The sequence below is a fragment of the Pristiophorus japonicus genome, chromosome 22 (genome assembly GCF_044704955.1).
Source record: "Pristiophorus japonicus isolate sPriJap1 chromosome 22, sPriJap1.hap1, whole genome shotgun sequence".
In the NCBI taxonomy this organism is placed as follows: domain Eukaryota; kingdom Metazoa; phylum Chordata; class Chondrichthyes; family Pristiophoridae; genus Pristiophorus; species Pristiophorus japonicus.
Window position 1 is genome coordinate 52,202,248 of NC_091998.1, and position 72,089 is coordinate 52,274,336.

The 72,089-nt window shown below is 45.5% G+C and overlaps 1 long non-coding RNA gene across 1 annotated transcript; it reads left to right on the forward strand.

Annotated features, from left to right (window-relative positions):
* Nucleotides 1–29,041: 29,041 nt before the first annotated feature.
* Nucleotides 29,042–35,635, forward strand: LOC139234766 (uncharacterized). The gene is made up of 2 exons (XR_011588341.1): nucleotides 29,042–29,074; nucleotides 33,424–35,635. It is a non-coding gene; the product is annotated as an uncharacterized lncRNA (long non-coding RNA).
* The last annotated feature ends 36,454 nt before the right edge of the window (nucleotides 35,636–72,089 follow it).

The following is a 72,089-nucleotide window of genomic DNA, read 5'->3' on the forward strand; positions in this document are numbered from 1 at the left end:
TGTATCGTGTCTTTCTCACACACTCCCTTTCTCACACACCCTCTCCCTCGCGCGCACTCTTTATTGCACACTCCCTTTCTCTCACATTCTTTCTCTCACACTCTTTTTCTCTCACAACTTTCTCTCTCACACTTTCTCTCACACTCCCTTTCTCACGCACACTCTCTCACACACTCTCTTTCTCGCACACATTTCTAATTGAAATAGTGGGTAAGTAACTTTCCAGAATATAATTGCTGCGAAATATATTTATTTTAATTTTGCCATTGCTTGGAGGAGACCAGGCTCTCATTCCCCAATGGCAATTTGCTCTTCTATGAAACACATGTTTCTACATTGGAAGAGAGCTGATGGTTTTATTTAAACTTATTTCCCAACAGTTCCCCACACTGGACATTCAACAGAAGGGTTGTTCTTCTTGTGGACCCTGTACTGACAATTCTGCCGATCAAAGATGGCTACATAATTGTGTGCGAAATTTGTTGGTGCGGAAAACCTGGAACAAAACTAAAGGTGAGCAATGCGGAGCTTTAATGAGCCACAGTGAGCGAGGGTTCAAAGTGCACGGTCCTGGTCTCATAGAACATGTTCGCCAATATCTCTCATCAACTGGTGGACAACCATTGGGCACATTCCTTGTACTCTCCCCCCCCCCGCCCCGCCTCCCCCCCACTTCCTGAGTAGCCAATTGGAGAGTGGCAGCAGGAGACATCATGTATCCTCATAAGAGAAACAAATCAAGGGACATCTTTTCACCCAAAACTTCTGATGGCGGAGACTTGGGCTTAAACCGTACCTCGCCACGATGGAGTGTTTGAGGGGCTGCGCTTCTATCTTTCTCCCCCCCCCCCCCCACCCCCCACTCCCATCCCATTCCACTCTCTCCTCCCCAAATCCCCATTCTATTCTCCGCACCCCCTCATCTCATTCCACCATTCCCTCCCCAAAGCCTCATATCCCATTCACCTCTCTCCCCCCATGTGATCTGTGCCTCTATGTCGATCTTGCATCTAGTGTGTGTGTGCGAGGCTTCAGGCTGCCCCAAGAATGGAAACAATGGAGGAAGAAAGACAGTCATTCTGTGCTGCTTGCTTCTGACCTGCAAGCGGCAATTCACAAGTGTCCGCCAAACTCAGAGCGCCCTCAGCAGCATCGGTAAACCTCCAACGGTCCTCCCCGTGCGCCTGTTCATACAGCTCGGCTTTGTGACTTGTAAAAATGCGGGATAGTTTAAACGCAGCTGCACCGCTGCAGAATAACACGTCCCGGAGACGACAGCGCACAAACTAGCGGAGGATCACTTACTCGACACAGCAATTAATCCACCGAAAGGAGCAAGTGCACGTGTGACAGGCGGACTTCAACCAGCGTTCCCCATTATCGTGCAGGGTCCCGTCAGTCGGGTCTGTGCAGCTGGTTATGACCGACAAATCACATAGATCTGTCGGCAATACAGACAGGGATCGGTCGGTCAATGTCCCGGCAAAGAGTGGATAGGTACCATTGGGAAGGGGGCGTGGGGGGGAGGCATCGATTCTTTTAGGGGGGGTTCGACGAGCTGCCTGGATGTCCGGGCTGGTTCAGCGACCTGGCTCACCCTGGCTCTGAGCTACACGGACCTGGGGAAAGGCCGGGTTCCGTTCCCCAGTGAGCTCACCTGTGCCCGAGTTTTGGGCTACAATTGGCAACGGGCTCGCCTTGGCTGAGAGGGTTCTATCCATCCAGCGCTCTCCTCACCCCCCGATAATGCGTGTTGGTGGTCGAAGGACAGGTTCGTGAAAACCGTACACTATTACAGGGTCCACAGGTAACTAATGCACTTGTACTATAAGTTGTGGGAGGGCAGACCGGGCCTGGGTATGACGTCCCATCTGAAAGACGCCATCCCCGACAGTGCAGCACTCGCTCAGGCTAGATCTTGTGCTTCAGTCTCTGGAGTGGGAGTCGAACACACAACCCTGGGACGCAGAGACCAGCGAGCTAGCAACTGAGCCCCGACTGACAGGTGGGAAAGAGCTGCAGGTGACGGTGTTTGGAGCTGCCCCTTTGATCTCCATCAGGAACCCGAGACATAGAAGCTCGGGTAGAATAAGCCCCGCCCCAGTTCTTGCACCGGGCCCCGTTTCACCACCCCCCACCCCATCCCATCTTAGTGCATAATTTGCAATTGTTCAGTACATACCAGGGGGCAGTGGAACGAGAAAGCAGTAGGATTGTGCATGCTCAACAGCTAGGAGCAGAATAGCGACACATACAAAGAACTTCTGGTAATGGGGATAAGAAAAGAACATGATTAGGAACTCGGTGATGTCACTTGTGTTGCACTATTTCCCAATCGGTGGGAAATCAATGGAAGTTCCTCACCCAGAGAGTTGTGCGATAAACCGCCAGGGTTCAGTCAAGAGACAATGAGATGTGTTGTGGACAGCCAGACAGGACTGACGGCAGAAACTGAGGAATGGTTTGGTTGGGGTGGTCTATCAGAACAGGGACTGGATTGTTGGGCCCAATGGCCTTTGCCTGATGCCACAAATTCACTTACATACTTGCCGACCAATTGTGGGTGGCGGGGGCATCGACCTTTTGGGGATTCGACGAGCTTCCTGGGTGTCTGGGCTGGTTCAGCGTCCTGGGTCACCCTGGTTCTGAGCTGCAAGAACCTGGGGAAGGGCTGGGTTCCGTGCCCCAGTGAGCTCACCTGGGCCCGAGAGTTGGGCTACAATTGTTAAAGGGCTCGCCTTGGCTGCCGCAGGTCGAGAGTGTTCTATCCATCCAGTGCTCGCCAAGTGTGGTCTAACCAAGGTTCGATACAGGTTTAGCATACCTTCTCTACTTTTCAATTCTACACCTCTAGAAATGTACTCTAGTGCTTGGTTTGCCGTTTTTAAGGTCTTGCTAACCTGTGTCGCAACTTTTAGCGATTTATGTATTTGTGTTCCTCTACCCCACCTAGACTCTCACCCTCCAAGAAATAACTGACCTCCCTATTCTTCCTACCAAAATATGATACCTCACATTTATCTGTGTTGAACTTAATTTGCCAATTATATGCCCACTGCACCTTTTTCTAACAAATTATTAAATATGTGTAGTAAGGCCTCTGCTATCTCTTCCCCAGCTTCTTTTAAAATGTATGGATACAATCCATCCAGACCCGGGATTTTATCCTCTGAGTTGCATTAGTTTATTTAATACATCCCTTCATTGTATTTTAAATGTAAATATCTCATTACTAATCTCATTATCCAATGTCATGCCCACCTATTCTATCTCCCTGATAAATCCTGAAGCAAAATAATTATTTAATATTTCTGCCATCTCTCTATTGTTACCTGTAGTATTGTCCTCTCGATCACTTAATGCTCCTATTCCCATCTCAACCTTCCCTTTTTTATTGATGTGGATGTAAAATACTTTATTATTTTGTTTTATGTTCCTAGATAATTTAATTTCATATTTCATCTTTGTCTTCCTAATTGTTTTTTTGACTTCTCTCCTAATCTTTTCGTATTCTCCCTCTTCTGCCTAATTAATATCACGGTAGTTGAAATTCCCCATGATTATTATTCTATGTTTTTTTACTCATTTCCCTCATTGGTCTGCATGTTTCTTTCTCCACCTCCCTTCCACTATTAGGTGGTCTGTAGACTACACCTATTGATGTGATTGATCCTTTATTATCTTTTATCTCTATCCATATGGATTCTACTTTTGTCTTGCTGATAGCTGAATCACATTTTGCTACTGCCATCATGTTATCCTAATAAGTATACCCTACTCCCCTCCCATTTACCCTCTCTATCTTTTCTAAATATGTTATGCCCTGCTATGTTTAACTCCCAGTCCTGATTTTTCTGTAGTCACGTCGCAGTCATCACTACTATGTTTGGTTCCTCACAACGCATGATTGCCTCCAGCTCTCTGTTTTATTACGGACACCGTGTACATTGCTAGACAGACAGTTTAACTCATTTTTAATAGGATTCCAGCAATGTTTCCCAAAACTCCGCTCCTACGCTGACCCATCACCCTTGTGCTCATTGACCGACTCTGGCTCGCGATTAAACAATGCCTCAATTTCAAAATTCTCATCCATGTTTATAAATCCCTCCATGGCCTCACCACTCCCTATCTCTGTCATCTCTTTCAGCCTCACAACCCCTCGCAATGTCTGCGTTCCTCTAATTCTGCCCTCTTGAGCATCCCTGATTATAATCGCTCCACCATTGGTGGCCGTGCTTTCTGTTGCTTCGGCCCCAATCCCTGGAACTCCCTGCCTAAACCTCTCTGCCACTCTATCTTTCTTTCCTCCTTCAAGACGCCCCTTAAAACCAACCTCTTTAACTAAGCTTTTGATCATCTGCCGTAATTTATTCTTGTGTGGCTCAATGTCAAATGTATTTGTTTCATCTTATAACACTGCTGTGAAGCGCCTTGGGATGTTTTACTACAGCAAAGACGCTATATAATAAAAGTTGTTGTTAACTTCAACCTTCAAAGTCTTCAGAGATGCAATAATCCCTCGCATGTACAAACACGCTCATTCTCAGACTCGCCCTTACCATGATTGTATCAATGAGACACGCGCTATCCAGTCACGGAGAGAGCAACTTCTGTCCTGTGTCCAGTGGTGAAAGCTTTTATCCTTCAGCATCAGCGTTACAAGGTGCAAATTGTCACGAGGATCGTTCAACTCGGGTTAACGTGAGCCAAGTGTTTAGTTTCTAATCAGACTACTGGTCCCAGAGGGAAGAGGCTCTGAGCTACCAACTGAACAAATACAGATCGATGGTTTCAATAAAGGAGGAAGGTTGAGCCCCTCGAGAGGGGGCGAGCATTTTGGTGCTACTGATTATAATTCAGTTAGATTTAGGTTGGTGATGGAAAAGGGCAAAGATAGAACAAGAATAAAAGTTCTGAATTGTGAAAAAGCCAATTTTGCTGAGCTGAGGTGGAATTTAGCAATGGACTGGAATCAGCCACTTGAAGGTAAATCAGTGTCAGAGCAGTGGGGGGCATTCAAGGAAGAGATCCTGCGCGTTGAGAGGAAATACGTTCCTGTAAAGGGTGGGACTAATAAATCCAGAGCCCCCTGGATGTCAAGGGACATACAGAAGGGTAGGATAAAGAAAAAAACGGAGGGTTATGACAGATACCGAGAGCTCAATACTGCAGAAATTCTAGCAGAGTATAGAAAGTGCAGGGCTGCAATGAAAAAGAAAATTAGTAAAGCAAAGATAGAGCATGTAAACATATTGGCACATAAAATCAAGGAAAACCCAAAGATGTTTTATAAATACATTAAGAGCAAGAGGATAATTAAAGAAAGAGTAGGGCCTTTTTGAGATCATAAAGGTAATCTGTGTGTGGATGCTGAAGACATGAGGATGGTTCTTAATGAATACTTTGTGTCTGGTTTCACAAAAGAGAAGGGCGATACAGACATTGCAATCAGGAAGGAGGAGTGTGAAATATTAAATAAAATAAACATAGCGAGAGAGAAAGTATTAAGGGGCATAGCAGCTTTGAAAGTGGATAAATGCTCAGGCCCAGATGAAATGTATCTCAGGCTGTTAAGAGAAGCAAAAGAGAAAATAGCAGAGGCTCTGAGCATCATTTTCCAATCCTCCTTTGTTTAAAAAGGGAGAAAGCGATAGACCGAGTTATTACAGGCCAATCAGCCTAACCTCGGTGGTGGGAGAATTATTGGAACAAAATTCTGAGGGACAGGATAAATCTTCATTTAGAAAGACATGGATTAATCAAGGACAGTCAGCATGGATTTGTTAAGGGAAGGTCGTGTCTGACTAATTTGAGTGAAATTTTTGAGGAGGTAACAAGGAGAGTCGATGAGGGCAGTGCATATGATGTAGTGTATATGGATTTTAGCAAGGCGTTTGATAGGTCCCACATGGTCACAAAAGTAAAACCTCTTGGGGTCCAGAGTAAAGTGGCAAGTTGGATCCAAAATTGGCTCAGAGACAGGAAGCAAAGGGTAATGGTTGATGGGTGTTTTTGTGACTGGAAGGCTGTTTCCAGTGGGGTTGCACAGGGCTCAGTACTAGGTCTCTGCTTTTTGTGGTTTATATCAATCATTTAGACGTGAATGTAGGTCATATGATTAAGACGTATGCAGATGATACTAAAATCGGCTGTGTCATTGATAATGAAGAAGAAAGCTGTATAATGCAGGAAGATATCAATGAACTGGTCAGGTGGACAGAACAGTGGCAAATGGAATTCCATCCAGGGAAGTTTGAAGTAATGCATTTGGGGAGGGCTAACAAGGCAAGAAAATACACGTTAAATGTTAGGACATTGAGAGGTATAGTGGATCAAAGGGACCTTAGAGTGTATGTCTACAGATCCCTGAAGGTAGCAGGCAAGGTAGATAAGATGGTTAAGAAGGCATACGGAATATTTGCCTTTATTAGCCGAGGAAGACAAGAGCAGTGAAGTTATGCTTGAACTGTATAAAAGACTAGAGTACTGCGTGCAGCTTTGGTCACCTCATTGCAGGAAAAATATGATTGCAGGAGAGTTGGTACAGAGGAGATTTATGAGAATGTTGCCTGCACTGGGGAATTTTGACTATGAGGAAAGATTGGATAGGCTGTTTTTCTTTGGAACAGAGGTGACTGAGCGGAGACCTTATTGAGGGGTTGAGATAGAGTGGATAGGAAGGACCTATTTCACTAGGCAGAGGAGTCAACAGCCAAGGGGCATAGATTTAAAGTAATTGCCAGAAGGTTTAGAGGGGATTTGAGGGAAAATTGTTAACCCAGAGGGTGCTGGGGGTCTGGAACTCACTGCCTGTGAGGGTGGTAGAGGCAGAAACCGTCACCACATTTAAAAAGACCCATACCACCCTCTGGGTGAAGAAATCCCCTCAAATCCCCTCTAAACCTCCTGCCAATTACTTTAAATCTATGCCCCTTGGACAAAGGAAATTGGCCAAGGTAGCCTTGAGGAAGAGTTCATAGAGTGTATCCGGGATATTTTCCTTGAACAGTACATTGCTGAACCAACCAGGGAGCAGGCTATCTTAGATCTGGTATTGTGTAATGAGACAGGATTAATAAACGATCTCCTAGTAAAGTATCCTCTAGCAATGAGTGAATTTCAAATTCAGTTGGAGGGTGAGAAATTTGGATCTCAAGCCAGTGTCCTAAGCTTAAACAAAGGAGACTACAAAGGTATGAAGGCAGAGTTGGCTAAAGTGGACTGGGAAAATAGATTAAAGTGTGGGATGGTTGATGAGCAGGGCAGATATTTAAGGAGATATTTCATAACTCAAAATAAACATATATTCCAATGAGAAGGAAAGACTGTCAGATAAGGGAAAACTCTCCGTGGCAATATTAAGGAAATAAGGGATGGTATCAAATTGAAAAAGGGCATACAAAGTGGCCAAGACTACTGGGAGGCCAGAAGATTGGGTAACCTTTAAAAGAACAACTAAAAAAAATAATAAAGAGAGGGAAGATAGATTTAAAAGCAAACTAGCACAAAATATAAAAACAAATAGCAAGAATTTTTATAGGTACATAAAAAGGAAAAGAGTGGCTATTGTAAATGTTGGTCTCTTAGAGGATGAGACTGGGGAATTAATAATGGGGAACAGGGAAATGGCTGACACATTGACATTTTTTTGTATTGGTCTTCATGATAGTAGACACTAAAAACATCCTAATAGTGGATAATCAAGGTGCTATAGGCATGGAGGAATTAATACAATCACTATCACTAAACACGTACTACTCGGTAAAATAATGGGACTAAAGGCGCACAAGTCCCCTGGACCCGATGGCTTGCATCCGAGGGTCTTAAAACAAGTGGCTGCAGGGATAGTGGATGCATTGGTTGTAATCTAACAAAATTCCCTGGATTCTGGGGAGATCCCAGAAAACCGCAAATGTAAGGCTCCTATTTAAAAAAGGAGGCAGGAAGAAAGAAGGATACTATAGACCAGTTAGCCTAACATCTGTCATTGGGAAAATGCTGGAGTCCATTGTTAAGGAAGCAGTATCAGCACAGTTGGAAAAGCATGATTCAATCAAGCAGAGTCAACATGGTTTTATGAAAAGAAAATCATGTTTGACAAATTTGCTGGAGTTCTTTGAGGATGTAACGAGCAGGGTGGATATGGGGGTCCAGTGGATATGGTGCATTTGGTTTTCCAAAAGGCATTCAATAAGGTGCCATATGAAAGGTTACTGAATAAGATAAAAGTTCCTGGGATTGGCGGTAATGTATTAGCATGGACAGAGGATTGGCTAACTAACAGAAAACAAAGAGTTGGGATAAATGAGTCATTGTCTGGCAAACAGTAACTAGTGGGGTGCTGCAGGGATCGGTGCTGGGGCCTCAACTATTTACAATTTTTTTAATGACTTGGATGAAGGGACCGAGTGTAATGTAGCCAAGTTTGCTGATGGATGGGAGAGCAAGTTGTGAGGAGCACACGATAAATCTGCAAAGGGATATAGACAGGCTAATAAGTGGGCACACATTTGGCAGATGGAGTATAATGTGGGACAATGTGTGGTTATCCACTTTGCAATTTTCCTCCATTTAAATTATAATTTTGCTGCCAAAGTGTTGCAGTTCAGAAGGACTTGGGGTTATTGTGCATGAAACACAAAGAGTTAGTATGGAGGTACAGCAAGTAATCAGGAAAGCAAATGGAATGATGGCCTTTGTTGCAAGGGGGATAGTGTATAAAAGCAGAGAAGTCCTGCTATAACTGTACAGGGTATTGCATACAGTTTTGGACTCCATATTTAAGGAAGGATATACTTGCATTGGAGGCAGTTCAGAAAAGGTTCATTAGGTTGATTTCGGAGATGAGGGGGTTGACTTATGAAGATAGGTTGAGTAGTTTGGGCCTATACTCATTGGAGTTCAGAGGAATGAGATGTGATCTTTTTGAAACATATAAGATAATGAGGAGGCTTGACAAGGTAGATGCAGAGCGGATATTTCCACTCATCGGGGAAACTAAAACTAGCGGACGTAGTCTCAGAATAAGGGGCCGCCCATTTAAAACTGAGATGAGGAGGAATTTCTTCTCAGATGGTTATAAACCTGTGGAATTCTCTGCTCCAGAGACCTGTGGAGATTGGGTCATTAAATATATTTAAGTTGGAAATCGACGGATTTTCGTGCGATAAGGGAATAAAGGTTGTTTTGGAGCAGGCAGGGAAGTGGTGCTGAGTCCATGATCAGATCAGCCAAGATCTTACTAAATGGAGGAGCAGGCTCGAGGGGCCAAGTGGCCTACTCCTGCTCCAATTTCTTATGTTCTTATGTTCAATCAAGTAGGAATATAGGGCAGGAGGAGGTCATTCAGGTCCTCGATCCTGTTTTGCCATTCAATAAGATCATGGCTGATCTTTGACCTAACTCCATATACCCGCGTTTGAGCCATATCTCTTAATAGCATTGTTTAACAAAAATCTCTCAATTAAAAGAAAAGGAAAACTTGCATTTATATAGCACCTTTCACGACCACCGTACGCCTCAAAGTGCTTTACAGCAAATGAGGTACATTTGAAGTGCACTAACTGCTGCAATGTGGGAAAAGTGGTGGCCAATTTGCGCATAGCAACCTCCCACAAACAGCAACGTGATAATGACCAGATAATATATTTTTGTTATGTTGATTGGGGGATAAATAGGGCAAGGATACTGGGGAGAACACCCTTGCTCTTCTTTGAAAGAGTGCCATGCGATCTTTTATATCCACCTGTGAGAACAGAAGGGGCCTCGGTTTAACGTCTTATCTGAAAGACGGCACCTCCGACAGTGCAGCATTCCCTCAGCGCTGCGCTGGTGTGTCACCCTAGATTTATAGATTTATGTGCTCAGGTCCCTGGAGTGGGACTTGAAATCTTGGATTTAAAATTACCAATTGCCCTAGAATCAATTGCCGTTTGTGTAGGAGAATTCCAAACTTCTACCATCTTTTGTGTAGAAGTGTTTCCCAATTTTGCTCTTGAAAGGTCAGGCACTAATTTTTAGACTACGTCCCCGAGTCCTAGACACCCCAAGCAGCAGAAATAGTTTGTCTATTATCTGTTCCCCTTAAAATCTTCATACTTGAATCAGATCTCCTATAACCTACTAATTTCTTAGGAATATACACTAATTCCTGGGCACGGCCAAGGCATATTCAGCCTGTCCAGGCAGTGGGCGGTCGAGGGGGTTGTTCAGCCTGACTGCCTGCCTCTCATCCGTGCTTACATCCGAGCCAGGGTATCCTTAGAGATGGAGCACGCGGTGTACACCAGTACGCTCCTGGCCTTCCGCTAGAGGTGGGCGCCAGATGGACCGGAGTGCATCATCACCACCAGCAACCAAATTTTAATTTGATTTTACATGTTTTATAGTTTATTTTTTTTTATTGCCGGGTTTTTAGTGTTCCCCTCCCCTTTTATAGAGGGCACTTGCATAATTTGTGGTTTTAGTGCCAAAAAAGAAACACGAAAAAAAACACAAAAAACCCCCCCAAAAATCCAAAATAGGGCACTTGAAAAGTCTTTGGGTTGCCCTCTTAATTTAATCAGGGGGCACTTGAACTAGCTGTTTATTTGGTTCGCAACAAAATAGTTGTAGAGCTGTTGCCATGCCATGGCATACCATCTTGCCATCTGGAGAAGGTGGGGGGTCCCCAATTGAGTGCACTCTACGTGGGAGTCCTCCCCCTATTTATTGGGGACTTGGCCTGGAGGGTGTTGCATGGAGCAGTCCCGTGCAATAAGTTTTTAAGTTGGTTCATGCGCTCCCAAACCGCCTGCAATTTCTGCTGCCTGGAAGAGTCCATGTTCCACGTTTTTATTGAATGGTGCGAGGTTGCAGCCCCTCTTGCAATAGTTGAAGGTGCTGCTCCTCAAATTCTGGTTGCACTTCAGTCCCATACTCCTGATCTTTGAGCACCCTGTGAGGAGGGGAGTGGGTAGGTCCAGGGGCCTCGTCATAGGACTGCTTCTGAACACGGTCAAGGGCGCCATCAGACGGTCCAGGCAGCAGGCGGTCTAGGGGGTCGTTCAGCTCGACTGCCTGCCTTTCTTCTGTGCTTACATCTGAGCCAGGGTGTCCCTGGAGATGGAGCATGTGGTGTCCACGGATTCGCTCGCAGCCTTCCACGAGAGCTGGACGCCGGAGGGACTGAAGTGCATCATCACCCCCGGCAACCAAATTTTAATTTGATGTTATATGTTTTAAAGTTTAATTTGTTTTATTGCCGGGTTTTAGTGTCTCTTCCCTTTTATAGGGGATAATTTATTATTTGTGGTTTTAGTGTCCAAAACAAACACAAAATCCCCCAAAAAACCCCACAAAAAACACCCCCAAAAAACAAAAAAGGACACTTGAAAAGTGTTTGGAGTTTCCCCTACCTTTAATCAGGGGCAGTTGAACTAACTATTTAATTTGTTTTGCAAGAAAAGAGTTGTAGAGCTGTTGACACGCCATGGCACTCCATCTTGCCATCTGGAGGAGGTGGAGGTTCCCAATGGAGTGCACTCTATGCGGGGGTCCTCCCTCTATTATTGGGGACTTGGCCTGGAGGGTGTTGTGCGGAGCAGTCCCACGCAATAAATTTTTAAGTTGCTTCATGCTCCCAGACCGCCTGCAATTTCTGCGGTCTGGAAGAGTCCGTGTTCCGTAAGAACATAAGAACATAAGAATTAGGAGCAGGAGTAGGCCAATCGGCCCCTCAAGCCTGCTCTGCCATTCAATAAGATCATGGCTGATCTACATCAACTCCACTTTTCTGCACTATCCCCATACCCCTTGATTCCCTTAATACCCCCAAATCTATTGATCTCTGTTTTTAATATACTCAATGACTGAGTGTACCCAGCCAAGAGCAAGGCAAGACAGGACCAACCGCTTCCATAGATTACTTCTAGAACTACCTTTGTTTGGTCAACCTCTGAACAACCCAGTGGACTGGCCCAATCCCTTGCAGAATCAGACCAGAGGTGAGAGTTCAGATTTTTGTTTCACTCAATCACCTCGCCTCCATCCCAATCTGACCAGAACTAATGCCCTTTCACACATCATGCAGCCTCTGAGTTTAACAAGAATCACTAACATTGTGCTTGAAGCAAACCCCAAATAATGCAATAAATTAAGGCAATGTGCAAGTGCTCCCATTTCCAACAAGGACCAGATTGCTAAACTGATCCCTTTGCTTTGGAGATAATGATAAATAGTTGTAACCTGAATTCTAGGCTTTCAAAACTTTGTACATCAAACTTTTCAGTTATTGTGTTCAAAATCTGCTAATCACCAAGAGAGGTCATTGGTTCGTTCTATATATATATATATATATTAAAAAATCTCATGGCCAATCTCACATTCTTAAATAGAATAAATCTGCCTCACCAACAGAGTGTTGTAGGGCAAGCGGAAATGGGCCAGGATACAAGTGCAATAAATGGACAAACCTCCAGTCTCTCTGTATAGAATGGAACACTTTATCGGTTAAAAGCCTGTTCACATGTTTCAGATATTTACACCAGTATTATTATACAGTAAAAGAGCATCTTTTGCCCCATCCCACTAACAAACCCATAATCCAACAATTAGCCTGGGTCTTGTTTGGATGTTTTGCGTTATCCTATCGTCTGAATTGGAGGAAAATAACAGGATTACACGGATTCCCGGATTCAGGTTTGTGAAAGAGGCAATGCGATTTCCTAACTATTCAAAAGAGGGCATTCTGCAAAAAATCATATTAAAATAATCATAAACTTCTTATCTGGCTTGCTCCGGGACACATCACCACGTTAATACTGTCTGGTCAAAGGGCCCTCATCCTTTCACTATAAATGCATTCCACAATGCAATCTTTTTGCAAGATTTGTTTTTCAATATATTTTAATTTATTAAGGACAACACATGTTATAAAACATCTCTGATTTTGCCAGCACATCTGACGATGATGCTCGCCATTCACAATGAAAAGAGTAAACTTCAACATTCTTGGAAATACCCCTCCCGTCCCCCTGTGCTGGGTTACAAGTTGGGAGTCCTCAAACTAGGACATGATGGGAGACAGTAAAATAGCATCTGAGTTTTTGCAAGGATTTTTTTTACATCCTATTGACAGATAAAACCAGACCAGTCAACAACAGTCAAAAAATACCCAAATAAAGTGGAAGTTAGTGTCACATGACATACAATCCAACCATTTAGTCACATATGACATTGGCAGCACACTTTCAAGTTAACGCACTGGAGTATTAAGAAAAGGGTGAGGGGGTGGGTATGGGGGGAGGGGGGGGGGGAACTGAAATCTACCGCCGGCTCATTTGCCAAAAAGTCAAAACTCAGGTTACAAATGATTCTTCGTGGAAATCAAGTTCTTTATAAAATAGACTTCATCTGACACTTCTTATTTAAAAGACTGCCGAGCAGAGGGAGGGACAGGGGAAAGAGATGGGTCACTTTGAGGATGTGCTTTCCCCGCCCCTGGTTTTATGGCTTATTTCTGGCCACCAGCCAAGCTGCAATTCGTTGCCCCCCCACCACCCCACCCACCCGTGAAAGCTTGCCTGACACAAGAGTGCACACATTGCCGCTATAAAAGTGCTGCTCAGATAACCACTCGCAACTGTTTCAAGACCCCTTCTTCACCCTTTTAGAAACAATGGGTGTGTGCATACCAGTTTTAAACAGTATACAAAACTATTTAAAAAAAAACGCTAACTGGGGAAAATAAAAGAATCACCTTCCAGACAGGCAAACGGAGTCCCCTCACTGGATTGGTGGCGCATTGCATGACCGCATCAACCGTGTAGTGTATTCAACGTTACAATTGCACAACAAAATGAGAAGTACCTAAACAGAGGGTGTACAGACACAAGACGCTGTAGCTCCTAGTTCATCGCTCCGAGCTCAGGAGAGATGGGTCAGGTGGTCCAAGTATGAAACCAAACTGCTACGTAGTGGACACAAAAACACAAGAAGCTGAAAATGCTCAACGGTCCTGGCAGCATGTGCGGACAAATAGGGGGTCAGTCGACCTTTCGGGCCTGGAGCTGTTCCTCGGGACTGCCGTGTCGTGGTCACTGGGGCTACGGTGATACAAAGGGCAATTTTTACACGTCTGAAGGCATCCATCCAGGTTTTCCAGTGGTCTGCCCTATCAGCCCACCCTAGACTATGGCCACGTGCAGCTGTTTCTTGATGTCAATCTGCCCATACTGAGTGATACACACCCCCGCTGGCCTCCCAATAGCACCAAGTCCTCCAAATGTCCCGCTCCTTACAGTTATCCTTCCAGTTAGCCAGTTCTGCCTCCACTGATTGGATGGAGAACAGGGCAGGGGAGGACATATGTATTGCTGCTCTTGTGGATGTGGCTGGGTGATGGGTCATTTAGCCTCTTAACTATAATCGCCAAGAGGTCTGGGGCATGGGTGATTGATCAAACCTGGCAAAGTGGAGGCGGGTGGGGGGCGGGGATGGAGGGGGAGGCATGGGACCCATCTCTACCCGTAGAAACTACTTAGTGCAACAACCCAATGAGGACAAGTAAACATTTTCCACACCTTCCTTCCATGGGCTTGCTTAAAAAAACCTCTGAGACTTTCAACTGTTCTTCCACTGGGACCTGCTCCAGACTCAGTGGAAGTGAGAGAGAGAGCGAGCCCACACAAGACGAAATAAAAAATGCCATTCAAAAATGAAAATTTTTGCTTGAAAGTATAAACAGATAGTGGAAGATAAAATGCAGAGTTTATAATTCTGGGAGGACTCTAAAGTAGCCTGACAGACAGAATGTAGCACAAGAGGCGAAATTAGTTCAGGGTGTGAGGGTGGGGGGAAAAGAGGGGCAGATAGGATGGGGAAGGAGAGAAAACCATTTCAGTGACAGGCTATTGACATTTCCTTCCAGCAAATTGCGCACTGAATCTGCAGAGTGGAAATCTCCCAGTGTTGGTAATGGAAACCCTCCTGAGACCGAGACACCCCACCACCCAATGCAATACCTCAACAGAGTGAAATTGGACATCGATCTGACTAGACCGGATGCATATTATACGTGTTTTTATTGAATGTGTGAGCTTGCAGCCCCTCTACCAATATTTGAAAGGGCTGCACCTCAAATTCTGGTTGCACTTCAGTCCCACACTCCTGATCTTTGGTCACCCTGTGCGGAGGGGAGTGGGCAGTTCGGAAGGCCTCCTCATGGCCATCACCTGGTCCAGGCAGCGGCGGTCGATGGGGTCATTCAGTCCGACTGCCTGCCTCTCTTCCGCGGTTATATCTGAGCCAGGGTGTCCCTGGAGATGGAGCACACGGTGTCCACCACTATATTCGCGCCCTTCCGTAAGAGGTGGGCGCCGGAGGGACTGGAGTGCATCATCACCACCGGCAACCAAATTTTAATTTGATTTTAATGTCTAAAGTTTAATTTGTTTAGGTTGTCAGTTTAGTGCCCCCACCTCCTCTTTTATCCAGGGGGCACTAGTATAATTTGTGTTTTTGTTGTGCTCAGAAAAAAAACAAGGGGGCACTTGATTTAAAGTTCTACTTAAAATAGTTGGAGAACTGTTGCATCATCATCACCCCGGCAACCTAATTTTAATTTAATTTGTTTTGTTTTCTAGTTGTTTTGACCGTTTAAAAAGGTTCCTTGGGGCACTTGGTTACTTGTAGGCCATAAAATTGTTGTTGAGCTGATGAGTTGGGAGTGGCTTAGCCAGTCACGTGATGTTCACAAGACTCAATAAAGCCCCAGCCAATTGGGTTTTGGAATCCACGATGACGCAGTTGTTGTGAGCCTGCTGGATGAACTGGAAATGTGTCCCATGATTGTTAAACCTTTTGCTAAAAAAGCAACTAGTTGTTCATAGCAATGTGTCGCTGTGAATTCTTAAGCAAATAACCCATGAAGCAAATGCATTACAATCTGAAATCTGAGAATGCGAGAGAGATTGTGGACCTTGGATTGTCTCCTCTATACCTATACTCCAGATGGGGTCTGACCAAGGCTCTGTATAACTGAACCACACCTTCCTCCCTGTTGTATTCCAGCCCACTTTAGATGAAGGCTAATATTCCATGAGCCATTTTGATGAATGTTAGTATCTGCTGTCGATTGGTGTATTGGACTCCCAAGCCTCCTTGCCCCCCTACCGCCCTCCCATCCCCCGCCCCTCAGTTCCTAGTTTTGCGCTTTGAGAAAATATTATCTTCCCTACAGTGTCCCTAATTTTTATACTATGCTCCCTAATCGCAGACTCTCCAATCAATGTAACTAGCTATTGGCCTCAACCACTCCGTGTGGCAGCAAGTTCCACATTCTCACCACTCCTTGGGTCAAGAATTTTCTCTGCCTTGACTTCAGATTTCTAGCATCCACTTTCTTTTGCTTTTGTTTCAGAGTCCCAGTCTCAAACTCTGATTTAATGTACCAGTCTCAGACTCTGATTGGATGTTCCAGTCTCACACTGATTGGATGTTCCAGTCTCAAACTCTGATTGGATATCCCAGTCCCACACTGTGATTGGAAGTCCCAGACTCGCGCTCTGATTGGCAGTCCCAGTCCCACACTCTGATTGGAAGTCCCAGTCTCGCACTCTGATTGGATATCCTAATTCCACACTGTAATTGGATGTCCCAGTCACACACTCTGATTGGAAGTCCCAGTCCCACACTAAGATTGGATATCCCAGTCCCACGCTCTGATTAGAAGTCCCAGTCTCCGATTCTGATTGGATGTTTCAGTCCCACACTCTGATTGGATGTCCCAGTCCCACACTGCGATTGGATGTCCCAGTCTCAGACTCTGATTGGATGTCCCAGTCCCACACACTGATTGGATGTCCCAGTTCCACACTCTGATTGGATGTCCCAGTGCCACACTGTGATTGGAAGTCCCAGTCCCACACTCTGATTGGCAGCTCCGCCTCGATGTCTCTGTTGCGAAGCTGAAAACTTTACCGGACGCGAACCCTGGCCAGTTATTTTAATCAAGTCTTGCTTGATTGGTGTGTAGAGTGGATCTGTTTGTTAAAAAAATAACATAACTGTTTTGTTTTGGTCACCCAAGGCGAGCACCGAATCCCCATGACGACGGTCGGGTGTGGGGATGGCTGGGAGAGATACACTCCCCAACACCCATTCCCCCTGCCCCGTTACACACTTTTGTTCAACAGCACGTTCCAAACCCGGGACCTCGCTGACTCAGAAGGACAAGGGCAGCAAGCGCATGGGAACACCACCACCTCCAAATTACCCTGCCAGTCACACATCTTCCTGACTTGGAAATATCTCGGCCATTCCTTCATGTCTCTGGCTAAAAATCCTGGAACACCCTCCCTCACAGCACTGTGGGAGCCTCTTCACCAAAAGGACTACAGCGGTTCAAGAGGCGGCTCACCACCACCTTCTCGAGGGGCAATTAGTGATGGGCAATAAATGCCGGCCAATGCCAGCGATGCCCACATTCCAGGAATGAATTTGTTAAAACACCTTGCTCTTGCGCACTTCATCCAAGCGGATAACAGTTGACGTTGGCCTTGAAGCAATTGCCTGCCTTGGCTGACAGAATGTGGGTAAAGGCTCCAAGGGTCAGTAGCCTCGCTCTTCAGTAACTGGGAGCACTGAGTCCACACATCAGAAAGGCTTATCTGCCTTTGTATCAACTAATCTCCATATCAGCAGGACATCGCAACAGGAACAATGTTGTAAGAGTCCATCTGTATAAATACAATATCGTGTGTATCGCAGAACAGATCTCAATGAATGGCAGAACAGGCTCGAGGGGCTGAATGGCCTTAACCTGTTCCTTTTCCTATGTTCCAACTTGATTGGCCCCGAATTTTTTGGTACTCATTATAACCTTGGTGGCGCCCAGAACTGCAGGTCCTGGGGCCTATCCTCACCCTCGCAATGCAAGACCCCATTGGCTTTTCTCTTTCACTGCATATGTTTTAGGATCTATAGATCTGTAACAGAGAAAAAACACTTGACATGAAAAATAATCTAAGCTGCTTGGCCCACTTCTAAGGCTACTTCAACAACATTTAACACCGAGCCACGTAAGAAGACACGTAAGAAGCTGTGTCAAAGTGGTAAGGTTCAAGGAGCGTATTAGAGAAGGAGAAAGAGGTTGAGTATAGGGGGGGAATTCCAGAGCTTAGGGACCAGGCAGCTGAAGGCACGTCGCCAAAGGTGGAGCGATGGGAATCAGGAATCGCAGGAAGCAAGAGTTGGTGGAGCGCAGAGATCTCGGAGGGTTGCAGGGGCTGGAGGAGGTTCCAGAGATAGGGAGGGTGACGAGGTTTTGGAGGGATCTGTATACATGGTTGAGTATTTTCATACCACAGAATTACACACTTCTCATAAAACCATCGAACTAATGATCAACAGAACTTCTCGGATGTCTCGAGGGCATCAACCTTCTGTCTTTATTGGAGCAATCGATCTGTTTTTGTTCAGCTGGTGGCTCAGGGACCAGCAGTCCGTTTAGAAACTAAACACACAGCTAGCGTTAACTCGAGTTGAATGACCCGTGCGACAATTTGCATTTTCCAATGATGAAGCTGAAGGATAAAAGCCTCCGCCACAGGACACAGGACAGAAGTTGCTCGTTCCGTGTCTGGATAGCGCGTGTCTCGTTGGTAGGATCATGGTATGTTTGAGTGCGAGAAATATTGTGTTTATAGGTTCGAGGGATTATTGCGCCTCGGAAGATGCCGCCGCTGGAAGTGACCTGCAGTAATGCTTTGGTTTACTGAAAGATAATCATTATGATAATGTATTACTTGAGTGAACTTGCTCACTCCACAGGTTGTTGATTTGGACATTGAGCGGCAGGAGCAGAGTTGCGAAATGTTGTTGAGAAATGTTGTTGGAATACGCAACAGTTGGATTAGTGTCGTCGAGGTGCGCGCAGGGCTGACCCCGAGTGTGAAGAACCTGTGAACGAGTCAGTGGGCAGCGAGCAGACCCTTCCCCTGGTCCTCAGAAATGGGAGAGCCGGAGACGGCAATGCCCCGGACCTTGAACCGGCTGAACTTCAGCACTCATAAACGGTCTCGGGTACAATACTCGGCAGCAGCTCCCAGACCCACAAACTCCACCACTGGAAGGACAAGGGCAGCAGGTGCATGGGAACACCATCACCTCTAGGTTCCCCTCCATGTCACCCACACCATCCCGACTTGGGCATGTATCGATCGTCCCTCCAGTGTCGCTGGGTCAAAATCCAGGAACTCCCTCCCTAACAGCACTGTGGGAGCTCCGTCACCACATGGAATGCAGCGGTTCAAGAAGGCGGCTCACCACTAGCTTCTCAAGGGCAATTATGGATGGGCAATAGATACCGGCTTTGCCAGCAACGCTCACATCATAAGAATGTATCTTTTTTTAACTGTATATATTAGAATGGTTCTGCAGGGGTTGTCCTTCGGAGGTAAGGGGTTGAATGAGACGGTTTAGGTAGAGTAAAGGGAGCTTTGCTCGGTAGATAACCATGCTGTAGCTGAACTGGGAGGGCTTAATGGGGTTACTGTTTGTACAACGTCAAGATATCTACCCAGCATTGACATTCATCACCTTGTTTCGTGTGTAAACTTCAATTCTTTATCAAAAAGCTGGAAAGATAATCTAGATTGTGAACTTGAAAAATGATATTAATAAGAAGTGAGGCGAAAATCGTCCCTTGAAATACTCGAACGTGCAACATGTTCTCCTGACATTACAGTTGCCATCTCTGGTTGGACATATTCCTGGAGGTTGAATCACATGACCTCGAGTCATTAACGGTCCCGCCCCGACACACCGCCTTTGGTCGCACGACTCGTCCAATCCTCGAGGAGCACCACCTGCTCACGTCAATTGTAAAGCCGACAGACTCCCAATTGGATTATTCCCGACTGTCAAACAGACTTTTTTTTTACCCCATATCCAATATTTTTGTCACTAATAAGTGAAAGTTTTCGAATTAACGAATAAAAAACGCACTTTCTTTAATGGCGCCGTGACTTGTGTCCGGAGTTGCTCGCAGCAGTGTCCTGGAAATTAATTCTTGGAGATTCCAGGGTAACCCTGGAGGGTTCGCAACCCCTACCTGAAATGGTCATGTGCTCAACTTATAAGCCAACTCCCACGTGAACCCTGTAGAGGCAATGAACCGAGATGTCACCTTGTGCATCCCCAGGGTGAACAATTGGTCGGCAAGGATGTATGTGAAGTTGTAGCATCAGGCAAAGGCCATTGGGCCCAACAATCCTGTCCCTGTTCTGATAGACCACATCAACCAAACTACTCCTTAGCATCTGCCCTCAGTCCTCTCTGACTGTCCACAACACATCTCATTGTCTCTTGACTGAATCCTGGCGGTTTATCGCACAACGCTCTGGGTGGGGAACTTCCAGCGATTTCATACCGGATTGGGAAATAGTGTAACACAAGAGTTCCTAAACATGATCTTTTTTTGCCCCCATTACCAGAAATTCTTTGTGAGTGTCGCTGTTCTGCTCCTAGCTGTTGAGCATGCAGAATCCTCCTGCTATAGAGTGTCTCCTCCGGCGTTTGGTACGTACTGAACAGTTGCAAACTCTGCACTAAGGTGGGGGGACGGGTGAGGGCGGAGGGGGGTGATTCCGGGCTGGGAGCAAGGACTGGGGCGGGGCTTATTTTACCCGAGCTTCTATATCTCAGGTTCCTGATTGAGGTCAAAGGGGCAGCTCCAAACCCCGTCACCTGCAGCTCTTTCCCGGCTGTCAATCGGAGCTCAGTCTCTAGCTCGCTCGTTTCTGAGTCCCAGGGTTGTGTGTTCGACTCCGCCTCCAGATACTGAAGCACAAGATCTAGCCCGAGGGAATACTGCACTGTCGGGTGTGGCGTCTTTCAGATGGGATGTCAAGCCCAGGCCCTGTCTGCTCGCTCAGATGGACGTAAAAGGTCCCATGACACGATTTCAAAGAAGAGCAGGGGAGTTATCCCCGGTGTCCTGGTCAATATTTATCCCCTCAATCAGGATAACAAAAAAATAGATGATCACGATCATTATCACCTTGCTGTTTACGGGAGTTTACTGTGCGCAAATTAGCTGCTGTGTTTCCCACATAACACAGTGACCACACTCCAGAAGTATATCATTGGCTGTAAAGGGCTTTGAGATGTCCGGTGGCCGTGAAAGGCGCTATATAAATGCAAGCTTTTCTTTCTTTTTTATCGCCTACAGGTCCCAATGGGTTGCCGATCAAGGCCTGCACAGACCAGGCTGACGGGACCCTGCACGATGATGGGGAAAGCTGGTTGAACTCCGCCTGTCTCAGATGCAGTTGCTCCTCTGGGTGGATTCATTGCTGTACCACGTAAGTGATCCTCCGCTAGTTTGTGCGCAGTCGTCTCCGGGACGTGTTATTCTGCAGCGGTGCAGCTGCTTTTAAATTATCCTGCTTCTTTACAAGTCACAAAGCCGAGTGGGATGACCAGGCGCACGGGGAGGGCCGCTGGAGGTTCATGGATGCTGCTGAGGGCGCTCTGTGTTTGGCGGACACTTGTGAATTGCCGCTTGCAGGTCAGAAGCAAGCAGCAAGACTGTCTTTCTTCCTTGATTGTTTCTATTCTTGGGGCAGCATGAAGCATCGCACACACACACTGGATGCAAGATCGAGATGGAGGCACAGATCACATGGGGGCAGGGGGACGTGGATGGGATGTGGGGGTTTGGGGAGGGAGACTGAAATGAGATGCGGTGGGGTGGGGAGAGTGGAATGGGGCGGGAGTGGGGAATTGGATGGGAGCGGGGGGGGGGGGGGGGCGGGTGGGATAAACAGATAGAAGCGCCACCCGTCAAACACTCCATCGTGGCGAGGTACGGTTCAAGCCCAAGTCTCCGCCATCAGAAGAGAAAGTTTGGGTAAAAAGATGTCCTTTGAATTGCTTCTCTTGTGAGGATACATGATGTCTCCTGCTGCCACTCTCCAATTGGCTACTCAGGAAGTAGGGGGCGGGTGGGGGGCACAAAGAACGTGCCCAATGGTTGTCCACCAGTTGATGAGAGATACTGGCGAGCGTGTTCTAGGAGACCAGGACCGTGCACTTTGAACCCTTGCTGACTGTGGCTCATGAACGCTCCGCATTGCTCACCTTTGGTTTTCTGATCTTTGTTCCAGGTTTTCCAGACCAACAAATTTCCCGGACGATTGTGTAGCCGTCTTTGATCAGCCGAATTGTCGGTACAGTGTCCACAAGAGAAACGACCCTTCTGTTGAATGTCCAGTGTGGGGTGGTGTTGTGAAATGAGTTTGAATAAAACCAACTGCTCCCTTCCAATGTAGAAACATGTGTTTCAGAAAGAACACAGTGTCATTGGGGAATGGGAGCCTGGTCTCCTCCAAGCAATGGCAAAATTACAATTAACATATTTCACAGCAATTATAGTCTGGGATTTTTACTCTAACCCACTATTTCAATTAGAAATGTGTGCAAGAAAGCAAGTGTGCGAGGGAGAGAATGTACGTGAGAGAGCGATTGTGCGCGAGAAACGGAGTGTGAGAGAAAGAGTGTGAGAAAGGGAGTGTGTGAGAAAGACACGATACATTCTACGCTATGCTATTTTTCTCTCTGAAACTTTGTTGAAATCAAGGCTCAACAACAGAGCTCGAGTCTCTCTCGCATTCCTTTCCCAAGATCTAAAATCTACTGAACTCCTAAACTCCACTCTCAGTCTTCATTTCCTGCGACAGTGTCTGAAAACCTAGGATTGGCTTCATCTAATGGCAACTATTGTGCACCACACTTTGGGGAGAATATATTAGCCTTGGAGGGAGTGCCGCGTAGGTTTACCACAATGATACACGGACTCCAAGGGTTAAATTACGAGGAGAGATTACAAAAATTAGGGTATATTCCTAAGAAATTAGAAACTTGTGGGAGATCAGGTACAAAGGGGAACAGATAAGACAAACTATTCTCCTCTGTTTAGGGAGTCTGGGACTAGGGGGCGTAGTCTAAAAATTAGAGCCAGATCTTTCAGGAGCAAAATTGGGAAACACTCCTACACACAAAGGGTGATAGAAGTTTGGAATTCTCTTACGCAATCGGCAATTGATTCTAGGCCACTTGTTTATTTTAGTTCCTAGATTTTAAGTCCCACCTCAGGGACTAGAGCATATAAATCTAGGCTGACACTCCAGCGCAATGCTGAGGGAGAGCGGCACTGTCGGAGGTGCCGTCTTTCAGATGAGACGTTAAACCGAGGCCCCGTCTGTACTCTCAGTTGGACATAAAAGATCGCATGGCATTATTTCGAAGAAGAGCAGGGGAGTTCTTTCCCGTGTCCTTGCCAATATTTATCCCCCAATCAACATAACAAAAATAGATTATCTGGTCATTATCACATCGCTGTTTGTGAGAGCTTGCTATATGAAAATTGGCTGCCACGTTTCCCACGTTACAATAGTAAGTGCACTTCAAATGTACCTCATTTGATGTAACGCCCTTTGAGACGCATGGTGGTCATGAAAGGCGCGATACAAATGCAAATTGTCCTTTTCTTTTAATTGAGAGATTTTTGTTAACCAAAGTTATTAAGGGATATGGCTCAAAGGCGGATATATGGAGTTAGGTCATAGATCAGCCATGATCTTATTGAATGGCAGAACAGGATCGAGGGGCTAAATGACCTCCTGTCCCTATATTCCTAATTGATTAAACATAAAAACATAATAAATTGGAGCAGGAGGAGCCCACTTGGCCCCTCAAGCCTGCTCCACCATTTAATAAGATAATTGCTGATCTGATCACGGACTCAGATCCACTTCCCATAAATCTGTATTCCCTTATGACTCAAAAGTCTGTCTGTCTCCACCTCAAATATATTCATTGACCCAACCTCCACATCTCTCTGGTGCAGAGAATTCCACAGATTTACAACCCACTGAGAGAAGAAATTCCTCCTCATCTCAGTTTTAAATGGGCCGCCCCTTATTCTGAGACTATGTCCCCTCGTGGAACTTAGCAATGCGGTAGAATGCTCCAGCCCTGTCAGTTTGAGCCTCCGTGGTCATGGGGAAGCTGATAAAGTCCATCCTATGCACGGACAGGACGAGCATGACCTGTCTAATGCAGCGATGTGTGGCATGGTGTGACAGAGGGGAAATCTCGAAAGTGGAGGCTCGAAAGGAACCGGACGCAGAATGACAGTACCGCGTTGACCTTGACCTCGACAGACAGTGATGTCCTAAAGGTGATGGCAGGCTAATGATCTGTCCTGATGAGCTGGCATATTTCAGAGATCATCACTTTACCGAAACACAGTCTCCGAAGGCAGGTGTTCTCGGATACGTTGAGGTGAAACCACTTCTCCCTGTAAGTGCGGGGTGAGTATGGTCTGGACCTCGACCTCATTCTGGCACATCTTAGATTGGGCACGTAATGCATTAGACATTGTGCCATTTGCACTCTGCAGCATATGCGTATTAATCGATGCAGGCTGAGAAATGGCTGGCCCCGTTCCAATGAAAATATAATGTCGATTGATCAGAAGCAATAATTTCAATACTAAAAGACACCTACAGTGAAATCCAATCATCCAGAGTCTGACAAGATGTCTGTTGACATGGTCACTTCACCTGAGAAGAACTCCAGTGTCAATCCAAACTCCCCCGAAGTTGAAGCAGCCTTTTCAATGAAGAGACTTGCAATTTGAAAAATGGCGCCCACTCCGCTGTGATTAGTTCAGAACAGCTCCACTTTTTCAGAGTTGTGTTTTGGGTGAGCGATATTATGAGCGAGATGTGTGTGAGGTGGTGAAAGTGAAGCTGGGCAATATACAGGGTGTTAGTTTTGGCAAATTTAATCTTTACGATAAAAAAAGTGGGCGGGCGATATTATTGAATCTCAGCGTTAATTATGTTTTGAAAGTGACGCTGGGTGATATTACAGGCGTTGGTTTCACACATTCTGATGATTCCACCCCAAAAAAGTGGGTGGGCCCATTTTTGAGCAGTTTTACATCAATGCCGAAAGTAAAGCTCGGCGATAAGTGTCCCAAAAATGGGTGTCAGTTACCATTTTGTGGCTAAATGGGCGAGATCTGGCGTTACATCTCATTTCAGTGGAAAAATGAACGTTAAGTGGGCGTTATGCATACAAAAATAATGGAAACTCTAACCCATTGATTAATCAAGGATAGTCAGCATGTATTTGTTAAGGGAAGATCGTGTCTGACGAACTTGAGTGAATTTTTTGAGAAGGTAACAAGGAGAGTTGAGGAGGGTAGTGAATATAATGTAATATATATGGACTTTAACAAGTCTTTTCATTAGGTCCCACATGGCAGACTGGTCACAAACGTAAAAGCTCATGGGATTGAGGGCAAAGTGGCAAGTTGGATCCAAAATTGGCTCAGAGGCAGGAAGCAAATAGGAATAGTTGATGGGCGAGTTTATGAATGGGAGGCTGTTTCCAGTGGGATTCTGCAGGGCTCAGTACTAGGTCTCTTGCTTTTTGTGATTTATATCAATGATTTAGACTTGAATGTAGGGGGTATGATTAAGACGTTTGCAGATGAAACTAAAATCGGCTGTGTGGTTGATAATGAAGAATAAAGCTGTATAATGCATGAAGATATCAATGAACTGGTCAGGTGGGCAGAACAGTGGCAAATGGAATTCAATCTGGAGAAGTGTGAAATAATGCATTTGGGGAGGGCGAACAAGGCAAGGAAATACACGTTAAATGGTAGGTCCCTTGCAGTCGGATTCATGTGAATTTATAATGGGGAACAAGGAAATGGCAGACAAAATGAACAAATACTTTGGTTCTGTCTTCACGAAGGAGGAGACAAATAACCTTCCGGAAGTACTAGGGGACCGAAGGTCGAGTGAGAAGGAGGAACTGAAGGATATCCTTATTAGATGGGAAATGGTGTTGGTGAAATTGATGAGATTGAAGGCCGATAAAACCCCAGGGCCTGATAGTCTGCATCCCAGAGTATTTAAGGAAGTGGCCCTAGAAACATTGGTGATCATTTTCCAACAGTTTATCGACTCTGTATCAGTTCCTATGGATTGGAGGGTAGCTAATGTAACACCACTTTTTAAAAAAGGAGGGAGAGAAAGCAAATAATTATAGACTGGTTAGCCTAACATCAGTCGTGGGAATGTTGGAATCAATTCTTAAGGATGAAATAGCAGCGCATTTGGAAAGCAGCGACAAGATCGGTCCAAGTCAGCATGGATTATGAAGGGAAATGCATGCTTGACAAATCTTTTGGAATTTTTTGAGGATGCAAGGAATAGAGTGGACAAGGGAGAACCAGGGAGAATCGGTGGGTAGTGGTGTGCCACAGGGATCGGTGCTGGGACCACAACTATTTACAATATACATAGATGATCTGGAAGAGGGGACAGAGTGTCGTGTAACAAAATTTGCAGATGACACAAAGATTCGTGGGAAAGTGGGTTTTGTAGAGGACACAGAGAGGCTGCAAAGAGATTAAGATAGGTTAAGCGAATGGGCTAAAGTTTGGCAGATGGAATACAATGTCGGAAAATGTGAGGTCATCCACCTTGGAAAAAAAAACAGTAAAAGGGAATATTATTTCAATGGGGAGAAATTACAACATGCTGCGGTGCAGAGGGACCTGGGGGTCCTTGTGCATGAAACTCTTTTTGGAGTTTATCTGCAAAACATAAAACATTAAACCGTGCCACCCGACCTGGGTGACACACCAGACATTTACAAGGCCCTTTTTTTTCCTTTTTTTTTGCATGAATCCCAAAAAGTTAGTTTGCAGGTGCAGCAGGTAATCAGGAAGGCGAATGGAATGTTGGCCTTCATTGCGAGAGGGATGGAATACAAAAGCAGGGAGGTCCTGCTGCAACTGTACAGGGTGTTGATGAGGCCGCACCTGGAGTACTGCATGCAGTTTTGGTCACCTTATTTAAGGAAGGATATACTAGCTTTGGAGGGAGTACAGAGACGATTCACTAGGCTGATTCCGGAGATGAGGGGCTTACCTTATGATGATAGACTGGGTCTTTACTCGTTGGAGTCCAGAAGGATGAGGGGTGATCATATAGAAACATTTAAAATAATGAAAGGGATAGACAAGATAGAGGCAGAGAGGTTGTTTCCACTGGTCGGGGAGACTAGAACTAGGGGGCACAGCCTCAAAATACGGGGGAGCCAATTTAAAACCGAGTTGAGAAGGAATTTCTTCTCCCAGAGGGTTGTGAATCTGTGGAATTCTCTGCCCAAGGAAGCAGTTTGAGGCTAGCTCATTGAATGTATTCAAATCACAGATAGATAGATTTTTAACCAATAATGGAATTAAGGGTTATGGGGAGCGGGCGGGTAAGTGGAACTGAGTCCACAGCCAGATCAGCCATGATCTTGTTGAATGGCGAAGTAAGCTCGAGGGGCTTGATGGCCTACTCCTGTTCCTAATTCTTATGATCGTATGTTCTTATGATGTGGTGTATTTGGACTTTCAAAAGGCTTTTGACAAGGTCCCACATAAGAGATTGGTGTGCTAAATCAAAGCACATGGTATTGCGGGTAATATTCTGTCGTGGATAGAGAACTGGTTGGAAGACAGGAAGCAGTGTGTCAGGATAAACGGGTCCTTTTCAGAATGGCAGGCAGTGACTAGTCGAATGCTGCAGGGCTCAGTGCTGGGACTCCAGCTCTTTACAACATACATCAATGATTTAGATGAAGAAATTGAGTGTAATATCTCCAAGTTTGCAGATGACACTAAACTGGGTGGTGGTGTGAGCTGTGAAGGAGACGCTAAGAGGCTACAGCGTGACTTGGACAGGTTAGGTGAGTGGGCAAATACACGACAGATGCAGTATAATATGGAGAAATGTGAGGTTATCCACTTTGGGGGCAAAAATGCGAAGACAGAATATTATCAGCATGGTGGCAGATTAGGAAAAGGGGAGATGCAACGAGACCTGGGTGTCATGGTTCATCAGTCATTGAAAGTTGGCATACAGGTACGGCAGGCGGTAAAGAAGGCAAATGGTATATTGCCCTTGTGGAAGAACTTTAGTTCACGATATAGGAAGGGGTTAAATTTCTCTCTTCCTTTTAGTAAGTTTAATTCTGTGCTGAGACTGCAGAATTCTGTGCTGAGACTGCAGAATCCTGCAAGGCCAGAAAATACTTGATGTCTCTTCTTTGTTAGAAAAGAACAGATAACATGAAAGCTGTACATCTGGTATTTGTATATGTTAAGATACCCCCATTGCCTGGACAAACTGATTTCTCTGATAAGAGGGGCTTTTAGTGATGATCTTGCTGACCCTCGAAAAGATTGAATAATGACGTGACAAGATACTGTTGGGCTGTGTAAACTGACCTTTGTGCCCTGTTTAGAATTGGTAATGTTCCTGAATAATGTAGGTGTCAATTGTAGAGATAAAATTCCTTTTTTTCTGTATAAAGATGGAACAAGTTTCTATAGAATTTCGGAGTATTGCCTTGGTAAGGACCAAGCAGCTCTCCGAGATATCTCGCCTGTACATATTAAAGAATCTCTTGAAGCAAGACTCTGAAATCTCCGCTTGAGTTACTTTAACTTAGAAATTTCCTCGACAGTTTCTGGCGTAGTCTGCAGGACCTCTGATAACGAGATCCCAAACGAACAAAATTAAAAGTAAAAAAAAGAAAAAGAGGAATTTTAAAAGGATTTTCCTAGCTTAAGGGGGAAAGTGCCTAGGCTGTCCTAGAAAAGGGGGCAAGCCGCCTAGATCCCGGAAGGGTGAGGCATAGGGTAGCTACCGTAAGAAGCTAAAATAACAAGAAAGCTAAAGGAGACCCGAGCCGAGCCGAAAAGAGACACCGGTGAGCGCTTTGTAAATACTGTGTGTGTATATATTTTTGTGGGCGTGTCTTAACCTCTCGTTTCAGGAAACACCGCGAGAAACTGCACCCGGAGAGAATGGGAAACAGCTCTAGTCGAGCAGGATGCTTGCGTCCAGTTCCTAGAAAAGGGAAGAAAACCGACCCTCCAACTAAAAGAATGAGTATGCAGCGTAAAACTGAAAAAAGGATTCGTAAGGTAGTAAAGCAACGAGAGAAGGTAGGAGATCCAATTGTGCCACCCGGCTCGCCGGCGGACACTGTAATTAAAGAAACAGGAGATGACCGATACGCGGTAACGTTTAGTAGCGATTTATACGGTTGGTCTGATGGGGACTGGCCATATGGAGGAAGTTTTAAATTGTCTTTAATCGAAGAATGGAGGAAAATAACTAAGGAAGGGGGAGGAGACCCTACTTGGGACAAAGATTATATGGATAAATGTTTTATTAAATGGCTAGAGGTTGCAAAAAGACATCAGCCTCCGAAAGTAAAAATATCAGAGAATAAATCAGGAGAGAAAGAAAAGGGGGAGCCAATCTGAGAGCTGGTATGGTCCTAAGGTCACAAACAACCCCAGCTCAGGCAGAAGCCGACTCTACCCTCCTCCTCCAAAATCCCCGAGTAATGATAGGAACCACAGCGGTTTTAAAACCCTGGTCTCCGGGAGAGGCCAGAGATATGATCTCTGCAGCCCCAAACCCGGTAAAGAAACCTGTTGCATTTCATAACTGGCTTGAGCAGACCTGTACAATTTATAATCCGCTACCAGGGGATGTTAAACTATTATTACAAGCAGCGTACGGATCTTCCTGGCAGGGAGTAAAAGATATGTTCCATATCCCGCCCGGAGAAGAAGGGGATTGGAGAGCTAATGATGATTTGCTAAATGAAGGAAACGAATCTTTAACACACTGGCTACAGAATAGAGGACGGAATGCAATTCTACAAGGGGCTAGAAAACATGGGGATATAGGGGAGGTTACTCGCTGTTTGCAGAAAGCGGAAGAATCAATGATAGATTTCGCAGCCAGGTGGAAAAATAGCTGGGAGGAGTATGCAGGAATACCCTTAGATACGAATGAACCTTTAGCAGTACAAACACTGCTGAACTGCATGTTACCACAGCATGCAAAGACCTACAAAATTAAAGTTTTAGATTGGCAAGGAAAAACCTGGAAAGAGACAGTCACTGTCTTGGCAAACATGGACAGGGAGGGATTGTTCAATTACGTAAGTAAAACCAAAGCAACAGGTCAATATTACCAGCAGAGAGGCGGAGGGCAGGCGCAGAATCGAGGGGGATTTAGGGGTAGAGGAAGAGGAAGAGGACAGTGGTCACAGCGAGATCGCTCTCAAGATGAGTGTAGAAATTGTGGAAGAATAGGGCATTGGGCTCGCGACTGTAGATGCCCGCCCAAACAGAATAGAGGGTCGCAAGGGAACTTTTCCGAACCTCCACCTCCACCAGCCCCTCAATTTTCCTTTTCTAACCCCAATCCGTATCAATCAGCATAGGGATGCCCCAGAGGCATAACGGTACAGGCAGCGACTCTTCGCTTATCAACGGACATAGAAGAAAATCCCTTAGCAATACTAAAAGTAGGAAACACTTATGTAAAGTTCCTGGTGGATACCGGCGCCACTATGTCCTCTGTACCGCCCTCTGTGGGATTACCCGTAAGCAACACCACTGTTTTAAGCATGGGTGTGGCCGGCGTCCCCTTGAAAGATTTTTTATCCGAACCTACTAAATTGACAATTGAAGGACAACAAGTTAATGACGAAACCCTGATAGTCTCTAAGACAACGCCTCTCCCTCTATTAGGAAGACAGACTTTGTGCAAACTAGGAGCCACAATATATTGCACAAAGGAAGGGATGTTTATGGAGATCCCTCCAAATAACATTCATCAGTTCTTTAATGGGATAGAAAGAGAGAAAGAGGAAAAGAATGAAGAAAGTGCTGCCCTTTATAGTTGGCAACTGAGTGGCAACTTCTACTCCCCCCTGATAAAAGAGGCAGTGGAAAACTTAAAGATTAAAATTGACCCTAATATTAAAGAGTTATTGTATATCATCTTAACAAGCTTTGAGGCAGTTCAGCTTCACTGTACAGCCTGGTATACTCGACACAGGGCTGAAGACTATCAGCGCTTTGTGCAACCGTTCTTAAATAAAAACGAAGTAATAGAAGCTACTCCCCACATTTATTTCGGATCTGAAGGGTTGGGGGTGGCCGTGGAGCTAACACCGTTACAACAAAAACGATTTAAAGAAGAAAATACGACACCCCATCTGACATTGGCTGTAAAGCCCCCAGCAAAACCTAAAGACATGGGCGGGATGATCTTAGACATAGAAGAGAAAAGACAGCGACCAGGTTATCAACCATGGGCGATGATAGAACTGCAGGATATACGGCTAGAATTTATCACCCGTGACAGAGGAATTCTCCACTGGGAGAGAAAAGGGCACGATGCTACGTTTGAAAAACAGCAACCCCCCGGACAAACTAGCCCTAACATACCAATGGCACTGAGTCAAGTGTCCCCCGAACTCTGGGCTAAACATAAAAACCATGTTGGACAAGTCTAATGTATGTGAATGAAAAAGAAGGATTCGCAACAGCAGTGTTAACCCAAGAACATGGTGGGGGGAAATAGACCAGTTGCTTATTATTCGGTAATGCTCCCCCCAGTAGTACGAGGAATGCCTGCTTGTCTGCGTGCTGTAGCCGCTACTGCGGTCATGGTGGAAAAATCAGTACCAATTGTATTGGACTATCCGTGCACTGTTATCACCGCGCATGCGGTGCTGTTATTGTTGAATTCCGCAGCAACTCAGCATTTCACAGCATCCCGAAGGACAGGCTACGAGGTGCTGCTGTTGTCACACCCTAACTACACTTTTCGCCGTGCGCCTGCAGTAAACCCTGCTGTTTTTGTTCCTACCAGCTCCACTAGAGAAATAGAGGACCCAGACCAGCACGACTGTCTGTCAACAGTGGAGATGGCTACCATGCCTAGACCAGATTTGCTTACGGAACCAATGGACAATCCCGATCTCATTCTTTATACAGATGGGTCGTCTCACAGACCATCAGACAATTTGCTCCTGGCAGGCTATGCTATTGTGAACCCATATGAAATTGTTGAGGCATTTGCCTTGCCCCCCGGAACCTCGGCACAGGCAGCTGAATTGTTCGCCCTAACTAGAGCATGTATATTAGCTAAAAATCAATCTGCTAATATATATACCGATTCAAGATATGCATTTGGTGTAGTCCATGATTTTGGACAACTATGGAAAAACAGAGGCTTCATCACCTCTGGCGGGAAGCATATTAAGCACTCACAATTAGTGCTTAACCTGATAGATGCCATTCAATTGCCAAAAAGGGTTGCTGTTATTAAATGCGCAGCCCACACAACTGGTGAAGATGAAGTATCAATAGGAAATAGGAGGGCCGACGAGGCGGCCCGACGAGCCGCTTTGGAACAGACGTGCTGCCTACAGGCAGCCTGAGTCTCCCCTCTGCCAACACTGAGCGCCCAACAACTTGAAATAGCACAGCAACAAGTTACAGTGCAGGAAAGAAAAACATGGGAGAAACAAGGATGTTTTTTTAAAAAATAATATCTGGACCCATCCTGACGGACGAACTGTATGTCCCAGGTCTTTGTTTTTGCCCTTGTCTCGCCTAGCTCATGGTCAGGCTCACATGGGCAAAGGAGGGATGATACATGCTATCAATGCGCAATGGTATGCACCAGGAATAACAGTAATAATTGAGAAAATTGCTAAAACCTGCCAAATTTGCCAACAAAACAATAGAGGAAAGACGCCTGCAGAATATGACCATCTACCCCAACCAAGCATGCCCTTTGAAAATTTGCAAATTGATTTTGTCCACATGCCTCCAGTATTAGGCTTTAAGTATCTATTAGTAATAGTAGATATGTTTACAAGGTGGGTAGAGGCATATGCAACAAGGAAGGATGATGCCCGAACAGTAGTGAAGATCCTATTTAAAGAAATAGTGCCAAGATATGGGATACCTATGGGAATCAATAGTGACAGAGGAACACATTTTACAGGAAAAATAGTGCAGAATCTAGCCGAAGCGCTAGGTTTCCAGTGGAAATTGCACATACCGTATCAACCTCAGTCCTCAGGCATGGTGGAAAGAGTCAATGGAGTGATAAAGTCCACCCTTACTAAAGTATGTCAAGAAACAGGACTAAAATGGCCAGATGCCCTTCCATTGGTACTATATACCATAAGAAACCAAAAGAACCGAAATACTGGTTTGACACCCCATGAAGCCTTATTAGGAAGGCCAATGCCTACTGGTGTGAAACCGCCACTAGGAGCAGAAAAGGTAGCATTAATTTGGAATGCCGAAAAGTCGCTAAAATATGCTCAGGCCATGTGTGAAATAGCGAGAAGCCTGCATGAGCGAATAAAACAGACCCAAGTACCTCCGTCAGAGGGAAACATGCACCCTTTCAGGCCGGGAGAGCAAGTATTAGTGAAAACTCTAAACAAGGAATCTTTTTCTCCTAGGTGGAAGGGACCATATCAGATAATCCTCACAACAAGAACCGCCCTGAAACTGGAAAAACATCCAAATTGGATACACGCCACCCGATGTAAATACTACCTTCCAGACGAAACACAGCAAGAAGAAGAAATACCGAGCTAGGGCGGACACACCCCGAAAAGAACTGTACTCATCCCCTTTTGTTTCTACCGAGCCAGGCTGGACTAAGAGCATAATACCCCGAAGTATCAAGCTAGATGTCAGAACTTGCCTGTATACCAATTTGGGTCTTTATCTTGTGGATCACTGTTACTATTGTACTAGTAAGCTATTATTTTAACGAATTGGTTCAGGAGCATTATAGAAGAAAACAAAGGGAGGAAGATGAGGAAGGACTCCTGGCAAAACTATCAGGGGACACTGGGTATGTTAATCCTTCTGGCAGTGGGAAGAGTTAAAACAGAAGAAAGGTTTATAAAAGAAGGTAAAATATGGAAAGGAGAAATGGCCTGGGGCACGATTGACAAAGCAGGACAGCAGGACACTTATGTATGTTCGGAAAAAGAGGATTGCAAAGTGGGGAACTTCACAGTAAGGTGTGAGGCCTGCGGAATAGGGGTGGACCCAAGATTAGGGGAAGTGAAAATAACCAGTGAGGAAGGATTTAACATAACCTTGAAATGGAAGGTACATATGACATGCCTGACCAGCAAGGAAATAGCTGAGAGCCAAGAAACTAATGGCACGTTTTGTGACCCCGAAGAAGATTGTCATTTTAAAATAGAAAACAGAGGATGGGTAAAGTGCATGAACCGTACAAAAATACTACATGGGGGAACCTATATTAAACAGTGGACACATAATAAAAATAGGCATTCCCCCAGAGATCCGGGCCATTTAAAACGGATATTGACCACCTGCATATCGGTAGTAAGATCCCCAGGTATAGTAAATTTAACCATACAAATCCTATATCCGCTAAGGGAGAGGGATGGTTGCAACACGACCAGTGTTGGAGTCACACTGGACCGATCCTTGAGAAAAAAGCGAGACGTGCTGGGAACTGTATTAGGTGGGGTAGGAGTAGGAATGGGAGCCTTGAACACAATAGATATAGAGACCCTGCAAAACAAAATCCAGGTTGTAGGAGGACTAATAGGAGAAAGTATAGAGTTGAGAAACGCGTGGGATGAAGGGCTACAGCAACTACAGGTATCTGGCTACATAACAGACAAAATGACAAAGAAATAGAAAAGGCATTGTCCAAGCGGGGCAGAGATATTCACCAATTTGAGATAGAAATGAGTTTTAAAAAGGGACAATTAGTACGAATAGCAAACACAGTTACCTCTATAACAGCGCATCACTGGTGGGATATATTCCTAGGCTGGTCCCCCAGGGCAACAGCGGTATTAAAACTGGCAATACACCCGATAGTAGTACTTGGTGTAATTTTGCTGATTCTGCTGCTAATTGTCTGTGGAATGGGGCTGAAAGTAAGATCCCTGTTAGGACAAGTAATGAACCTAGTAGAAAAAATAGAGCAGAAAAATGTGATCGTGAAAGGAAGGTTAAACAGAATAGAGGGACAGTTAGATGACTATAATGAAAAAGAATGTTTAGAGATGAGACCTTACCCAGAGGGGTATGAGCCTCCCTTTTCTTTCTAAGAAGGAAAGCATGTTGATCATTAAAGATAAAAGATCAACAAGGAGGGAGTTGTGGAAGAACTTTAGTTCACGATATAGGAAGGGGTTAAATTTCTCTCTTCCTTTTAGTAAGTTTAATTCTGTGCTGAGACTGCAGAATTCTGTGCTGAGACTGCAGAATCCTGCAAGGCCAGAAAATACTTGATGTCTCTTCTTTGTTAGAAAAGAACAGATAACATGAAAGCTGTACATCTGGTATTTGTATATGTTAAGATACCCCCATTGCCTGGACAAACTGATTTCTCTGATAAGAGGGGCTTTTAGTGATGATCTTGCTGACCCTCGAAAAGATTGAATAATGACGTGACAAGATACTGTTGGGCTGTGTAAACTGACCTTTGTGCCCTGTTTAGAATTGGTAATGTTCCTGAATAATGTAGGTGTCAATTGTAGAGATAAAATTCCTTTTTTTCTGTATAAAGATGGAACAAGTTTCTATAGAATTTCGGAGTATTGCCTTGGTAAGGACCAAGCAGCTCTCCGAGATATCTCGCCTGTACATATTAAAGAATCTCTTGAAGCAAGACTCTGAAATCTCCGCTTGAGTTACTTTAACTTAGAAATTTCCTCGACAGCCCTTCATAGCTAGAGGATTTGAGGATAGGAGCAGGGAGGCATTACTGCAGTTGTACAGGGCCTTACTGAGGCCTCACCTGGAATATTGTGTTCAGTTTTGGTCTCCTAATCTGAGGAAGGACGTTCTTGCAATTGAGAGAGTGCAGCGAAGGTTCACCAGACTGATTCCAGGGTTGGCTGGACTGATATATAGGAGAGACTGGATCAACTGCGCCTTTATACATTGGAGTTTAGAAGGATGAGAGGGGATCTCATAGAAACATACAAGATTCTGACAGGACAGAACAGGTTAGATGCAGGTAGCATGTTCCTGATGTTGGGGAAGTCCGTAACCAGGGGACACAGTCTTAGGATAAGGGGTAGGCCATTTAGGACTGAGATGAGGAGAAACATCTTCAATCAGAGAGTTGTTAACCCGTGTAATTCCCTGCCACAGAGAATTGTTGATGCCAGCTCATTGGATATATTCAAGAGGCAGTTAGATATGGCCCTTACGGCTGAGGGGATCAAGGGATATGGAGAGAAAGCAGGAAAGGGGTACTGAGGGAATGATCAGCCATGATCTTATTGAATGGTGGTGCAGGCTCGAAGGACCAAATGGCCTACTCCTGCACCTATTTTCTGTGTGTCTATGTTTCTATGTGGGACACTGAGAAGTATAGTAGATCAAAGGGACCTTGGAGTGTATGTCCACAGATCCCTGAAGTTAGAAGGCCAGGTAGATAAGGTGGTGAAGAAGGAATACGGAATATTTGCCATTATTAGCCAAGGAAGACAAGAGCAGTAAAGTTATGCTTGAACTGTATAGAACACTAGTTAGGCAACAGCTAGAGTACTGCGTGCTGTTCTGTTCACCACATTGCAGGAAAGATATGATTGCATGAGAGAGGGTACAGAGGAGATTTGCGAGGCTGTTGCCTGGACTGCAGAATTTTAGCTATGAGGAAAGATTACTTTGCAACAGAGGAGGCTGAGGGGAGACCTTATTGAGGTGTATACAATTATGAGGGGCTGAGATAAAGTGGATAGGAAGGGCCTATTTCCCTAGGCAGAGGGGTCAACAACAAAGGGGCATAGATTTAAAGTAATTGCCAGGAGGGTTAGATGGGATTTGAGGGGAAAGTTCTTAACCTGGGGAGGGGTGGGAGGGGGCGTGGGGGTCTGGAACTCACTGCCTGAGAGGGTGGCAGAGGAAGAAACCCTTATCACATTTAAAAAGACCCACAGTATGAAGAAATCCCCACAAATCCCCTCTAAACCTCCTGCCAATTATTTTAAATCTATGCCCCTTGGACAAGGCAAATTGGCCAAAGTAGCCTCGAGGATGAGTTCATAGAGTGTATCCGGGATAGTTTCCTTGAACAGCACATTGCGGAACCAACCAGGGATAGGCTATCTTAGATCTGGTACTGTGTAATGAGACAGGATTAATAAATGATCTCCTAGTAAAGGATCCTCTAGGAATGAGTGAATTTCGAATTCAGTTGGAGGGTGAGAAAGTTGGATCTCAAACCAGTGTCCTAAGCTTAAATGAAGGAGACTACAAAGATATGAAGGCAGAGTTGGCTAAAGTGGACTGGGAAAATAGATTAAAGTGTGGGATGGTTGATGAGCAGTGGCAGATATTTAAGGAGATATATCATAACTCTCAACAAAAATATATTCCAATGAGAAGGAAAGACTGTCAGATAAGGGATAACCATCAGTGGCTAACAAAGTAAATATGGGACGGTATCAAATTGAATCACGTGCATACAAAGTGGCCAAGACGAGTGGGAGGCCAGAGGATTGCGAAAAATTTAAAAGCCAGCAAAGAACAAATAACAAAATAATAAAGAGAGGGAAGATAGATTGTGAAAGCAAGTTGTGAGGAGCACACGACAAATCTGCAAAGGGACATAGACAGGCTAATTAAATGGGCATAAATTTGGCAGATGGAGTATAAAGTGGGAACATGTAAGGTTATCCACTTTGCAATTTTTCTCCATTTAAATTATAATTTTGCTGCCAAAGTGCTGTAGTACAGAGGGATCTGGGTGTCATTCTGCAAGAAACACAAAGAGTTAGTATGCATCTGCACCAAATACTCAAGAAAGCAAATGGAATGTTGGCCTTTATTGCAAGGGGGATAGAGTATAAAAGCAGAGAAGTCCTGCTATAACTGTACAAGGTACTGCATACATTTTTGGACTCCATATTGAAGGAAGAATATACTTGCATTGGAGACAATTCAGAGAAGGTTCATTATGCTCATTCAGGAGATGAGGGGGTTGACTTTGAAGATAGGTTGAGTAGCTTTGGCCTATACTCATTGGAGTTCAGAGGACTGAGATGTGATCTTTTTGAAACATGTAAGATAATGAGGAGTTTTGACAAGGTGGATGCAGAGAGGATATTTCCACTCATAGGGGAAATTAAAACTAGGGGACATAATCTCAGAATAAGGGGCCGCCCATTTAAAACTGAGTTGAGGAGGAATTTCTTCTCTCAGAGGTTTATAAATCTGTGGAATTCTCTGCCGCAGAGACCTGTGGAGGCTGGGTCATTGAATATATTTAAAGCGGAGACAGGAAGATTTTCAAGCGATAAGGGAATAAAGGGTTATGGGGAGCAGGCAGGGAAGTGGAGCTGAGTCCATGATCAGACCAGCCATAATTTTATTAAATGGTGGAGCATGCTCGAGGGGCCTTATGTTCTTATGTTCAATCAAGTCGGTATATAGGGGAGGAGGAGATCATTCAGCACCTCGATCCTGTTCTGCCATTCAATAAGATCAAGGCTGATCTGTGACCTAACTCCATATACCCGCCTTTGAGCCATATCCCTTAGTATCTTTGTTTAACAAAAATCCCTCAATTAAAAGAAAAGGAAAACTTGCATTTATATAGTGCCTTTCGTGCCACCGTTCATCTCAAAGTGCTTTACAGCAAATGAGGTACATTTGAAGTGCACTAACTGTTGCAATGCGCGAAACGTGGCAGCCAATTTTCGCACAGCAAGCTCCCACAAACAGCAATGTGATAATCCCCAGATAATCTACTTTTTTTTTTGATTGGGGGATAAATATTGGCAAGAACAACCGGGAGATCTTCCCTGCTCTTCTTTGAAATAATGCCATGCGATCTTTTAGGTCCACCTGAGAGAACAGACGGGGCCTCGGTTTAACATCTCATCTGAAAGACGGCAACTCCGACAGTGTAGCACTCCCTCAGCACTGCGCTGGACTGTCAGCCTAGATTATTGTGCTCAAGTCCCTGGAGTGGGACTTGAAGTCTTGGATTTAAAATGAACAATTAACCTAGAATCAATTGCCGTTTGCGTAAGAGAATTCCAATCTTCTATCACCCTTCGTGTATAGAAGTGTTTCCCAATTTTGCTCCTGAAAGGTCCGGCTCTAATTGTTCGACCACGCCCCCTGTCCTAGACTCTCCAACATGCGGGAATAGTTTATCTCTTATCTGTTCCTCTTAAAATCTTGAAAACTTCAATCAAATCTCCCATAACCGACTCATTTCTTAGGAATATAAACCTAATTTTTGTAATCTCTCCTCGTAATTGAACCCTTGGAGTCCGTGTATCATTGTGGTAAACCTACGCTGCACTCCCTCCAAGGCCCATATATCCTCCCTAAGGTGTGGTGCCCAGTAGTTGCCATTAGGTGAAGCCAATCCTAGGTTTTCAGACTGTCGCATGAAGCGAAGACTGAGAGTGGAGTTTAGGAGTTCGGTAGTTTTGAGACCCTGTGAAAGGAATGAGAGAGAAATTAGAATTCTGTCGTTGAGACTTGATTTCAACAAGGTTTCAACGAGGAAAATTAGCATAGATCAGAATGTATCGTGTCTTTCTCGCACACTCCCTTTCTCACACATGCTTTCCCTCACGCACAACCTCTCTCTCGCACACACTCTATCTTGCACACTCCCTTTCTCTCACACTCTTTCTCTCACACTCCCTTTCTCACGCACACCCTTTCCCTTGCACATTCTCTCTCTCGTGCACACTCTTTCGCGCACACATTTCTAATTGAAATAGTGCGTAACTTTCCCAGAATATAATTGCTGTGAAATACGTTAAGATAATTTTGCCATTGCTTGGAGGAGACCAGGCTCCCATTCCCCAATGGCACATTATTCTTGCACGAAACACATGTTTCTACATTGGAAGAGAGCTGCTGGTTTTATTCAAACTTATTTCCCAACAGTGAAGTTGCTCCCACAGTACTGTTAGAGAGGGAGTTCTAGGATTTTGATCCAGCGACGCTGGAGGAACGACCGATACATGCCCAAATTGGGATGATGTGTGTGACATGGAGGGGAACCTAGAGGTGGTGGTGGTCCCATGCACCTGCTGCTCTTGTCCTTCCAGGTGGTGGAGATTGTGGGTCTGGGAGCTGCTGCCGAGTATTGTACCCGAGACTGTTATTGAGTGCTGAAGTTCAGCCGGTTCAAGGTCTGGGGCATAGCCGTCTCCAGCTCTCCCATTTCTGAGGATCAGGTGAAGGGTCTGCTCACTCCCCAGAGACTTGTTTACAGGTTCTTCACACTCGGGGTCAGCCCTGCGTGCACCTCGGAGACACTAATCCGCCTGCATGCAGCATCTCTCCAGCCACATATTCATCTGCTCTATCCTCCTATTTCTGTATTCATTAGCTCGTGTTGCGTATTCCAACAACGTTTCCCAACACTCTGCTCCTGCCGCTCAATGTCCAAAATCAACAACCTGTGGAGTGAGCAAATTCACGCTAATAATACATTATCATAATGACCATCCTGCAGTCGATCGAAGCATTGCTGCAGGTCACTTCAAACATGCGACATCTTCCGAAGCGCAATAATCCCTCGCACGTACAAATATATTCTTTCTCGGACAAAACTTACCACCATTGTACCAACATAGAGAGAGCAACTTCTGTCCTGTGTCCTGTGGCAGAGGCTTTTCTCCTTCAGCTTCAACGTTACAAAATGCAAATGGTCACACGGGTCATTCAACTCGAGTTAACGCTAGCTGACTGTTTAGTTTCTAACAGACTGGTGTCCTCAGCTGAACAAAAATAGATCGATTGTTTCAATAAAGACGGAAGGTTCAATCCTTCGGCAGATCCGAGAAGTTCTGTTAAACATTACTCGATTGGCTTTATGAGCATTGTGTATTCTGTGGTATGAAAATACCCATCCTTGTGTTCAGATTCCTCCAAAGCCTCGTCCCCCTCTCTATTTCTGAAACCTCCTCCAGCCCCGACAGCCCTCCGAGATCTCTGCGCTCCTCCAACTCTGGCTTCTTACGATCCCAGATTCCCATCGCCACACCATTGCCTTCAGCTGACTGGGCCGTAAGCTCTGTAATTCCTACAATCCAACAGTGACTAAACTGCGAAAAGTACTTCATTGGCTGTAAAGCGCCTTGAGTCGCCGGGTGGTCATGAAAGACGCTACATAAACGTAGGGGCCGCCCATTTAAAACTGAAATGAGGAGGAATTTCTTCCCTCAGAGCATTGTAAATCTGTACAATTCTCTGCCCCAGAGAGCTGTGGAGGATGGGTCATTGAATATATTTAAGGAGGAGATAGACAATTTTTTGAGTGGTAAGGAAATGAAGAGTTTTGGGGAGCAGGTAGGGAAGTGGAGTTCTATCCATGATCAGTTCAGCCATGATCTTATTAAATGGTGGAACAGGCTCGAGGGGCCAGGTGGCCTACTCCTACTCCTATTTCTTATGTTCTTAAGTCTTTCTTTACCCTCACTAAACCTCTCTGTCTCTTGCTCCACCTCGAAGACTCTCCTTAAAGCTTACCCCTTTGACTATGCTTTTGGTCGCCTGTCCTAAAGTCTCCTTACGCGGCTCGGTGTCAGATCTTCTTTGGTAACATTTCTGTGAAGCGCTTTGGAACATTTTACGAAGTTAAAGGCGCTATATAAATGCAAGTTGTTAATACGCTGGCTTCCAAACATGTTCTTCAGGAACGTTGTTTGTACAACCTTATGATCTGTGGCTTGCTACAGAGATTCATTCAGATGTGGTCTATTGTTATGGCTTCCATGTCCCCTGTTCATGCAGGGAGAGGCAGCTCTGCACTCAGCATTGCCCAACCGAGATAGCAATCTATTTACGCGATCCGAACCAATGCAGCTCAATCGTGGATCGGGAGAAGATAGCAGACGCCAACACATACAGCAGTTCCGTTACCTGACTCACCCAAGCCACACCAAGAGCTGCTCGTGACCATCCTCTGGATGGAGTCCTGGCCCTTGGGATGTGAGACCAAAGGGGATCAATGAGTCCAGTTTGCAGCATGGCAGACCAAGGCTGCATTGACCAGCAGAGCTGGGCTTCAATAAAAGAATGGAAATTGGGCAAATAGTTGAGTTCATCTGTGTAATGTATACTGCTGCGAGTGCACTGACAGGTTTGTAGAGCTGTTGACATGCGATGGCACATCATCTTGCCGTCCGGAGGAGACGGGGGTTCCCAATGAAGTGCACTCGACACGGGTGTCCTCCCCCTATTTATTGGGGACTTAGTCTGGAGGATGTTGCGCGGAGCAGTCCCATGCAATAAATTTTTAAGTCGGTTCACGGGATCCCAGACCGCCTGCAATTTCTGTGGTCTGGAAGAATCCATGCTCCACGTTTTTATCGAATGTGCGAGATTGCAGCCGCTCTTCCAATATTTGAAAGGGCTGCGATTCAAATTCTGGTTGCCCTTCAGTCCCACACTCCTGATCTTTGGGCACCCTGTGTGGAGGGGAGCGGGCAGTTCGGAAGGCCTCCTTGTAGGACTGCTCTGGGCATGGCCAAAGGGGCCATCACCTGGTCCAGGCAGCGGGCGGTCGATGGGGTCGTTCAGTGCATGCCAATCTTCCGCGGGTACGTTCAAGCCAGGGTGTCCCTGGAGATGGAGCACGCGGTGTCCACTGGTACGCATGCGGACATCTGCGAGAGATGTGCACCGGAGGGACTGGAGTACATCATGACCCCCGGCAACCAAATTTTAATTTGATCTCAATGTCTAAAGTTTAATTTGTTTAAGTTGTCGAGTTTAGTGCCCGCTCCCACCCCCCTCCGCTTTTCACCAGGGGGCACTTGTATAATTTGTGTTTTTAGTGCCCTCAAAAATAAAAAAAAAATAAAAACATGGGCTCTCTTGAAAAGTTTTTGGATTGTGTCGCCACCCCTCCCCCTCCCCACCCCCTGCTTTAATCAGGGGGGCACCATTACTGATACAACTAAAATAGTTGTAGAGCTGTTGACAGGTCGGAGGCCTCCTCGTAGGACTGCTCCTGAGCATGGGCAAGGGGGCCATCAGCCGGTCCAGGCAGCGGGCGAACGAGTGGGTCATTCAGCCTGAATGCCTGCCTCTCTTCCGCATTTACATCCGAACCAGGTGTCCCTTAATGTTTAAAGTTTAATTTGTCTATGTTTATCGTTTTTAGTGCCCCCGCCCCCCTCACTTTTAGCCAGAGGGCACTTGTATAATTTGTGGTTTTGGTGCTCTCAGAAAAAAAAACAAGGGGGAACTTGATTGAAAGTCTTTGGAGTGTGGCCGCCCACCCCCCCCCCCCCCCCCCACCACTTTAAACAGGAGGCCCTTGTTTGCAGATATAACAAAAATAGTTGTAGAGCTGTTAACAGGTCGGAGAACCTCCTCTTAGGACTGCTTCTGGGCAAGGCCAAGGTGGCCATTAACCAGTCCGGATAGCGGGCGGTCAAAGGGGTCGTTCAGCCTGACTGCCTGCCTCTTTTCTGCGGTTATGTTTGCACCAGGGTGTCGCTGGAGATGGAGCATGCAATGTCCACTGGTACGCTCACGTCCTTCCGCGAAAGGTGGGCAGCGGAGGGACTGGAGTGCATCATCATTGTTGGCAATCAAATTTTAATTTGATCTAAGTTTCCTTTAAAGTTTTATTTGGCAATTTGTGGGATCTAGTGTCATTGCCAAAAGGGAGCACTTGATTTATAGTTCTACTTAAAATAGTTGGCGAGCTGTTGCATCTTAATCACCGCCGGCAACCAAATTTTAATTTAATTTGTTCCGTTTTCTAGTTCTTTTGACCTTTAACAAGGCCCCTTGGGGCACTTGATTTCTTGTGGGCCATAAAATTGTTGTAGAGCTGTTCAGTTGGGAGTGGCTTAGCCAGTCATGTGATGTTCACAAGACTCAGTAAAGCTCCAGCCAAGTGGGTTTAGGGAATCCATGATGAGGCAGTTGTTGTGAGCCTAGTGAATGAACTGGAAATGCGTAGTGTGATTGTTAAACCTTTTGCTAATAAACCAACTAGTTGTTAATAGCAATGGGTTGCTGTGAATTCTTAAGCAAAGAACCCATGAAGCAAATGCATTACAATATAGAAGCTGAGAATATGAGAGAGAGAGAGAGAGAGAGAGATTGTGGGCATTGGAGTGTCTCCTTTCTACCTATACTCCAGATGGGGTCTGACCAAGGCTCTGTATAACTGAACCACACGTTCCACACCGTTGTACTCCAGCCCACTTTAGATGAAGGGTAACATTCCATGAGCCATTTTGATTAATTTTAGCATATGCTGTCGATTGGTGTACTTGGACTCCCAAGACTCCTTGCCCCCCACCCCCTGCCACTCCCCACCTGCCCAAATTCCTAGTTTCATGCCATTGAGAAAATATAATCTTCCCTACAGTATCCCTAATGTTTAGACTATGGGATGCGTGCAATAAATGTACAGCAGTTATCATGGGAGGCTGTAATCTACATATTGATTGGGCTAACCAAACTGGTAACAATGCGGTGGAGGAGGATTTCCTGGAACGTATTAGGGATGGTTTTCTAGACCAATATGTCGAGGAACCAACTAGATGGCTGGCCATCCTAGACTGGGTGATGTGTAATGAGAAAGGATTTATTAGCAATCTTGTTGTGCAAGGCCCTTTGGGGAAGATTGACCATGATATAGTAGAATTCTTTATTAAAATGGAGAGTGACACAGTTAATTCAGAGACTCGGGTCCTGAACTTAAGGAAAGGTAACTTCGATGGTATGAGACGTGAATTGGCTAGAATAGACTGGCGAGTGATACTTAATGGATTGACGGTGGATAGGCAATGGCAAACATTTAAAGATCACATGGATGAACTTCGACAATTGTACATCCCTGTCTGGAGTAAAAATAAAATGGGGAAGGTGGCTCAACCGTGGCCAACAAGGGAAATTAAGAATAGTGTTAAACCCAAGGAAGAGGTATATAAATTGGCCAGCAAACCTGAGACTGGGAGAATTTTATAATACAGCAGAGGAGGACAAAGGGTTTAATTAGGAGAGGGAAAATTGAGTAGGAGAGCAAGCTTGCTGGGAACATAAAAACAGACTGCAAAAGCTTCTATAGCTATGTAAAGAGAAAAAGATTAGTGAAAACAAACGTAGGTCCCTTGCAGTCAGATTCAGGTAAATTTATAATAGGGTACAAAGAAATGGCTGACCAGTTGAACAAATACTGTGGATCTGTCTTCATGAAGGAAGACACAAACAACCTTCCGGAAGCAGAGGGGACCAAAGGTCTAGTGAGAAGGAGGAACTGAAGGAAATCCTTATTAGGCAGGAAATTGTGTTAGGGAAATTGATGGGATTTAAGGCCGAGAAATCCCCGGGGCCTGAAAGTCTGCACCCCAGAGGACTTAGGGAAGTGGCCCTAGAAATAGTGGATGCATTGGTGATCATTTTCCAACAGTCTATCGACTCTGTATCAGTTCCTATGGACTGGAGTATAGCTGATATTACACCACATTTTAAGAAAGGATGGAGAGATAAAATGGGCAATTATCGACCAGTTAGCCTGACATCAGTAGTGGTGAAAATGTTGGAATCAATTATTAAAGATGAAATAGCAGCGCGTTTGTAAAGCAGTGACGGGATCGGTCCAAGTCAGCATGGATTTATGAAAGGGAAATCATGCTTGACAAATCTTCTAGAATTTATTGAGGATGTAACTTGTAGAGTGGTGAAGGGAGAACCAGTGGGCGTGGTGTATTTGGACTTGCAAAAGGCTTTTGACAAGGTCCCACACAAGAGATTGTTGTGAAAAATTAAAGCACATGGTATTGGGGGTAATGTACTGATGTGGATAGCGAACTGGTTGGCAGACAGGAAGCAGAGAGTCGGGATAAATGGGTCATTTTCAGAATGGCAGGCAGTGACTCGTGGAGTGCCACAGGGCTCGGTGCTGGGACCTCAGCTATTTACAAAATACATTAATGATTTAGATGAAGGAATTGAGTGCAATATCTCCAAGTTTGCACATGACACTAAACTGGGTGGTGGTGTGAGCTGTGAGGAGGACGCTAACAGGCTGCAGGATGACTTGGACAGATTAGGTGAGTGGGCAGCCGCATGGCACATGCAGTATAATGTGGATAAATGTGAGTTTTTCCACTTTGGTGGCAAAAACACGAAGGCAGAATATTATCTGAATGGTGACAGATTAGGAAAAGGGGAGGTGCAACGAGACCTGGGTGTCATGGTACATCAGTCATTGAAAGTTGGGATGCAGGTAATAAGCCGGTGAAGAAAGCAAATGTTATGTTGGCCTTCATAGCTAGGGGATTTGAGTATAGGAGCAGGGCAGCCTTACTGCAGTTGTACAGGGCTTTAGTGAGGCCTCACCTGGAATATTGTGTTCAGTTTTGGTCTCCTAATCTGAGGAAGGACATTCTTGCTATTGAGGGAGTGCAGCGAAGATTCACCAGACTGATTTCCGGGATGGCAGGACTGACATATGAGGAGAGACTGGATTGACTGGGCCTGTATTCACTGGAGTTTCGAAGGATGAGAGGGGATCTCATAGAAGCATATAAAATTCTGACGGGACTGGACAGGTTAGATGCTGGAAGAATGTTCCCGATGTTAGGGAAGTCCAGAACCAGTGGTCATAGTCTAAGGATAATGGGTAAGCCATTTAGGACTGAGATGAGGAGTAACTTCTTCACTCAGAGAGTTGTTAACCTGTGGAATTCCCTGCTGCAGAGAGTTGTTGATGCCAGTTCATTGGATATATTCAAGACAGAATTAGATATGGCCCTTACGGCTAAATGTATCAAGGGGTATGGAGAGAAAGCAGGAAAGGGGTACTGAGGTGAATGATCAGCCATGATCTTATTGAATGCTGGTGCAGGCTCGAAGGGCCGAATGGCCTACTCCTTCACCTATTTTCTATGTTTTCTATGTTTCTATGCCCCCTAGTCGCAGACTCTCCAATCAGTGTAAATAGCTATTCACCTCAACCACTCCCTGTGGCAGCAAGTTCCATATTCTCACGACTCCCCGGGTCAAGAATTTTCTGTCTTGACTTCAGATTTCTAGCATCCACGTTATTTTGCTTCTGTTTCAGAGTATAAATGGAGAACAAGTCCCAGTCCCAAACCCTGATTTAATGTTCCAGTGTCAGACTCTGATTGGATGTTTCAGTCTCACACTGATTGGATGTTCCAGTCTCACACTCTGATTAGGTGTTCCAGTCTCGCATTCTGATTGGAAGTCGCAGTCTCAGACTGGAATTGGATGTCCCAGTCTCAGACTCTGATTGGAAGAGCCAGTCCCACTCTCTGATTGGATGTCCCAGTCGCACATTGATTGGAGGTTCCAGCCTCACACTCACACTCTGATTGGAAGTCCCTTAGTTTTAGTCTCGCACTCTGATTGGAAGTCCCAGTCTCGCACTCTGTTTGGAAGTCCCAGTCTCGCATTCTGATTGGAAGTCCCAGTCCCACACTCTGATTGGAAGTCCCAGTCCCTCACTGTCATTGGAAGACTCAGTCCTACACTGTGATTGGATGTCCCAGTCCTACACTGTGATTGGATGTCCCAGTCCCACACTCTGATTGGAAGTCCCATTCTCAGACTCTGAGTGGATGTACCAGTACCACACTCTCATTGGCTGTCCCAGTCCCACACTGTGATTGGATGTCCCAGTCCCACACTCCGATTGGATGTCCCAGTCCCACATTCTGATTGGCAGCTCCGCCTCGATGTCTATGTTGCGAAGCTGAAAACTTTACCGGACACGAACCCAGTCAGGTTATTTTAATCAGGTCTTGCTTGGTTGGTGTGTAGAGTGGACCTGTTTGTCAAAAAAATAACATAACTGCTTTTGTTTTGCTCACCCAAGGCGAACACCGAATTCCCATGACGATGGTTAGGTGTGGTAATGGCTGGGAGAGATACACGCCCCAACACCCATTCCCTCTGCCCCGTTACAAACTTTTCTTCGTCAGCACGTCCCAAACCCGCGATCTCTCAGACCGAGAAGGACAAGGGCAGCAGGCACATGGGAACACCACCATCTCCAAATTCCCCTTCAAGTCACACAGCTTGCTGACTTGGAAATATATCGGCCGTTCCTTCATCGTCGCTGGCTTAAACTCCTGGAACTCCCTCCCGCACAACACTGTGAGAGCATCTTCACCTCACGGACTGCAGCGGTTCAAGAGGCGGCCCACCACCACCTTCTCGAGGGGCAATTAGTGATGGGCAATAAATACCAGCCTTGCCATCGACGCCCACACCCCAGGAATGAATTTGTTAAAACACCTTGCTCTTGCGCACTTCACTCCATGCGGTTCTCAGTTGATGTTGGCCTTGAAGCGATTGCCTGCCTTGGCTGACAGAATGTTGGAACAGGATTCAAGAGTTAGCAGCCTTGATCTTCAGTAACTGCGAGCACTGAGTCCACATGTCAGAATGACATTTTCTGCCTTTGTATCAACTAATCTCCATATCAGCAGGACATTGCAACAGGAACAAAGTTAGAAGAGTCCATCTGTGTACACACAATATCGTCGTGTGTTGCAGAACAGATCTCAATGAATGGCGGAACAGGCTCGGGGGGCTGAATGGCCTCAACTTGTTCCTATTCATATGTTCCAACTTGATTGGCCCCGAATTTTGCTGGCACTCATTATAACCTTGGTGGCGCCCAGAACTACAAGTCCTGGGGCTCTCCTCACCTCTTAATGACAAGACCCCACTGGCTTTTCTCTTGCACTGCTCTTGTTTTGGGATCTATGGACTTGCAACAGAGAAATAGCTCGTGACATGAAAACAAAATCTAAACTTCTTGCCCCACTTCTAAGGCTACCTCCACAAAATTTGACACCGAGCCACGTAAGGAGACAGGTGGCCAAGAGCTGGGTCAAAGAGGTAAGGTTCAAGGAGCGCATTAGAGAAGGAGAAAGAGGTTGAGGTTTAGGGATGGAATTCCAGATCTTAGGGCCTAGGCAGCTGAAGGCAGGTCGCCAAAGATGGCGCGATGGGAATCAAGAATCGCAAGAAGCCAGAACTGGTGGAGCGCAGAGATCTCGGCGGGTTGCAGAGGCTGAAGACGAGGGATATGTATACATGGATGAGTATTTTCATACCACAGAATTACATTATTCCCATAAAGCCATCGAACTAATGTTTAACAGAACTTCTCGGATGTCTCGAGAACATCAACCTTCTGTCTTTATTGAAATCGTCGATCTGTTTTTGTTCAGCTGGTGGCTCTGGGACCAGCAGTCCGGTTAGAAACTAAGCACTCTGCTAGCGTTAACTCGAGTTGAATCACCCACGCGACAATTTGCATTTTGTAATTTGTGAAGCTGAAGGATAATAGCCTCCACCACAGGACACAGGACAGAAGTTGCTCTCTCCGTGACTGGATAGCGTGTGTCTAGTTGGTAGGATCATGGTATGTTTGAGTCCGAGAAAGATTGTATTTGTACGTGCGAGGGATTATTGCACCTCGGAAGATGTCGCCGGTTGAAGTGACCTGCATTAATGCTTGGTTTGCTGCAGGATGATCATTATGATGATGTATTATTTGAGTGAACTTGCTCACTCCACAGATTGTTGATTTGGGACATTGAGCGGCAGGAACAGGGTGTTGGGAAACGTTGCTGGAATACGCAACAGTTGGATTAGTGTCTCCGAGGTGCGCGCAGGGCTGATCCCGAATGTGAAGAACCTGTGAAAGAGTCGGTGGAGAGCGAGCAGAGCCTTCCCCTGGTCCTCAGAAATGGGACAGCCGGAGACGGCAATGCCCCAGACCCTGAACCGGCTGAGCTTCAGCACTCATTTATGGTGTCGGGTACAATACTGGACAGTAGCTCCCAGACCCACAACATCCACCACCTGGAAGGACAAGGGCAGCAGGTGCATGGGAACACATCTAAGTTCCCCTTCATGTCAGACACACCATCCCGATTTGGGCATGTATCGATCGTCCCTCCAGTGTCGTTGGGTCAAATTCCTGGAACTCTCTCCCTAATAGCACTGTGGGAGCTCCTTCACCTCAAGGACTGCAGCGGTTCAAGAAGCCGGCTCACCACCAGCTTCTCAAGGGCAATTAGGGATGGGCAATAGATGCCGGCTTTGCCAGTGACGTGTATCTTTTTTTAATTGTAAATGTTAGAATGGTTCTGCAGCGGTTGTCATTCGGAGGTACGGGCTTAAAGCAGACGGTTTCGGTAGAGTAAAGGGAGCTTTGCTCTGTAAATGACCATACTGTAGCTGAACTGGGATTGCTTAATGGGGTTGCTGTTTGTAGAACGTAAATATATCTTGCCAGCATTGACATCCATCACCTTGATTAGTGTGTAAACTTCAATTCTTTATCAAAAAGCTGTAAAGATAATCTAGATTGTGAACTTGAAAAGTGATATTGATAAGAAGTGAGGCGAAAGTCGTCTCTTGAAATACTCGAACGCGATACATGGTCTCCTGACATTACAGTTGCCAACTCTGGTTGGACATATTCCTGGAGGTTGCATCACATGACCGCGAGTCTCCAACGGTCCCGCCCCCACACAGCCATTCGTCGCACGACTCGTCCAATCCTCGAGGAGCACCGCCTGCTCATATCAATTGTAAAGCCTTCAGACTCCCAATTGGATTATTCCTGACTGTCAAACAGATTTTTTTAATACCCTATATGCAATATTTTTATCACTAATAAATGAAAGTGTTCGAATTAACGAATAAAAACGCACTTTCTTTAATGCCGCTGTGACTTGTCTCTGGAGTTGCTCGCAGCACTGTCCTGGAAAATAATTCCGAGAGACCGCAGGGCAAGCCTGGAGGGTGTCAGCCCCTACCTGAAATGGTCATGTTCTCAACACATAAGCCAACTCCTACGTGCAACCCTGTAGAGGCAATGAACCGAGATGTCACCTTGTGCATCCCCAGGGTGAACAATTGGTCGGCAAGGATGTAAGTGAATTTGTAGCATCAGGCAAAGGCCATTGGGCCCAACAATCCTGTCCCTGTTCTGATAGACCACCCCAACCAAACCACTCCTCAGCTTCTACCCTCAGTCCTCTCTGGCTGTCCACAACACACCTCATTGTCTCTTGACTGAACCCTAGCGGTTTATCGCACAACGCTCTGGGTGAGGAACTTTCATCGATTTCCCACCGGATTGGGAAATAGTGTAACACAAGTGATATCACCGAGTTCCGAATCATATTCTTTTTTTACCCCCATTACCATAAATTATTCGTGTGTGTCGCTGTTCTGCTCCTAGGTGTTGAGCATGCAGAATCTACTGCTTATTAGTTGCACTGCCCCATGGTATGTACTCAAAAGTTGCAAACTCTGCACTAAGATGGGACGGGGGCGGGGGTGGGGGTTGAAACCGGGGCGGTGCAAGGACTGGGGCTTATTCTACCCGAGCTTCTATGTCTCGGGTTCCTGATTGAGGCCAAAGGGGCAGCTCCAAACCCGGTCATCTGCAGCTCTTTCCCGGCTGTCAGTCGGGGCTCAGTCGGTAGCTCGTCTGTGGGTCCCAGGGTTGTGCGTTCGACTCTCACTCCAGAGACTGAAGCACAGTATCTAGCCTGAGGGAGTCCTGCACAGTCGTGGGTGGCGTCTTTCAGATGGGACGTCAACCCAGGCCCTGTCTGCTCGCTCAGGTGGATGTAAAAGATCGCATGGCACTATTTCAAAGAAGACCGGGGGAGTTATCACCAGTGTCCTGGCTAATATTTATCTCTCAATCAGCATAACAAAAAAGCAGATTATCTCGATCATTATCACCTTGCTATTTATGGGAGCTTGCTGTGCGCATGTTGGCTGCTGTGTTTCCGACATAACATAGTGACCACACTCCAGAAGTACTTCATTGGCTGTAAAGGGCTTTGAGACGTCCGGTGGCCTTGAAATGCGCTATATAAATGCAAGTACTTTTATTGCCTACAGGTCCCGATGGGTTGCCGATCATGACCTGCACAGACCAGGCTGACGGGATCCTGCACGATGATGGGGAAAGCTGGTTGAACTCCGCCTGCCACAGATGCAGTTGCTCCTCTGGGTGGATTCATTGCTGTACCGCGTAAGTTATCCTCAGCTAGTTTGTGCGCAGTCATCTCCGGTATGTGTTATTCTGCAGCGGTGCAGTGCTTTTAAACTATCCCGCTTCTTTACAGGTCACAAAGCCGAGCGGTATGAACAGACGCAAGGGGAGGGCCATTGGAGGTTTATCGATGCTGCTGAGGGCGCTCTGGGATTGGCGGACACTTGTGAATTGCCGCTTGCAGGTCAGAAGCAAGCAGCACAGAATGACTGTCTTTCTTCCTCCATTGTTTCCATTCTTGGGGCAGCCTGAAGCAGCGCACACACACACTGGATGCAAGATCGAGATGGAGGCACAGATCACGGGGCGGGTGCGGTGTGGTGGAGGTGGATGGGATCGGTGCGGGGGGTGCGGGGCATGGAGAAAGAGATAGAAGCGCAGCCCTTGAAAAACTCCATTGTGGCGAGGTACGATTTAAGCCAAAGTCTACATCATCAGAAGAGAAGGTTTGGCTGAAAAGATGTCCTTTGATTTGCTTCTCTTGTGACGATACATGATGTCTCCTGCTGCCACTCAACAATTGGCTACTCAGGAAGTCGGGGATGGGGGCGGGGTACACAAGGAACGTGCCCAATGGTTGTCCACCAGTTGATGAGAGATACTGGCGAGCGTGTTCGATGAGACCAGGACCGTGCACTTTGAACCCTCGCTGACTGTGGCTCATTAAAGCTCCGCATTGCTCACCTTTGGTTTTTTGATCTATGTTCCAGGTATTCCAGCCCAACAAATTTCCCAGACGATTGTGTAGCCGTCTTTGATCAGCCGAATTGTCGGTACAATGTCCACAAGAAAAACGACCCTTCTATTGAATGTCCAGTGTGGGGTGGTGTTGGGAAATAAGTTTGAATAAAACCAGCAGCTCTCTTCCAATGTAGAAACATTAGTTTCATGGAAGAGCAAAGTGCCATTGGGGAAAGGGAGCCTGGTCTCGTCTAAGCAATGGCAACATTACAATAAATATATTTCACAGTAATTATAGTCTGGGATTATTACTCTTACCCACTATTTCAATTAGAAATGTGTGCGCGAAAGAGTGTGTGCGAGGGAGAGGATGTGCGCGACAAATGGTGTGTGAGAGAAAGAGTGTGAGACAGGGAGTGTGCAGGAAAGAGTGTGCGTGAGGGAGAGGGTGTGTGTGAGGGAGAGGGTGTGTGAGAAAGGGAGTGTGCGAGAAAGACACGATATATCCTACTCTATTCTATTTCTCCTCTCTGAAATGTTGTTGAAATCAAGGCTCAACAACTGACCTCTACTCTCTCTCGCATTCCTTTCCCAAGATCTCAAAACTACTGAAAAACTAAACTCCACTCTCAGTATTCATTCCTGCGAGAATGTCTGAAAACCCAGGATTGGCTTCACCTAATGGCAACTATTGGACACCACACCTTGGGGAGGATATATTGGCCTTGGGGGGAGTGCAGCGTAGGTTTACCACAATGATGCACGGATTTCAAGCGTTAAATTACGAGGAGAGATTACAAATATTCGGGTATATTCCTAAGAAATTAGAAAGTTATGGGAGATCTGATTGAAGTTTTCAAGGTATTAAGTGAACCAAATAAGAGACAAACTATTCCCTCTGGTTGCGGAGTCTTGGACTAGGGGGCGTAGTTTAAAAATTAGAGCCAGATTTTCAGGAGCAAAATTGGGAAACACTTCTATACACAAAGGCTGGTAGACATTTGCAATTCTCTTAGACAAACGGTAATTGATTCTAGGGCAATTGTTAATATTAATTCCAAGATTTCAAGTCTCACTCCAGGGACTTGAGCACATAAATCTCGGCTGACATTCCAGCGCAGTGCTGAGGGAGTGTTGCACTGTCGGAGGTGCCGTCTTTCAGATGACACGTTAAACCGAGGCCCTGTCTGTTCTCTCAGGGGGACCTAAAAGATTACATGGCATTATTTCGAAGACGAGCAGGGGAGTTCTCCAGTATCCTTGCGAATATTTATCTCCCAATCAACATAACAAAAATAGATTATCTGGTCATTATCACATCATTGCTTGAGGGAGATTGTGCAAATTGGCTGCCACGTTTCCCACGTTACAACAGTTTGTGCACTTTAAATGTAACTCATTTGCTGTAATGCGCTTTGAAATGTATGGTGGTTGTGAAAGGCACTATATAAATGCAAGTTTTCCTTTTCTTTTAATTGAGAGATTTTTGTTAACCAAAGGTATTAAAGGATATGGCTCAAATGTGGGTATATGGAGTTAGGTCACAAACCAGCCATGATCTTATTGAACGGCAGAACGGGATCGAGGGGCTGAATGACCTCCTCCTGTCCCTATATTCCTAATTGCTTGAACATAAGAACATAAGAAATATGAGCAGGAGTAGGGCATTCGGCCCCTCGAGCCAGTTCCGCCATTTCATATGATCATGGCTGATCTGATCATGGACTCAGCTCCACTTCCCTGTGTTAGTGTGAATGTTTTCTCAGAAGAATCACTCAACACTCAGAGTCAGTTCAACGCCAGATGCGGCCTTTATTAACGCTCAGTGGGGAGGAAGTCTCAGGACTGAATCCAGGCTTCTCTCCACAGAACAAAGGGTTACATGAACTTTTATATGTTTTACAACAGTTAAAACAGTTTACTACAGTTACTCAGCCCATCACGGCTGGACACAAGCCAATCACAACGATTATAGATTACATATAGGTTCTTTTAACCCAATAGAATTCCCTTGGTGTCTCAGGAACTACATGTTCGGTTATTGTCAGCTCGGGCTGATTGATGACCTTGTTACAGGAGATAGGTTCTCTTCCTATCTCTTTCTTCTTGGGGAAATAATTGGTTTATTATTCTTATCCTGCATCCAAGGCATTCCTGGTAGTGGGCCTCACAGGGTTATTGCACAGTCAATAGTTCACAGCTTGACTACCTGATTTCCCATCATGCCTGGGCAGCCATTTTATGTGTGGCCACTTTAAACTTATATGAGTTTAGATATATTTAGCAGGTGCCTAATGCCTAGTGTTTTGATATATTCTGCAGGTGCCTACTTCCTACAACACCTGCCAGCTCCCCATGAACCTTTTTTCTCTTATCGCTCAAAATCTGTCTATCTCCATCTTAAATATATTCAATGACCCAACCTCCACAGGTCTCTGGGACAAAGAATTCCACAGATTTACAACCCACTGAGGGAAGATATTTCTCCTCATCTCAGTTTTAAATGGGCGGCCCTTTATTCTGAGACTCTGGGCTAGAACCTCCACTTTTTTTTGCCTGCTTTACGCCCATTTAATGCCCATTTAACCGCTGAAATGACATATAATGCAGAGGTTTCATCCATTTTGGCAATTTTTAGGAGACTTATCGCTGAGCGTTATTTTCCCCTTGTCTTAACACCAAGAAAAAATATTCCCGCCCGCCCACTTTTTTGGGGTGATATCAGGAGAATGGGCGATTTCAATGCTCATATTATCGCCCAGCCTTACTTTCCACATGGACTTAATGAAGAGATTCAATAATAACGCCCAGCCACTGTTTTTTGTCGTAAAGGGCATGTTTACCCATACTAGAGGCCATGGAGATCGTCCACCATCAATTTCACCACCTCACACACATATCGCCCAGATTATCGGCTGCTCAAAAAACTGCCCACAAAAAGGCACTGGGACGAATGCCAGCGGTGTGGCTGGCATTTGTTAAATCCCACTCTTACATGAGGAACTGATATCAGAAAGATTTGCCTGAGAGAGCGCTGATGTGAGTGACAATGCTGACACACTGCTGTGTGTGTGCACCTCATACATCAATGGCGCCCATCAGCTTGGTGCCAGTTAAAGTGTACATTGATTGATGTTAAGTTGTATTTAACCCTTTCTTGGTAAGGAATCACCAGTGTGCAATGGTTCAGCTATCTGAGACAATGCGCAACAAGGTTATGTTCAATAACAAATGCTTAATACCACCATTGGTCTGAAAACATAAGTAACACAGGCAATAACACCCAACCCCCGCCCACATCCCACTTTTCCCACCATTGACATAAATCAAATGGTCAACATGTCCAGCAACACAGAATACAAAGGCAAAGATTAAGCGTGGCCCCAGCCCCCATACATTGAAACAAATTGCATACACCCAGATGGAGATATAACACAGCCATCACCTGCGCACATGCACCTCACTTTCCTTCCCCCCCCTCTCTTTCTTCTCCCCACTTCTATCCATTCCCCTCCTCGCTGCACGGTGCCTGGCCGAGGAGCTCCTCAGGTGGCGCCTTATTGGGGTGAAGTCAGATAGAAACATAGAAACATAGAAAACATGTGCTGGAGTAGGACATTCGGCCCTTCGAGCCTGCACCACCATTCAATGACTTCATTGCTGAACCTGCAACTTCAGCACCCCATTCCTGCTTTCTTGCTATACTCCTTGATCCCCCTAGTAGTAAGGAGTACATCTAACTCCTTTTTGAATATATTTAGTGAATTGGCCTCAACAACTTTCTGTGGTAAATAATTCTACGGGTTCACCACTCTCTGGGTGAATAAGTTTCTTCTCATCTCGGTCATAAATGGCTTACCCCTTATCCTTAGACTGTGACCCCTGGTTCAGGACTTCCCCAACATTGGGAACATTCTTCCTGCATCTAACCTGTCTAAACCCGTCAGAATTTTAAACATTTCTATGAGATCCCCTCTCATTCTTCTGAACTCCAGTGAATACAAGCCCATTTGATCCAGTCTTTCTTGATATGTCAGTCCCGCCATCCCGGGAATCAGTCTGGTGAACTTTGGCTGCACTCCCTCAATAGCAAGAATGTCCTTCCTCAAGTTAGGAGACCAAAACTGTACACAATACTCCAGGTGTGGCCTCACCAAGGCCCTGTACAACTGTAGTAACACCTCCCTGCCCCTGTACTCAAATCCCCTCGCTATGAAGGCCAACATGCCATTTGCTTGCTTAACCGCCTGCTGTGCCTGCATGCCAATCTTCAATGACTGATGTACCATGACACCCAGATGCATTGGTTGGATGGGTACGGAAGCGGGTCTTGTCGAGGGGGCAACATTCTCTGATGCAGAAGCAGGATCTTGGTCCTTGCTCGCATCTGTCATTCGCAGTGGTGGTGTAGAACCTACGCGTTGAGTGCCGCGCTCTGGGACCACTGGTAGCCCTCTGCCACCAGTGTTCCTGGTTACCAGCTCCAGGGCCTCCTCCATCCCTTCCATGTTATATCTTATTTGTTGGAGGAAAACTCGGTGCCAACTATGTTCTTGGTGCTTAGTAGGCTTTTTTGATACTGGTGAATCTCCATCGTGCCTCCCACAAATGCCAGACAAGCACACACCACAGCCACACACGTTTTCAGTGCCTCTGAGCTCCCTCTCTCTCTTTCTCCTCTTCTGCGCATGTAATGATAACCCTTGACCACCTGAATCACAGGCATCGAGCATTGCCATGCCGTTGCTAAGGACGGCCAAACGTTACGGCAAAAGATCAAAAAAAGTTAACGCTACCACCCATTTGATATCGCTTCCAGTAATGCCCATTTTCAAAAATGTAAATTAGGTGTTTTGCAAATGGATGAGAAGCCTGCGATCTGAGAACCCTTTTTTACCTGCCACGCCAGAAATAATACACATTTTTGGGCAATAAGCTCAAAAGTGGAGATTCTAGCCCTATGTCCCCTAGTTCTAGTCTCCCCTACGAGTGGAAATATCTTCTATACATCCACCTTGTCAACTCCCCTTATTATCTTATATGTTTTGAAAAGATCACATCTCATTCTTAAGAACTCCAATGCATATGAGCCTAACCTGCTCAAGCTATCTTCATAAGTCAACCCCCTCGTCTCAGGAATGAACTGAGTGTACCTTCTCTGAACTGCCTCCAATGCAAGTATATCCTTCCTTAAATATGGAGACCAAAACTGTACGCAGCACTCGAGGTGTGGCCTCACCAATACCCTGTACAGTTAAAGCAGGACTTCTCTGCTTTTATACTCTATCCCCCTTGCAATAAAGGACATCATTCCATTTGGTTTCCTGATTACTTGCTGTACTTGCATACTAACTCTGTGGGCTAGATTTTCCACTTTTGTGCCTATCACCCAAAAATGGGCGTTATTTCCAGTGTGGGCAGTAAATATGGGTTTTCAGATCACCAGATTGTCACCCATTTTCAAAGCCCCGAGTTTCCATTTAAAAAATTGGGTGTTACCGCAAGCGAGCTGAAATGGGCGTTAGCGTTAAATCTCTCTGACCTTCTGCTGTAAAATGTCAGCATTCTTAGCAATGGCATGGCAACGCTCATTTCCTGCAATTCAGGAGGTCAGGGGTCATAATTACATGCGCATAAGGGGAGACAGAGAGAGAGGGAGCAGAGCGGGAGTGAAGGTGTGTGTGGGTGTGGTGTGGGTGCTTGTTTGGCTGCTATGTGAGCAAGGAGGAAGAGTTTCGAGCTTTATAGCAAATTGTGCAAAAAAAATTAGCTGTTACCAACCAGATATTTTCTCGAATTTGGTGACTATAATGGAAGGATTGGAGGAGGTGACACAGCAGGCTTTGGAGACTGACGCTGGCGAGAGCAGTGAGCTGGGAGAGGAATAAATGACAGGATTAAAGAGAGTGAGGATGTACTCGAATGTGACAAATGCCACCCTTATGCAGGAGGTCGAGTCACGCTGCCGTGATTTGACCCAGGGAGGGCGTGGGAAGCCCACCCCAAAGGCCTACCAGATGATATGTGCCAAGATAGCCGAGGTGGTCTCATCAGAAGTCAACGAGGTGCATGAGGACAACCAATGCCGCAAGTGATGGAACGACCTTGTCAGTTCTGCCAGAGTAAGTATTACATTTATTTACATGTACTTATGTATTTAAATAATTTGATTTGTAAGAGTCATGAGTGACTATAATCAAATGTGAGGTCTTTCACTTTTACCTGGAATGTTGTACTCAAAGCCTGCAGTCAAGGTTAACGTCTTTAGGTAAAGAATGATAACTGTCAAAATAATGATAATTATATCTGTCGCTTATGTATTTTATCAGTCTCTGTGACAGTACCTAGCAATGATATCACGCAATGATCTTATACCATGTTATCCTGTTACCTTTTACAGAAGAAGCTATCGAGGAATAGAACCGGGCAGAGGCGAACAAGTGGGGGGGCACCTCATTAACATCGAGGAGCGGCTGCTCTCACTAGTGTGGACACTCCCCCCCCCCCCACAGTCGGCCATGCAGGCAGCTGCAGAACCTGAATTGATGCCACGTGAGTAAAGTATACACCATTGCCTGATGTGAATTCGATAAATGTCACACCCATTCATATCCAAAGAATAATATATGATAGATGATTGCTAAAAATGTCCTCAAAATAATGCTAGCCTCATGAGAATCATTGCAATGCAGAATGTGTTGATGGCCATGAAAGATGATGTCTGTGATGATTTTGAGAGTGGACGGGTAGAATGACAGTGTCCCGGTGACCTTGACCTCTACAGACAGTGATACAGTGATGTCCTAAAGGTGATGGCAGGCTGCAGATCTGCCCTGATGTGCTGGCATATTTCAGTGATCATCACTTTGTGGAAACACAGTCTCCAAAGTCAGGTGTTCTCGGACACTTCGAGGTAAGACCTCTTCTCCTTATAAGTGCGGTTTGAGTATGGTCTTGACCTCCAACTCATTCTGGCACATCTTCGATTGGGCACATAATGGTGTGCATTTGACATTGTGCTGTTTGCACTTTGCAGCATATGCATATTAATTGATGCAGGCTGAGAAATGGCTGGTCACATTCCAATGAAAGTATAATATCGATTGATCAGAAGCAAAAAAATCAATACTAAAGGACAACTACAGTAAAATCCAATCGTCCAGAATCTGAAAAGATGTCTGTTGAGATGGTCAGTTCACCTGAGTAGAACTCCAGAGTCAATCCAAACTCCCCCGAAGTTGAAGCAGCCTTTTCAATGAAGCAACTTGCGGTTTGCAAAATGGCGCCCATACCGCTGTGATTAGTTCAGAACAGATCCACTTTTTCAGAGCAGTGATTGGGTGAGCGATATTGTGGGCGAGATGTGTGCGAGATGATAAAAGTAATGCTGGGCGATATACTGGGAGTTAGTTTCAGCAAATTTGATCTTTATGACAAAAAAAGTGGGCAGGTGATAGTATTGAATCTCAGCGTTAATTATGTTCTGAAAGTAATGCTGGGTAATATTATGGGCATTGGTTTCACCCATTCTGATGATTCCGCCCCAAAAAGTGGGTGGGCGGTATTATTTTTGCGCGGTGTTACATATATGCCGAAAGTACCGCTCGCCGATAAGTGTCCAAAAAATGGGCAACAGTTTCCATTTTGTGGCTAAATGGCCGATATCTGGGCTTTCAGCGGTAAAATGGAAGTTAAGTGGGCGTTATGCATATGAAAATAATGAAAGCTGCAGTCCATGGATTAAGCATGGATTTGTTAAGGGAAGGTTGCGTCTGACTAACTTGAGTGAATGTTTGAGGAGTTAACAAGGAGAGTCGATGAGGGTAGTGAATATGATGTAGTGTACATGGATTTTAGCAAGGGTTTTGATAAGGTCCCACTTGGCAGACTGGGCACAAAAGTAAAAGCTCATGGAATCCAGTGCAAAGTGGCAAGTTGGATCCAAAATTGGCTCAGAGGCAGGAAGCAAAGGGGAATAGTTGGGCGAGTTTATGAATAGAAGGCTGTTTCCAGTGCGATTCTGAAGGGCTCGCTACCTGGTCTCTTGTTTTTTGTGGTTTATATCAATGATTTAGATTTGAATGTAGGGGATGTGATTAAGTCGTTTGCAGATGAAACTAAAATCGGCTGTATGGTTGATAATGAAGAAGAAAGCTGTATAATGCAGGAAGCTATCAATGAACTTGTCAGGTGGGCAGAACAGTGGCAAATGGAATTCAATCCAGAGAAGTATGAAGTAATGCATTTGAGGAGGGCTATCAAGGCAAGGAAATACATGTTAAATGGTAGGACACTGAGAAGTATAGTGGATCAAAGGGACCTTGCAGTGTATGTCCACAGATTCATGAATGTAGCAGGCCAGGTAGATAAGGTGATTAAGAAGGCATACGCAATATTTGCCTTTGTTAGCCGAGGAAGACAAGAGCAGTAAAGTTATGCTTGAACTGTATAAAACACTAGTTAGGCCACAGCTAGAGTAATGCGTGCAGTTCTGGTCACCACATTGCAGGAATGATATGATTGCATGAGAGACGATACAGAGGAGATTTACGAGGATGTTGCCTGAACTGAAGAATTTTAGCTATGTGGAAAGATTGGATAGGCTGTTTTTCTTTGGAACAGAGGTGAATGAGGGGAGACCTTTTTGGAGTGTATACAATTATGACGGGCTGAGATAGAGTGGATAGGAAGGACCTATTTACCTAGGTAGAGGGGTCAACGACGAAGGGGCATAAATTTAAAGTAATTGGCAGGAGGATCACAGGGTAAGTGAGGGGAAATTTCTTAACCCACAGTGTGGTGGGGGTCTGGAACTCATTGCCTGAGAGGGTGGTAGAGGCAGAAACCCTCACCACATTTAAAAAGACCCACACTACCCTCTGGGTGAGGAAATCCCCTCAAATCCTCTCTAAACTTCCTGTCAATTACTTTAAATCTATGCCCCTTGGACAAAGCAAATTGGCCAAGGTAGCTTTGAGGATGAGTTCATAGAGTGTATCTGGGATAGTTTCCTTCAACAATATGTTGCGGAATCAACCAGGGAGCAGGCTTTCTTAAATCTGGTACTGTGTAATGAGACAGGATTAATAAACGATCTCCTCATGAAGGATCCTTTAGGAATGAGTGAATTTCAAAGTCAGCTGGAGGGTGTGAAAGTTGCATCTTAAACCAGTGTCCTACGTTTAAACAAAGGAGACTACAAAGGTATGAAGGCAGCGTTCGTTAAAGAGGACTGGGAAAAATGTTTAAAGTGTGGGACTGTTGAAGAGCAGGGCAGATATTTAAGGAGCTATTTCATAACACTCAACAAAAATATATTCCAATGAGATGGAAAGACTGTCAGATAAGGGATAACTCTCCATGGCTAACTAAGGAAATAATGGATGGCATCAAATTGAAAAAGGGCATACAAAGTGGCCAAGACTAGTGGGAGGCCAGAAGATTGGGTAACCTTTAAAAGAACAACGAAAAAAAAAAATAATAAAGAGAGGGAAGATAGATTCTGAAAGCAAAATAGCACAAAATATAAAAACAAATAACAAGAATTTTTATAGGTACATAAAAAGTACCTATAGTAAATGTTGGTCTCTTAGAGGATGAGACTGGGGAATTAATAATAGGGCACAGGGAAATGGTAGACACATTGATATTTTGTTGTATTGGTCTTCACGATAGAAAACACTAAAAACATCTCAATAGTGGATAATCAAGGTGCTATAGGCATGAAGGAATTAATACAATCACTATCACTAAAGAAGTACTACTCGGTAAAATAATGGGACTAAAGGCGCACAAGTCCCCTGGACCTGATGGTTTGCATCCGAGGGTCTTAAACCAAGTGGCTGCAGAGATAGTGGATGCATTAGTTGTAATCTAACAAAATTCCCTGGTTTCTGGGCAGGTCCCAGAAAACCGCAAATGTGAGGCCCCTATTTAAAAAAGGAGGCAGGAAGAAAGCAGGATACTATAGACCAGTTAGCCTAACATCTGTCATTGGGAAAATGCTGGAGTGCATTGTTAAGGAAGCAGCATCAGGACATTTGGAAAAGCATGATTCAATCAAACAGAGTCAACATGGTTTTATCAAAGGAAAATCATCTTTGACAAATTTGCTGTCATTGAGGATGTAACGAGCAGGGTGGATAAGGTGGAACACGTGGATGTGGTGCATTTGGTTTTCCAGAAAGCGTTCAATAAGGTGCCACATGAAAGATTACTGAACAAGATAAAAGTTCCCGGTGTTGGCGGTAATGTATTAGCATGGACAGAGGATTGGCTAACTAACAGAAAGCAAAGATTCGGGATAAATGGGTCATTGTCTGACAAACAGTAACTAGTGGAGTGCTGCAGGGATCGGTGCTGGGGCCTCAACTATTTACAATTTTTATTAATGACTTGGATGAAGGGACCGAGTGTAATGTAGCCAAGTTTGCTGATGGATGGGAGTGCAAGTTGTGAGGAGCACACAATAAATCTGCAAAGGGATATAGACAGGCTAATAAGTGGGCACAAATTTGGACGATGGAGTATAATGTGGGAAAATATGGGTTATCCACTTTGCAATTTTTCTCCATTTAAATTATAATTTTGCTGCCAAAGTGCTGCAGTTCAGATGGACTAGGCGTCATTGTGCATGAAACATAAAGAGTTAGTATGCAGGTACAGCAAGTCATCAGGAAAGCAAATGGAATGATGGCCTTTAGTGCAAGGGGGATAGTGTATAATAGCAGAGAAGTCCTACTATAACTGTACTGGGTACTGCGTGCAGTTTTCGACTCTGTATTTAAGGAAGGATATACGTGCATTGGAGGCAGTTGAGAAAAGGTTCATTAGGTTGATTTCAGAGATGAGGGGGTTGACTTATGAAGATAGATTGAGTTGGTTGGGCCAATATTCATTGGAGTTCAGAAGAATGAGATGTGATCTTTTTGAAACATAAGATAATGAGGAGGCTCAACATGGTGGATGCAGAGAGGATAGTTCCAATCATAGGGGAAAGTAAAATGAGGGGACATAGTCTCAGAATAAGGGGCCGCCCATTTAAAACTAGGATGAGGAGGAATTTCTTCTCAGATGGTTATAATTCTGTGGAATTCTCTGCCCCAGAGAGTTTTGGAGGTTGGGTCATTGAATATGTTTAAGTTGGAGATAGACAGATTTTCAAGCGATAAGGCAATAAAGGTTTAGGGGGAGCAGGCAGGGAAGTGAAGCTGAGTCCATGATCAGATCAGCCAAGATCTTATTAAATGGCCGAGCAGGTTCGAGGGGCCAAGTGGCCTACTCCTGCTCCAATTTCTTATGTTCTTATGTTCCAGCAAGAAGGAATATAGGGCAGGAGAATGTAATTCAGGCTCTCGATCCTGTTTTGCCATTCAATAAGATCATGGCTGATCTGTGGCCTAACTCCACATACCCGCCTTTGAGCCATATCCCTAAATATCATTGGTTTACAAAAATCTCTCAATTAAAAGAAAAGGAAAACTTGCATTTATATAGCGCCTGTCACGACCACCGTACGTCTCAAAGTGCTTTACAGCAAATGAGGCACTATTGAAGTTCACTAACTGTTGCAATGTGGGAAAGGTGGCGGCCAATTTGCACATATCAAGCTCCCACAAACAGCAATGTGATAATGACCAGATAATCTATTTTTGTTATGTTTGGGGGATAAATATAGGCAAGCACACCAGCGAGATCTCCCCTGCTCTTCTTTGAAAGAGTGCCATGCGATGTTTTACGTCCACCTGAGAGAACAGACTGGGCCTCGGTTTAATGTTTCATCTGAAAGATGGCACCTCCGACAGTGCAGCACTCCCTCAGCACTGCGCTGGTGTGTCAGCCTAGATTTATGTGCTCAGGTCCCTGGAGTGGGACTTGAAAACTTGGATTTAAATTTACCAATTGCCCTAGAATCAATTGCCGTTTGTGTAAGAGAATTCCAAACTTCTACCACCCTTTGTGTATAGAAGTGTTTCCCAATTTTGCTCTTGAAAGGTCAGGCTCTAATTTTTAGCCTCCACCCCCTGGTCCTAGTCTCCCCAACCAGCGGAAATAGTTTGTCTCTTATCTGTTCCCCTTAAAATCTTCAAAACTTGAATCAGATCTCTCATAACATATTCATTTCTTAGGAATATACACTAATTTTTGTAATCTTTCCTCGTAATTTAACCTTTGGAGTCCATGTATCATTGTGGTTAAGCTACGCTGCACTCGCTCCAAGGCCAATATATCCTCCATAAGGTGTGATGCCCAATAGTTGCCATTACATGAAGCCAATCCCCGGCTTTCAGACACTGCCGCGGGTAGCGAAGTCTGAGAGTGGAGTTTAGGAGTTCATTAGTTTTGAGATCTTGGGAAAGGAATGCGAGAGAGAATAGAACTTTGTTGTTGAGCCTTAATTTCAACAAAGTTTCAGGGAGGAAAAAGAGCATAGAGAATGTATTGTATCTTTCTCGCACACTCCTTTTCTCTCTCCCTCGCGCACACCCTCTCCCTCGCACATACTTTATCGCCCACATTTCTAACTGAAATACTGGGTAAGTAACTTTCCAGAATATAATTGCTGTGAAATATGTTTATTGTAATTTTATCATTGCTTGGAGTAGACCAGGCTCCCATTCCTCAATGGCACTTTGTTCTTCCATGAAACACATGTTTCTGCATTGGAAAAGAGCTGCTGGTTTTATTCAAATTTATTTCCCAACAGCGAAGTTGCTCGCAGTGCTGTTAGGGAGGGAGTTCCAGGATTTTGACCCAGCGACACTGGAGGAATGACCAATACATGCCCAAAGCGGGATGGTGTGTGTGACATGGTGGGGCACCTATAGGTGGTGGTGTTCCCCTGCACCTTCTGCCCTTGTCTTTCCAGGTGGTGGAGATTGTGGGTCTGGGAGCTGCTGCCGAGTATTGTACCCGAGACCGTTAATGGGTGCTGAAGTTCAGCCGGCTCAGGGTCCCGGGCATTGCCCTCTCCGGCTCTCCCATTTCTGAGGACCAGCGGAAGGGTCTGCTCGCTGCCCACCGACTCTTTCACAGGTTCTTCACACTCGGGGTCAGCCCTGCGTGCACCTTGGAGACACTAATCCAACTGTTGCGTATTCCTGTAACGTTTCCCAAGACTCTACTCCTGCCGCTCAATGTCCCAAATCACAACCTGTGGAGTGAGCAAGTTCACTCAAATAATACATTATCATTATGATCATCCTGCAGCAGACCAAAGCATTACTGCAGTTCACGTCAACCGGCGGCATCTTCCGATGCGCAATAATCCATCGCACGTACAAACACAATCTTTCTCGGACTCACACATACCACGATCGTACCAATGAGGCACGCGCTATCCAGTCACGGATAGAGCAACTTCTGTTCTGTGTCCTGTGGCGGAGGCTTTTTTCCTTCAGCTTCAAAGTTACAAAATGCAAATTGTCGCACGCGTCATGCAACTCGAGTTAACGCTAGCTGAGTGTTTAGTGTCTCACAGACTGGTGGTCTCAGCTGAACAAAAACAGATCGATTGTTTTAATAAAGGAGGAATGTTCAATCCCTCGACAGATCCGAGAAGTTCTGTTAAATATTAGTTCGATGGCTTTATGAGCATTTTGTATTCTGTGGTATGAAAATACCCATCCTTGGGTGCAGATCCCTCCAGAGCTTCGTCCCCCTCCCTGTCTCTGGAACCTCCTCCAGCCCCTTCAACTCGCCGAGATCTCTGCGCTCCTCCAGTTCTGGCTTCTTGCGATTCCAGATTCCCATCGCCCCACCATTAGCGCCTTGTCTTCAGCTGCCTGTGCCCTAACCTCTGGAATTCCCACAATCCAACAGTGAATACAATGCAAAAAGTACTTAATTGGCTGTAAAGCGGCTTGTGACATCGGGTGGTCATCAAAGACGCTACATAAATGCAGCGGCAGCTCATTTAAAACTGAGATGAGGAGGAATTTTTTTTCTCTCGGAGGGTTGTAAATCTGTGGAATTCTCTGTCCCAGAGAGCTTTGGAGATTGGGTCATTGAATATATTTAAGGCGGAGATAGACAGATTTTTGAGTAATACGGGAATGAAGAGATATGGGGAGCGGCAGGGAAGTGGAACTGAGTCCATGATCAGATCAGCCATGATCTTACTAAATAGTGGAGCAGGCTCGAGGTGCCAAGTGGCCTACTTCTTATGTTCTTAAGTCTTTCTGTACCCTCACTAAACCTCTCTGTCTCTTGCTCCACCTCGAAGACTCTCCTTAAAACTTACCCTTTTGACCATGCTTTTGGTCGATTGTCCTAAAGTCTTTTTACGTGGCTCGCTGTCAGATCTTGTTTGATAACGTTCCTGTGAAGCGCTTTGCAATATTTTACGATGTGCAAAGCGCTATATAAATGCAAGTTGTTAACAAGCACAAATGGACAAACCGTCTTTCAATCATGTTATTCAGGAAGGTTGTTTGTGCAGCTTCTGATTTGTGACTTCATTCAGATGTGGCCTTTTGTTATGGACCTCCCATGCACCCTGTTCATGCAGGGAGAGGCAGCTCTGCATTCAGCGTTGCCCAACCAAGATGGCAATCTATTTACGCGATCCGAACCAATGCAGCTGAATAGCAGATCGGGAGAAGGTAGCAGACGCCAACACCGACAGCAGTGCCGATGCCGGACTCACCCAAGCCATACCAAGAGCTGTTCGTGAAAATGGGCAAATAGTTGAGTTCATCTTTGTAATATATGCACCTGTGAGTACATTCACAGGTTTGTAGAGCTGCTGATGGAGTGTCCCCCAGATCGGGGGGCACTTGATCTAACGTTTATTTTGTTCCCCCCCAAAAGAGTTGTAGAGCTGCTGATGGAGTGTCCCCCAGATTGGGGTGGGGGGGGGGGGGCGGTGGGGGCACTCGAACTAATGTTTATTTTGTGTTCCCAAAAGAGTTGTAGAGCTGCTGATGGAGTGTCCCCCAGATCAGGGAGCACTTGATTTTGCAGCCCCCGTTCCCTTATTTAAAGGGACTGCTCCTCAATTTCTGGTTGCACTTCACTCCCACACTCCTGATCTTTGGGCACCCTGTGCGGAGGGGAGTGGGTAGGTCCGAAGGCCTCCTCGTAGGACTGCTCCTGAGCATGGCCAAGGGTGCCATCAGCCAGTCCAGTCAGCGGGCGGTCGAGGGGGTCGTTCAGCCTGACTGCCTACCTCTCTACCGTGCTTACATCTGGGACAGGGTGTCCCTAGAGATGGCGCACACGGTGTCCACCGGTACGTTCGCGGCCTTCCACGAGAGGTGGGCACCGGAGGGACTGGAGTGCATTATCACCCCCGGCAACCAAATTTTAATTTGATTTTACATGTTTTAAAGTTTAATTTGTTTTAATTGCCGGGTTTTTAGTGTCCCCCTCCCCTTTTATAGGGGGCACTTGAAAAATATATAATTTTAATACCCCCCCAAAAGAATTTAAAAAAACACAACCCCCCCCCCAAAAAAAATATAAAAGAAGAGGGCAGTTAAAAGTGTCTGGAGTGTCCCCCAGATCGGGGGGGGGGGGGCACTTGATCTAATTTTAATTTTGTGTCCCCAAAAGAGTTGTAGAGCTCCTGATGGAGTGTCCCCCAGATCAGGGAGCACTTGATTTAACTGTTTAATTTTATTTTGCAACAAAAAGAGTTGTAGAGCTGTTGACATGCCATAGCACCCCATCTTGCCATCTGGAGGAGATGGGGCGTCCCCAATTGAGTGCACTCTACGTGGGCGTCTTCCCCCTATTTATTGGGGACTTGGCCTGGAGGGTGTTGCAAGGAGCAGTCCCGTGCAATAAGTTTTCAAGTTGGTTCATGTGTTCCCTGGCCGCCTGCAATGGCTGCTGTCTGGAAGAGTCCGTGTTCCATGTTTTTATTGAATGTGCGAGGTTGCAGCCTTTGTTCCATTATTTAAAGGCACTGCTCCTCAATTTCTGGTTGCACTTCAGTCCCACACTCCTGATCTTTGGGCACCCTGTGCGGAGGGGAGCGGGTAGGTCCGAAGGCCTCCTCGTAGGACTGCTCCTGAGCATGGCCAAGGGTGCCATCAGCCAGTCCAGGCAGCGGGCAGTTGAGGGGGTCGTTCAGCCCAACTGCCTGCCTCTCTTCCGCGCTTACATCTGAGCAAGGTTATCCCTGGAGATGGAGCACACGGTGTCCACCGGTACGCTCGCGGCCTTCCGCGAGAGCTGGGCGCTGGAGGGACTGGAGTGCATCATCACCCCTGACAATCAAATTTTAACTTGATTTTAATGTCTAAAGTGCAATTTGCTTAAGTTGTCAGTTTCGTGCCCCCTCCTCTTTTATCCAGCCCGCACTTGTATAATTTGTGTTTTTGTTGTGCTCAGAAAAAAAACAAGGATGCACTTGATTGAACGTTTTTGGAGTGTGACCCCCCGCCCCCGCATTTAACCAGCGGGCCCTTGCTTACAGATACAACAAAAATAGTTGTAGAGCTATTGACAGGTCGGAGAGCCTCCACGTAGGACTGCTCATGGGCATGGCCAAGGTGGCCATTAACCAGTCCGGACAGCTGGCGGTCGAATGGGTCGTTCAGCCTGACTGCCTGCCTCTCTTCCTTGGTTAAGTTCGTGCCAGGGTATCCCTGGAGATGGAGCATGTGGTGTCCACTGGTACGCTCACGGCCTTGAGTGAAAGATGGGCACTGGAGGGACTGGAGTATATCATCACCCCTGGCAATCAAATTTTAATTTGATCTAAGTTTCCGTTAAAGTTTTATTTGGAAATTTGTGGGTTCTAGTGTCCTTGCCAAAAGGGGGCACATGATTTACAGTTCTACTTAAAATAGTTGGAGAGCTGTTGCATAATCATCACCCCCGACAACCTAATTTTAATTTAATTTGTTCCATTTTCTAGTTCTTTTGACCCTTTAACAAGGTCCCTTGGGGCACTTGGTTACTTATAGGCCATAACATTGTTGTGGAGCTGATGAGTTGGGAGTGGCTTAGCCAGTCACGTGATGTTCACAAGTCTCAATAAAGCCCCAGCCAATTGGGTTTGGGGAATCCACGATGACGCAGTTGTTGTGAGCCTGCTGGATGAACTGGAAATGTGTAGTATGATTGTTAAACCTTTTGCTAAAAAAGCAACTAGTTGTTAATAGCAATGTGTCGCTGTGAATTCTTAAGCAAATAACCCATGAAGCAAATGCATTACAAACTGAAATCTGAGAACACGAGAGAGGTTGTGGACCTTGGATTGTCTCCTCTATACCTATACTCCAGATGGGGTCTGACCAAGGCTCTGTATAACTGAACCACACCTTCCTCCCTGTGGTATTCCAGCCCACTTTAGATGAAGGCTAATATTCCATGAGCCATTTTGATGAATGTTATTATCTGCTGTCGATTGGTGTATTGGACTCCCAAGCCTCCTTGCCCCCCACCACACCTCCCATCCCCCGCCAGTCAGTTCCTAGTTTTGCGCTTTGAGAAAATATTATCTTCCCTACAGTGTCCCTAATTGTTAGACTATGCCCCCTAATCGCAGACTCTCCAATCAGTGTAACTAGCTATTGGCCTCAACCACTCCCTGTGGCAGCAAGTTCCACATTCTCACCACTCCCTGGGTCAAGAATTTTCTCTACCTTGACTTCAGATTTCTAGCATCCACTTTATTTTGCTTTTGTTTCAGAGTATAAATGGAGACCAAGTCCCAGTCTCAAACTCTGATTTAATGCACCAGTCTCAAACTCTGATTGGATGTCCCAGTTACACACTCTGATTGGAAGTCCCAGTCCCACACTGAGATTGGATGTCCCAGTCCCGCGCTCTGATTGGATGTCCCAGTCCCACACTGCGATTGGATGTCCCAGTCTCAGACACTGATTGGATGTCCCAGTTACACACTCTGATTGGATGTCCCAGTGCCACACTGTGATTGGAAGTCCCAGTGCCACACTCTGATTGGCAGCTCCGCCTCGATGTCTCTGTTGCGAAGCTGAAAACTTTACCGAACACGAACCCTGGCCTGTTCTTCAAATCAAGTCTTGCTTGATTGGTGTGTATAGTGGATCTGTTTGTTAAAAAAATAACATAACTGTTTTGTTTTGCTCACCCAAGGCGAGCACCGAATCCCCATGACGACGGTCGGGTGTGGGGATGGCTGGGAGAGATACACTCCCCAACACCCATTCCCCCTGCCCCGTTACACACTTTTCTTCAACAGCACGTTCCAAACCCGGGACCTCGCTGACTGAGAAGGACAAGGGCAGCAAGCGCATGGGAACAGCACCACCTCCAAATTCCCCTGCCAGTCACACACCTTCCTGACTTGGAAATATCTCGGCCGTTCCTTCATGCCTCTGGCTAAAAATCCTGGAACACCCTCCCTCACAGCACTGTGGGAGCCTCTTCACCAAAAGGATTACAGCGGTTCAAGAGGCGGCTCATCACCACCTTCTCGAGGGGCAATTAGTGATGGGCAATAAATGCCAGTCAATGCCAGCGATGCCCACATCCCAGGAATGAATTTGTTGAAACACCTTGCTCTTGCGCACTTCATCCAAGCGGTTAACAGTTGACGCTGGCCTTGAAGCAATTGCCTGCCTTGGCTGACAGAATGTGGGCAAAGGCTCCAAGGGTCAGTTGCCTCGATCTTCAGTAACTGGGAGCACTGAGTCCACACATCAGAAAGGCTTATCTGCCTTTGTATCAACTAATCTCCATATCAGCAGGACATAGCAATAGGAACAATGTTGTAAGAGTCTATCTGTATAAATACAATATCGTGTATATCGCAGAACAGATCTCAATGAATGGCAGAACAGGCTCGAGGGGCTGAATGGCCTCAACCAGTTCCTTTTCCTATGTTCCAACTTGATTGGCCCCGAATTTTTTGGTACTCATTATAACCTTGGTGGCGCCCAGAACTACAGGTCCTGGGGCCTCTCCTCACCCTCGCAATGCAAGACCCTATTGGCTTTTCTCTTTCACTGCATATGTTTTAGGACCTATAGACCTATAACAGAGAAAAACCACTTGACATGAAAAATAATCTAAGCTGCTTTGCCCAATTCTAAGGCTACCTCAATAAAATTTGACACCGAGCCACGTAAGAAGACACGTAAGAAGCTGGGTCAAAGTGGTAAGGTTCAAGGAGCGTATTAGAGAAGGAGAAAGAGGTTGAGTTTAGGGCGGGAATTCCAGAGCTTAGGGACCAGGCAGCTGAAGGCACGTCCCCAAAGGTGGAGCAATGGGAATCAGGAATCTCAAGAATCCAGAGTTGGTGGAGCGCAGAGATCTCGGAGGGTTGCAGGGGTTGGAGGAGGTTCCAGAGATAGGGAGGGTGACGAGGCTTTGGAGGGATCTGTATACATGGATGAGTATTTTCATACCACAGAATTACACAATTCTCATAAA